At 35.3% G+C, this 72,089-nt stretch overlaps 7 protein-coding genes and 1 pseudogene across 9 annotated transcripts; 7 read left to right on the forward strand and 1 right to left on the reverse strand.

Annotated features, from left to right (window-relative positions):
• The first annotated feature begins 3,595 nt into the window (after positions 1-3,595).
• Positions 3,596-10,738, forward strand: EMB2656 (ARM repeat superfamily protein). Of its 2 annotated transcripts, none has more exons than XM_012982843.2 (12): positions 3,596-4,037; positions 4,655-4,855; positions 5,126-5,271; positions 6,263-6,531; positions 6,982-7,070; positions 7,778-7,925; positions 8,003-8,442; positions 8,537-9,033; positions 9,114-9,174; positions 9,264-9,536; positions 9,739-10,000; positions 10,175-10,738. In XM_012982843.2, exons 1-12 carry the CDS (start codon positions 3,675-3,677, stop codon positions 10,495-10,497), a joined length of 3,072 nt encoding a protein of 1,023 aa, XP_012838297.1. In that variant the 5' UTR covers positions 3,596-3,674; the 3' UTR covers positions 10,498-10,738. The 2 variants fall into 2 exon arrangements, with proteins under 2 accessions (XP_012838297.1, XP_012838290.1); XM_012982836.2 differs by having other exon boundaries at positions 3,625-4,037; positions 6,979-7,070.
• A 17,137-nt stretch (positions 10,739-27,875) lies between these two features.
• LOC105958865 (nudix hydrolase 18, mitochondrial) lies at positions 27,876-29,664 on the forward strand. Its single transcript, XM_012982873.2, has 5 exons — positions 27,876-28,099; positions 28,222-28,345; positions 28,453-28,536; positions 29,024-29,152; positions 29,234-29,664. The coding sequence occupies exons 1-5, from the start codon at positions 28,011-28,013 to the stop codon at positions 29,378-29,380; spliced, it is 573 nt and encodes a 190-aa protein (XP_012838327.1). The 5' UTR covers positions 27,876-28,010; the 3' UTR covers positions 29,381-29,664.
• Positions 29,665-29,758: 94 nt separating this feature from the next.
• On the reverse strand, positions 29,759-30,931 carry LOC105958848 (protein LURP-one-related 10). Its single transcript, XM_012982862.2, has 3 exons — positions 30,497-30,931; positions 30,158-30,382; positions 29,759-30,026 (listed from the first exon to the last, which is right to left on the reverse strand). Exons 1-3 carry the CDS (start codon positions 30,902-30,904, stop codon positions 29,886-29,888), a joined length of 774 nt encoding a protein of 257 aa, XP_012838316.1. The 5' UTR covers positions 30,905-30,931; the 3' UTR covers positions 29,759-29,885.
• Positions 30,932-39,743: 8,812 nt separating this feature from the next.
• LOC105959423 (HSP20-like chaperones superfamily protein) lies at positions 39,744-40,596 on the forward strand. The gene is made up of 2 exons (XM_012983530.2): positions 39,744-40,091; positions 40,188-40,596. The coding sequence occupies exons 1-2, from the start codon at positions 39,959-39,961 to the stop codon at positions 40,481-40,483; spliced, it is 429 nt and encodes a 142-aa protein (XP_012838984.1). The 5' UTR covers positions 39,744-39,958; the 3' UTR covers positions 40,484-40,596.
• A 3,914-nt stretch (positions 40,597-44,510) lies between these two features.
• On the forward strand, positions 44,511-45,262 carry LOC105958876 (uncharacterized). Its single transcript, XM_012982884.2, has one exon. The coding sequence runs from the start codon at positions 44,655-44,657 to the stop codon at positions 45,045-45,047; it is 393 nt and encodes a 130-aa protein (XP_012838338.1). The 5' UTR covers positions 44,511-44,654; the 3' UTR covers positions 45,048-45,262.
• Positions 45,263-56,745: 11,483 nt separating this feature from the next.
• On the forward strand, positions 56,746-59,814 carry LOC148767097 (uncharacterized). The gene has a single exon (XM_088825959.1). It carries the CDS (start codon positions 56,746-56,748, stop codon positions 59,812-59,814), a length of 3,069 nt encoding a protein of 1,022 aa, XP_088682085.1.
• Positions 59,815-60,768: 954 nt separating this feature from the next.
• Positions 60,769-61,089, forward strand: LOC148767098 (uncharacterized). The gene has a single exon (XM_088825960.1). It carries the CDS (start codon positions 60,769-60,771, stop codon positions 61,087-61,089), a length of 321 nt encoding a protein of 106 aa, XP_088682086.1.
• A 4,780-nt stretch (positions 61,090-65,869) lies between these two features.
• LOC105959233 (protein GID8 homolog) lies at positions 65,870-67,922 on the forward strand (annotated as a pseudogene). The gene is made up of 5 exons (XR_016034576.1): positions 65,870-66,058; positions 66,323-66,454; positions 66,554-66,710; positions 67,509-67,551; positions 67,717-67,922. The product of XR_016034576.1 is annotated as a protein GID8 homolog (transcript).
• Positions 67,923-72,089: the final 4,167 nt, after the last annotated feature.

Below are 72,089 nucleotides of genomic sequence, written 5' to 3' on the forward strand. Positions count from 1 at the left end.
CGTCCACGTTGGCTTGAACCTGTCTATACTCCGGTCGGGGAACAAAGCCATACCGATCAAAAACGTCAAATATCGTACCACCTTCTGCTGACAAGATCGGGACCGACTGCGCACACGCTGAACAAACTCCGACCATTTTATCCCACTATTGCCGAGCTTGGCATGCGCCTCGACCAGGTCCAAATCAAGAACCTCAGCTAGCAACAACTCACACATAGGCCTCTCCTCAACAGAATCACCGTACACTGCTAGACCGTCGACACGCAACCCCAAAATAAATGCGACATCATGTAGGGTGATCGTCATCTCACCCCACGGCATGTGGAAACTGTTCGTTTCCGGCTGCCACCTCTCTATAAATGCCCCCATGAGTCCATTGTCTACATTTTTCATGTAGAAGTGCTCGAGTGAGTCTAGGCCAAATGCCTCCAGTAGCTCTAACTCATCCTGCCTGTAAGGAGCCATGAGTTGCTTCAGCTCATCTTTCTTAAAATCATTAAGCGCGGTAATCCTGGACTCACATCGCCCGACGCTGCACTCCTGTAGAATTTCTAATTTAATTAGAAAAAGTATATTAAAATAAATATATTAAACTATATAAAAAAAATATATTTAAACTTACATGTCCTGCCCAAATATAGTAGGCAATATGACTCTTGAAACTAGGAATCATTCTCCAATCAGGCGGTCCTCCTGGAGCCGGACCATGTAACACAAGTGGGCCACTTAAAGTATCGAACTCGTACCGAGACTTGCGTGCGCGCGCAGCCAGGACGGGAACATCATCAAAATCGCTCCCCATATGGTCCTGCTCCTCCTCGTGTTCCTCGTAGGGGATACGGGAATCTGCCCATAAAGATTGAATGCTACCTGCCATATATCTAGAACTACGGTCTACGTGGGGAATCTCGTCCACGATGGGTAAATCAGTGCCGCGCTCAATAACTCTCCTACGACGGTGAGATGCAGTCATACGAATGCGCTCGGCTTCCGCCGCAACTTCCCCACCATACCGAAATTTAAATTTCGGGACTTTATCCGAACTCGAAGAAGCACCCATAATTCTTTTCCCCTTGTACTGACGTGCCATCTGTAAAAGATAAACAAATTCACTAAATATAATAATATAAAAAAAAAATTGATGTTCCCGTTCTGCAGAACACGGGAACATGAAGATTCTTCAAGTTCCCCTGTTCTGCAGAACGGAAACTTCAAATATTTTGAATCCTCCGTCCTGCAGAACACGGGAACTTGAAGAATCTTCAAGTTCCCGTGTTCTGCAGGACGGGAGATTCATATAATTTATTTTTATTTTTATTTTTTAATTCGGAAAATTAATATTTAAAAATCAGTTTGACGATCCCGTTTTGTGGAGCACGAAAAGTTAAAGCTCCCGTTTTCTGGAGTACGAAAACTCGAAGAACATTCAAGTTTCCGTGCTCTGCAGAACGGAGGATTCAAAATGCTTGAATCCTCCGTTCTGCAGAGCACGAAAACTTGAATGTTCTTCGAGTTTCCGTGCTCCAGAAAACGGGAGCTTAAAATTTTTTTTTTTCGAAATTTTGCTAGATCTAATCCTAAACATGTGTTTTTACCTAAATTGGAAATAAAACTAATTAAAAGTAGTAGGATATTGAAAATTTACCGGAATCGAGCCTCGTTTGCTACGGTTTGAATGTCGAAAAAAATTACGAAATTCGAATTTCTAAAGAATGTTTGGGAATAGGAGAGAGAAATTGAAAAACAAAAAAATTAAATAAAAAAGGTACCGCTGCAAATAGCAACACCCTATTTTTAAATGGGATAATTAGTGAAACCCCCCCAATTCATTTACTTATATTAAGGTGGATATAACCTCCTTTTCATTATTAGTGAAAACCCCCCACCTTATATTAATTAATATTATTTTAGACATTACTAATATACCTAATTTGCCCTATTATATCTAAAATAATTAAACCTATTTCACGCTCTCTATTTCTCTTATTCTTCTCTCTCTTTTCTCTCTACATATCGGCCGCCTCCAACTCTCCTCCATCTGTGTTCTGCCACCGCCTCCAACCCTCTTCAATCTCTGCGCCGCCATCGTTATTCTCTTCTCCCAACGGCGTTCCTCCCTCCACCGACGCGAAAAGAAGATGGTCTTCACCCCTGGGATTCTCTCGTCAAGGACGGCGTTAGGGTTTTCGCTAGAGAGAAAGACGAGATTATGCAGCGGCGCTAGGGTTGATATTGCGTCTGAGATTTCAATACAGACCACCGCCCCATTGTTTCATTGTTGTTGTTGTTCTTCTTCTTTGATTTTTTTTTTGAATCCAACTCTCGAATCTTAATTTTCTTAATTGGAGTTTTTGGTTGAATTCTTATATAGAAGGCTAATTTTGTGTTCAATCAATAGTATAATGTTGGTTTTGTTTTTGTTGAAATTGTGTGGTGTTATTCACAGATTTATAGATATTTTCGTACAACAATATAGTTGTTTTCGTACAACAATATAGTTGTTTTCGTACATCAATATAGTTGTTTTCGTACAACAATATAGTTGTTTTCGTACAACAATATAGTTGTTTTCGTACAACAATATAATTGTTTTCGTCAGCAATATAGTTGTTTTTATTACTTTTTAGTTGAATGTAATAGTTGATTTTGATAAATGAGAGTTGTTGGAGATGTATAGCTGTTTTAATCATATTGTTTTAATAACAGTTGTTTTAATAATAGTTGTTTTATTGAAATATAGTTGTTTTAAGTGAAGACAAAAAAACATAGTAAAAAATATTTTTAAAAAGTATAACAAAAAAGTCAAAAAAATATTTTTTTAAAATATTTTTTTTAAATAAGAAATAAATAAAAAAATGAAAATTAAAATTAAAATACAAAATAATAAAAAAATAAAAGTGTATCAAAGTAGTTTATAATAGGTTATGAATAGAGAAAGGGTAAATTTGAGAATAAAAAAAGGATGGGTCTCCCACTAATAAAGAAAAAGGAGCTGGATCCATCCTTATTAAAATAAAGGTGGAGGAGGTTCTCACTAATAGTCTCTTTTTAAATACACTAGGGGTCTCTATGTAATTAAAATCCACATAAGGGTAGATCTCAATATTGTTAATTGTTCATTAATCACCAAATAACTATTAACTAATAATTAAATATTATTTGTTAATATTAACTACTATTAATTAAGTTTTTCATTGATAATTAGATATTAGATAAAAAAAATTAAAAAAAGGAACCACTTTAAGGTGGTGTTTGCAAATGATTATCTAAAAGCAGAAGTTAGTGATTGTGAATTAAGTCAGTTTTAAGTATTTATTTCTAAAAGTTAGGGGTGTTTGCAAATATTGCGAAAAATGAACTTAAATAGAAAATGCAGGGTTATTGGTGCTTTAAAAAAAATAGCTTAAAGCAGATTATTTTATAAGAAGCAAAAGTAAAAGTTAATTTTCCAAATACGTGAAAATAAATTATGAGCAAAAAAAAACCTCATAATCACTTTCAAAAAGCTTTTCGAAACACCATTTTAGTTTTAGAGAGAGAAAATTTCTAAAAAATGTAAATTCAAATTACTGAAATAAAGCCCAATTGAGTGGAATAGGCCCATTTCTCTTTTTTCCCGCTTCAAATTAATTCAGTACCTATTTCAAAAAACAGAGCTCTTCCGAGAAATTCCGATGGCGATATCCGAAGAAAATGGCGAATTGTCCCGCAAAATTGCCAAGGTTTTCGACGATGTTCGGACCTCGAACGCCATCCACATCCGCAAGCTCAAGGAGCTCGCCTCCCTCCGCTCTTCGTCGCCGCCGGCCGAATTCTGCGCGGCGTTCTGCGGAGCCTTAACCCCACTCTTCAATTTCCAGCGCCGCACCGCCTCCGCGGAACGTATTATCAAGTTCGCCTCCGTGTTCGCTTGCTCGCGCGGCGGGGGAGGCAATTCCGGCGATGGATTTCTGGAGAAGTTCCTCAATTTTCTTCTCGTGGCTGCTGCCGCAGCTAATAGGACTCCGAGATTTAGGGCTTGCCAGATCGTTTCGGAGGTATGCAATTTTTATTTTTTTTTAATTTAATTTTTTTTTTCCAGTATTGACTTCTGGCTTCATGAAATTACGTTGGATTAGCATTTGTGAAGTCTGATATAAGCTTCTTCTTCTTGGAAAAATTAAGTCTTGAATAAAAAAATGTGAGGAATACTATAAATTGGTACTTTATGGTTTTTGTTTTCGATGTATCATCTAGATAATAGTAGCATTGGAGCTGAGTAATAGCTGGCGGTAACTGCAGGGAGGGATCTAATTTTCGTTTCTTTTGCTTTTAAAAAAAATCCATTTGAAAGTTGAGGGAATGCTTAGGTTGGTAATTAGGTATACATTTGATTTTCATGTCAGGAATAAGTGATGGATGAGAAAGTTATGGACCTCGTCTATTTTTGGTTGTCGTTGGGGTTTATATTCTCAAAGATTTGATTTCAAGTGCATGTTATTCTTCCGTGTGTTGGATTTTAAGCTCTTTATGAGATTATCAAATTATTTTCTGGTTAACCAAGCAACTAGGTTACTAGATTTTGGTATCTTGTCATGCCAGTTCACTGAGTCGGCACCTGGGCCTGATGTGAAATAAAACCAGGCAGTAAACTTACATATTTCTTTCTGTCCAGATCATTATGCGGTTGCCAGATGATGCAGAAGTGAGCAGTGGACTTTGGGATGAGGTGATAGAGTGCATGAAATTACGTGTGTGTGATAAGGTTCCTTCAGTCCGAACATTTGCAGTCAGGGCTCTTGCACGCTTTGTAAATGATTCAGAGAACGACATTCTTGATTTGTTTCTTGAGAAACTGCCGTTCGAGCAGAATGGGGTAAAGTTTTAACCTATTTTGTGAATGCACTTTTCGCTTTTCTCTCTGATTTGTCTGATTATATTTCTACATGACATAGTTATTCACTTCTCTAATGTCTTCGTGGGGAGCTAAATTAAGAATTTCGTATTTGAATTCTGTTTGCTGCATCGACCAAATTGTTTAAATTGGCTACACTAGGAGAATTATTTACACGAAAGAACAGTATAAGTTCTCCCTATACAGGACTTACATGCATGTACCGTCAACGTGAAAATTGCAATTGTGCAGGATGTTCGTAAAATAGTTGTGTTGTCTTTGCCTCCTTCAAGTGCAACTTTGTTAACAATTATCGATTGCACCCTGGATGTGAGTGAATCAGTAAGAAAGGCAGCATACTTTGTTCTAGCCAGTAAATTCCCGCTACAGAGCCTCAGGTAATTCAATCTTGTATGCCTATAGTATCTTCATTCTTCTCGTTCTGATGCATTTATATAATTTCATTTTCCACTGCGTTCTTCTTTAGTATTTGTGTTTGTAGTAAATGTAAAGATGGACTCAAGAGTTTTGTGTAGGTTTATCGAAACTGCTCCAATCTGATAATCGTCTTTTATCTTCCATAACCAAATTCTGTTGGATGAAGGAGTTTGTTAATGAAACATACTAATAATGGACTAATGGTGGGTCGGGCCTGCTATTTTTGGGGGATTTTTGTAATTTTTCTGGAGTTTTTACTAGGTCATTGAACTTCAGTAGCAACTCTGAAATGTCATATACTACAATATGGAAGCAATGTGTTACTGTTAAGTACTGTGAATTTTCCATTTCCTGTTTTTGGCTAGAATATCTTGGATGAATCTGAACAATGATATACTCATTTCCTGTCATCCAGTTATGCAATGTGCCACTTTACATCCTTGGACGCTTTGAAAGATATAAATATAGCTTGATCTTATTGAACTTTCTCTATTAAACAGAATATGCACAGAATGATTTAAATGATCCTAGAAAACTCTTTGTATTAAAGATTTTGCCGAGAAAAGACGACATTAACCAGAAATAAAGTGACAATGAGACGATTTTATATATTAGGAAAATGAGAGAACTACAAAAATCCAGACGGAAAACACGGCTTAGAACCTTCATTCTTCACTTGCTAGACAAATGTGTTCATATATGCTCGCCTTCCATCAATGCTGCAATTTCCAAGTTGTCTTTTGTTCTAAGTTCTGCATAGTGGTCTGAAAATGTGATGCTTACATATGATATGTGGAAAATGGTATGAGGGTTGATCAGATGCAAGTCTTCAACTTGATAGGAAATACATAATTTGATAATTTTCTTCAACTTGGAGGCAATTCTGTGGAGGGTTAGAAAAAGTTATCTGCTTTACAATGATTGCTTGATTACATGATATGTGTTTTTCAGCATCAAGTTCAGAACAAATATACTTCAGAGGGGGCTTGCCGATCGCTCCGCAGCTGTTGCAAAGGAGTGCTTGAGGATGATGAAAGATGAATGGCTTGAGAAATGTTGCAATGGAGACCCTATAGAACTACTTAAATATCTTGATGTTGAAACCTACGAATCGGTTGGGGAATCAGTAATGACCAATCTATTGAAAGCAGGATTGGTAAAATTGCAAGATGGTCAAACACTCCGTAAATTTTTTAAATCCAATGGTGATTCAGCAGAAGGTAAAATCTTGATTTACTGTTAAAACAACGAATTCTTATAGTTGACACTTGATACTTCTCAGCATTTCTCAGTATATGCAGAAATTCCACTACAGATGCAGTTTAGTTTCTGCTACATGAATCACTGTCCAACAATCTGAAATAAAAATAACAGCTATTCCTTATTGTGATTAAAGCTATACCTCGATTTTGTGTATTTGCTTGCTTAATGTTCTGGAAGGTCATATTACTTGTTGAAGTATGTGCTTAGCTCTAGAGAAGTGCTTACAAAAAATGGAAAAATAACATTAGAAAAACCAAACATCACAGTTTGTGTTTTTGGAGTCAACATAGTTGTAGATCATCCTCCAGATAATGTTATTGTAGTTGATTTATCGAGATTTTATCGAAGAACTTGTTAGTGTTAAGTTTGTATTCATAATCTTTTATTTTTCCGATATATTGAAGCAGGACCCTGCGATCATTCTATTGAGCTAATGGAAGCAGAAGTTGCTCTTTTCTGGAGAATGGTCACTAAGCACCTGCACATGGAAGCACATGTAAGTACTTGGTCTTGACAAGCAGCTACTCACTTTGTTGTTCGATTTTAAAGAACTTTCATGCTAATTTCTGTAGAAGAACTATTTTATCTCCACATTGAGGAAAAATTTAAATATGTTTTTGGAAGCTTTTTAACGACGTTCTGGCCCATATTATTTCTCGAAATGAATAGTTAGTAGAACCTCCAAGAAATTTGAAAGATATACCTTCATGTATGATCCTCCTTACACCACTTAAGCAAATTTCTTTTTAATATATTCCATCTAGTCATTTATATGGTTGATTATTCCATCTGGCTTATGAAAACGAGTGTTGATGTCGAAAACTTCACCTCACCATTTCTTAACTTTGCATTTGAAAATAAACACATGGGAGATAATTTTTTTTTTTTTGATATTTTCGTAACTTTTGATGTTTGAATGATGTGATGACGAAATAGAGTAAAGTTACATACAGACTCTCTAAGAATTTGCATCACAACTGAGTTCTGGGTTCGTCTTTTTGGTGATTAGCATTTTGCAACAGTATATATGATGTATTGGAACAATTTGTCGTGAATTTTGTTCCTGTATAACGATTGATAAAATTATCTATAAATGTGGTTATATGATGCTGAAAAGGCAAAAATATCCCATCTTGAAGAAATTTTAGTAATGATATCCTGCTGCTCTTTCACTAAAGATTTTCTCCAAATAATGTCAATCAGAAAAAGGGATCTGATGCTGCTATGGCTAAGGGCATGGAATCAGCAGTATATGCAGAGGAAGCTTCAGATAGCAATGATCTTCTCGATAATATTCTTCCCGCCACAATTTCTGAATATGTTGAATTGGTTAATGCTCACATTACTGCCGGTGGGTGAAAATTTAGCAGTTAACATCCTTTGTTAAATTCCATGATATAAATATTTACGCCATCCGATTTTTTACAGGGACAAATCACCGGTTCGTGTCAAGGCAATTGCTACTTCTTGGTACTATGCTTGATTTCTCCGATACTTCAAACCGAAAGGTGGCCGGTGAATTTGTTCAGGATTTGTTGCATATAGCCCTCGATCATGAACTGGATTATAATGGAAATGAAGTATTCATTGGAGATTGTTTTAATTTGGGAGGGGAGAAACATTGGGCTAACGCAGTTGCGGAATTGACAAAGAAAGTCCATACAGCAAAAGGAGAGTTTGAAGAAGTTGTTCTTACAGTGGTAGAAGAGGTGGCTCGGTCTTGTAGGGAGAGAACAGCAGACTGTAAACAGTGGCTGCACTGTCTTGCTCTCGTCGCACTTCTTTTCGAGAATACATCTTCCTTTCGCCAGATGGAAGGAAAACCCATTGACCCTAATGAAATTCTTCACTCTTTATTGCTTCCAGGGGTATGAAATTTTCCTTGTTTCATTGTGTTTTTACATTTTTTCGGGTGACATTCTTGTTGCTATTGTGTTTAGTTTGGTGTGTTGTCTAATGCAGGCGAAGCATTCTAACTTGGATGTACAGAGGGCTTCTATTAGGTGCCTTGGCCTTTTCGGAGTGTTACAAAGAAAGCCTACCGAGGATATAGTAAAGCAATTAAGATGTTCGTTTATCAAGGGTCCTCCCACAGTTACAATAATTGCTTCTAAGGCATTACTCGATCTTGCAGTATGGCACGGCCCACATGAAATGGACAAAGCCATGAACTGCAATCTCTCTAAAACGTCTTCTTCGACCCCTGTTGAGTTTTGCAGTGGAAGCGAAGATGTGGATATTGAACTTCTTGATTTATTACACGTTGGGCTTGAACATGATTGGGCCGATTTTGTAGACGTTGACGAGAATCGGTCAATTGAAGATATTCTTGGAGAAGGTTTGGCGAAAATACTTCTGTTGAGTAATAAGTTTCCTGGATCACTTGCTTCAGAACATCACTTGTTATTAGCAAAGCTCATTAGTCTGTACTTCAGCAGCGAAAATGAGGAGCTTCAAAGGTCACTCTTTTCTCCTATTTATATACGCGAAACACGGAATCCGAAGTTGCTAACTGATTTGATAATATTGACTTTTGTAGGTTGAAACAATGCCTGTCGGTTTTCTTCGAGCATTATCCATCCCTTTCTGCAAATCACAAGGTCTGACTTCTGAGTTGATGAGAGTATTTATCCACTTTGTTATGAGGTTATTGAATCTTGATTTTATTTCATGTTTGCTGAAAATGCAGAAATGTTTATCGAAGGCTTTTATGCCAGTTATCCGTTCATTGTGGCCTGGTATAAATGGAAATGTCGCAGGGTCTACTATGATGGTGTCTAATATGCGTAAGCGTGCTATGCAAGCTTCACGTTTTATGCTGCAAATGATGCAAGTTCCTGTATTTGTAAAGGAGACTACAAAATCAGACGAAAATATAAGTGAGAATCCTGATGCTGAGACAGATTCCTTACCTGATTTCGAGAGTGGAGAGGAAGGGCTTGCTATACGCATTGCAGTCGAGGTATCTATAGTTTAATTTTATTAATGATACTACATTGGAGATTCAAAATTTTCCTATTCGAAAATTAATTTAGTTTATTATTTTAGAACTCTTTCTTTATGAACTTCACCGAGTAAAATGTTTTTAGTTAGTAGTACAGGATTACGGGTTTAGGATATTCTATTTATTTCATATGATGGTTTGTTTTTTCTCCTACACGAAGGTGGCTAGCTTCAATCGCAAGAAAACAGCTGCAGAAAAATCATATGTGGCTGCACTTTGTAAAACACTCGTCTCGCTTCAATTTCGGGTATCGGAACAAATGGTCATAAAACTCATGCAGAGGATTTTGAACCGCGTGAGTGTAGTTGTCGCAGCTGAAAAGGATCTGACTAAAGAATTGAGGCAGATGTTTGAACGCTTGCAGGCGATTGACAGCTGTCCAGATGAGAAATTGTCGCCGGAGCAAACTAATATGATTTTAGGTAATGCCAATAGTTCTTTACATGGAGAATATTTCATTCATTTTGATTGAAGTTACGCATTACGCATTTTACAACATTTTACAGTACGAATTAGTAGTTGTTTTTGTCTCCTTACTACTCATGGATATCTTTGGTTTCTGTATTTATCTTTTATAATGCTCGATTTACGAACAGGTAAGTTGGATCTAGAAATCAACTTCGATGTGGAAGAAATTACGGAAGTGCCCCCAACTCCAGCACCGCAATCAACACGTCAAAACCGGTCAAGAAGAAGACGAGCAAAGGACGAAGAATCATCTTCATCCGACGAAGAAGTTTCTCCTACTTCCGTAGTTCCTACTACACCTGTTGTGACTAACAGCCGTTCTCAAAGGGCGAGCAAGACGATTGCGCTGAGCAGAATGACAGCTAAGACTACAGTTACAATAGACGAAGATGATGATGAAGATGACGACGACGACGTCGATTCGGATGTGACTTCTGACGATGATTCTTGAATCTTTTGAAGTAAGTCTGCAGGTGTGGTTAACTATTTTGTTAACTTTATCTATTTTGCAGAATTATTAGTGTGTTGTTTGTGAAATTGGTGTGATGACTAGTGAAAGTTGTGCATCTCGTACAAGGTAGCGGAAAACAATGACGATCTTTTGTGTAGTTTGATGTAATGTTTTGTATGTGTTAGAGTATTCTATGCTGATTTGAATGATGATCTTCGACTCCGATGCGATTCATCGGAAACTCCGTTGTCTTTCAGCCCAAAATGCTAGTGGGTTTTGTGTTTATGGTTGGTTAAGTAGCGCTTCATCCATTTCAAAATAAGTGTCACTTCGATCATATTTTGTTTTCCCATATTAAGTATCACTTTAGAGTTTCAGACAAAATTGAACATCTTTTACCAATTTTGCCCTTATCGGTAATTGTTCAAGCTCATTAATTTGTACCACTACTTAATCTTTCTTCTAGGTTTGTATGGGGCAATTTAGGGCTTTTCTGCTAAAAAGGAAGCTATTTATTAGATTTCTTAATTTGTATGCGCGTTTTTTTCCCCTTAAAAGACACTTATTTTAAAACCGATGCAGTAAAATGTTAGGTTAAGGTCAAATTATGTATCTATTTATGTTCGGTTTTTGTTAGAATGATATGTTTTTTGCGTTTTTGTTATTTCTAAATGCAGTGGTTTCCGGTAGTTTAATCTGCTTGCTTACAGATGAGTCCAAACTTAATCAACTGGCTCAAGTAGCCGAATAAAAAACATATATGCCTAACTGAATCTACAAATTATTAGAAGACCAAAGTTGGGTTTAAACCTAACATGCCCAACCCTTGAATTCCATATAAAGAGAATTCGACAAATTTCACAATGAAAAGTTATGACACCCTTTTCTACAAATGATATATCATGTGCAATATTTTAACGTACACATATTCTTAACTCGTTTGATCGAGCGTAAAGTTTTATCAAGATGGGATATCTAACTTGATCGTTTGTCCGCAAAAACCCTAGTGTGCCACATAATGTGTGATTGTGTACGTTGTAAGAGCCGAATGAACACATTTTCTCTATTAGTTGAACCTGAATCTCGTTTTCGGTCTAATTCTCCAGCTCGACTCCAAAACTATCTACTCAAATATTATGTTGTAGATATTTAAATAATCGTGGGTGTGTACAAATCGGAGTAGTTATTGGTCGTACGATGAGATTTTACTCGATAAAATTTATTGGATCAAAATAAAATAATATGTAAAAATCATAATATTAAATAATTAATAAATTTTATTATAAAGAGTGAGGAAGATTCATGCCGGTGGCCGGCCTAGCATTGATCACTATTAAATCTGGAAGTTGAAGCCTGTAGGCTGTAGCCACCCTAACTACTTGACACTAATTATACTTCATCACATATTATATTATACAATTAATTAATTAATGAAAATAATTAATTAATATTACTATTGCCCAACTGGCTATTGCAAAATATTTTAATGTAACTAAGTTTAATAATTGGTAGTTTAAATAAATGATTGCCGCCCTTTTGCGTCGCAATTACCACACTATCTGACAAAATTATGTGACAATGAACTTTTATTTATTTAATTTTTTTTTGTTTAATATCTTGAAATGCTATTGATGATCATAATTATATAAGATTAATTCATGCAAAACAAGTTTTGCTGATCCTAATTGATGTTAACACCGACACTGCGTGATGATTTATCATCTATGCGTAGCACGAAAACTTCAAATTCTCAACGTTTTCGTGTTTCGGACACATTTCGTATCCGACACTCGAAGGACACCTGCCGAAAAACATGTTTGAATAGCAAATTTTCAAATTTACTTCCCATTTTTGGGACATGCCATTTCCCTATATCCATTTTCCCGTATCACAGTTTCTATGTCCGTGCTACATAGTTTCAACTAATTCTTTTCTTATTACTAATTACTCTCTCCACCTGTAAGAATTAATGTTTGATAAAATTTTGGAATGGGAGAGGCAATGAGAAACAAAGATAATGCAAAACTTGTATCTAAAATGACAAAATAATATGAAATATTCTTATAGAAATTTGAACTGAAAAATCATTTTGAAATAAAGTTAATTTATTTCTAAGCTGCAAAACTTGCGATTCGAACAATTTGCAAAATGAAGTATCGTTAAGACTTTAGGTGGTGATTGCAAAAACATTTGAAACTGATTGTGAGCTTTTATGGCATTGGAAATAGATTTTGAGTGTTTGCAATACGAACGCTTGCTTTTGCTTCTTTTAAAATGAGATGATTTAGAGCAACTCCAATGGAGGAATCAAACGCGTAATTAAATGGTAAAACTTCTATTTTAATGGTCCAAAACTTAAAATTTCATCTCCAATGAAATAATTAAATTGGTAGTTATTTTGATATTCAACTTTCGAATATGCAAAAATGTATTATGGGAAAAGAGGTATCAAAACATTATCTACCCAAAAACTCTATCATAAATTGATGTATCAATTTTAAATATAAAATATATTTATACTTATATTTAAAATTTGATAATCCATTTAATGATATTAAAGTAAATGTGTATTAAAATAATAAAAACGACCACGCAATTAATATTTGATAATCCATTTTAATATTTTACCATTGAATTGCTCTTCCTCCATAATTTGAAATCACCCTTTGAGTTGTTTCTCCAATGTAAAAGCACTTGAGTAAATTAAAAAAAAAAAAAAACATTTGGAATTAGATTTTTTTCTTTGGAATCTGGTTTTGTTTTTTGGTGTACCCTATTTTAAATTATGATATGATATATTTATTTTTATTTTATTAAGAAGAAAGAGAGTCTTTTATTTATATTTAGAGATTTGGTACGTCGTCTCTACTATTAATGTCTCTAGCATTTGAATTTTTGCCCCTCCTCTACTTCTTCAATTTGTAAAAGAATAAAGATTTTTAATATAATTTTTTTTTAAAAAATCTCTAATTTATTATGATTAGTTAAAATATAAAATTAAATACAAAAACACTCATATACTATGAACTTTGTATTAAATACTTCTGTGCTACACATAAATAAAAAAAAGAGTTTTTTCGTATTTATATGTAGTACATAGAATATATACACAACGTGCACTGCACAAGGGTATTTTTGTATTTAAGCCTAAAATATATTATCTTTACCACACATTTCAGCCCTATTAATGCCCCTAGCTATGTGACATAAAATTAACATTTAAAAGAAGTGGCATGACTTGAAGTCTCTCTTGTGCAATAAATCCAAAGATCGTAGACTTGGAAAAAACACACAGATTTCCTCTCAATTTGTGTGGGCGTGAATTTTATATGCTTTCACACCCCTTTTTTCTTTTTCCTTTTTAAAATGTATTATATAGATGAAATAAACGTCATGCAGCACGAATATTTTAACTTCTTATTATTGTTGTGTTTAAGAAACATTTTATGTCACCAACCCTCATTAGGAGGGTTGGTACCTAGCCTTACCAATAGGGTAAAAGGTCTAGGGTTCGAGTCCCCCCTCCCCTACTTTCCCTTGTAATGACTTGAATTACTCAAAAAAAAAAAAAAAAGAAACGTTTTATGTCGGACACTCGAGGGCACCTACCGTACACTTTATGGGCCATTTTATAAATTTTAAAAAGTTAAAACATGTTTGAATAACAAATTTTCAAATATTGTTGTTACTTCCCTAATTATTTACATGATTTAATGATCAATTACAAATTGGAGTAAAATTTATTTCGAACATGTCTGTATGGAATAAAATTCACGTATCCCCATTTTTGGATATGCCGTTTCTACGTATCATTCTCCTCATTTTCGTGTTCGTACTACATAGGTTACATGGGTATATTACATTGGTCACTTCTATATTCAATCTAATACTTCATCTGTTACATAATAACCGTCTTTTATTAAAAATATTTTATTCCATATTATCTATCACTTTAGATTTCCAATACCCCATTTATTACTTAATTTCTAATTTATACCCTTATTAACTATTTCTAATACTTCCTTTAAATTAATTTCTCTCTTACTCTCTCTGTCCCTTATTATACGTTTTTTTATAGTGTTTTTGGTCCCAAATTATTTGTCATTTTAGAGTTCCAATAAGGTATTAAAAACATTTTTATCCATTTTATCCCTTATCACTCTTAATTAGTTAATTAAAAAATAATTAATGACAAGGGTATTTTAGTATTTACTATGTTATTTTTGGTACAATCTATGCATATTTATTGACTATCTTAATCTACACATAACCACAGAAAACGACATATAACGGAGGGAGTATTAATTATAAAATAAGGTCATTTTAGTCTAAAAACATACATTTTCATAAAATCAAAACACATTTAATGAAATCCTTAATAATGTGCAAAGCTAAAAACGACTATTAAAATGGAACGGTATTTTTATTTGGTACAAAAATTTTAAGGATTCATTTTTTCTTAGCAACTAACCCTAAAAACTCATGATTAAGGGGTATTAGAAGAATTTTTGCTATCTTTTTATATATAAAAGAAAGGTTTGCCCCCAAAACCCTAAAATTAGTTTCTTTTTAAATTGTGAAGTATTTGTTTATTTTATTTTCTCCTTTTTTACGGCACATTCAAAAATATTTGTTTTTCCTTTTTTTTTTATAGAACACGTTTCGTTTTTTTTTTTTTTTTTTATAATTGTTCTCGTTTTTTCTTTTTTCATTCTTCCTTTTTTTCCCCATTGCCCACTAAACACGGTCAATTTTTATTCCCATTTTTTTTTTATTTTTAAATATTTTCTTTTTCTTTTTTTTTCTTCTTCTTTTTTTTTTTTCTCCTCGAGCACTAAATTTTCTCTCTTTTTTATAGGACACATTTTTTTTATAATTATTTTGTTTTTTTTTCCATTCCCCACTAAATACGGTATGTGTATTAAATTTTTTTGGTAAAATATATATTTAGATTATGATCGCAATTAGTGGAATTTTTACATTTTCGGTGTTCCATTGTTTTGCTATTATACATATCATATGTGTTTATAAATTTCTAATTTTGCTTATCTTATGTCTTTTTTTCAATATCCGCCCGTGCAACGCACAAGGCAAAATACTAGCATTATTTATGACATAGGTAATTCTTTAACAATTGAAATAATGCAAATTTTTTTTTTAATTTTTATAAATCACTCTTATATATAGTGAATATATAAATATGCGTTGGCCATTTCAACTTTCAATTTGAAATCAAGAATAAAATATAGTTCCGATGTGGGACAGAATTGAATGACATAATTTTTTGGCAGGGGAAGTTGCTAGTAAATTTCATCAGAAGCATCCAATTTATGTCCCTTTGCATCAATACTTACAAACCAACAGGTCAATTGTTGTCTGCTAGTTAATGAGCAGATTTATCCTAATTTTTTAATATATGTATATGTGTGTGTGTGTGTTTTTTTTTTTTTAATATATAGGGTAAATTACAACCAACCCCTGAGGTATGGTCAAATTACGAAAATCCCCCTCTTGTTTGGATAATTACAACCACATTCTCAACTCTTCAAATTTAGTGGAATCTTCGAGATTATATGGAATATTATGACTTTTATACCCGTTTTATCCCATTCGAACTCTAGATTTCGAAGCAACATGATCATAATATATGTGTTTTTTGGTTTGTATATATATATCAGATTGTGGTGCATCAGAAACTGTATTTTTATACAAAACGAGTACAAACTAGAGCACATTCCACGAAATCTAGATAATTATGTTGAATTTGACACCATAAGGGTGAAAACGTAAGAAATAATCATAGTTGAGGAGATAGATATAATTATCCAAACAAGAGGATTTTTTTTTTAAATTGACCATACCTCAGGGCTGTTTGTAATTACCCTAATATATATAAAAAACATATACATATTCAGTTTGCAAGTGCTGCACGTACACTTGTTTCTTGTCTAATGTTCATACATGATAGCATTGAAATTTGGACCATTTCTTTATATTATCTTTTTTAGACCACAAATTTACTTGACCTTCAACATAATTGAAAATAATAATACTATTTCTTTTAAGTAGTATTTTCTCTTATAGGTAGTTGTGAAACTTATTAATGATTTAAGAAATTGACATTTTCATATTATATATGTACCTCCTCTATTTTCCAATTTCTAATAAGATTTGAATATTGAAATTATTAAAAATTTTAATTTGCGTTGGTTTCAATACGAAAAGATCCAATTTTGGAAAAAGTTTTTTTAATTCTGGATTTCTAATATATTCGATTTTTTGGATTGGAATTGAAAATATATAAAAACTATTTAGAATTGTCGATTTCTGATCTGATTTAATTTTCGAAATTAATTTCAGAAAATCCGAGTTTTTTCCGAAAGATATACCAATAAATAATATATATTATATCTTATTCATTTCACTTAGTGTAAAATAAATTAATAATATAATTATATTTTTACGTTATTAGCCATGTTGATGAGTCAAACAGAGTCTTTCCTTTGCTATTTCTCATGTAAAAGAAAGTTCTATTCGCCATTTCTCACGTTACAAAAACTCTACTTTCTTCCCTAATTTAGACTTTATTATTTTTGAAGGGTTTAGAATTTTGTGATATTTGAAAATAGGTGTTTAGTGCTATTGGAATCATATAGTTATTTTTAAAATATTAAAATTTATCATATTAGTAGTTTTATATTTATGATTTTATGAAAGTCGGCGTTCTTATTTTTGAAATATTATGAAAGTTTTTAAAACTTTTAAAAGATGTTAAAAGTTATATGATTTTTGAAATTCCAAAACTTCCATAAGTTTTGGAATTGGAATGAATTTCTAGCTTTTAAAATTTTTGGAAATTGGAATTGAATTCAGTTTTGAACTTCTGATAATAACTGAATTTTTTTGGTAAAAATTAATTTTAATCTGTTCCATCCTACTTTCAATCCTATTTTAACAAGTGTAGATTAATAAAGGACTAAAATATTGTCTTTAGGTAACTTCAATTTTTCGCTATATTTTTATAGTCTAACCACTCTATAATTTCACGCGTATATAAAGAATACATACTCAATGAACTTCGTCAAATGCATTGCCGATTCTTAGATTTACATATGAGATAGAGTGTGCACTATAGGCTCCAAGAAGATGAAAATAGAAATTATTTTTCGAGATAACAACATTTTGAATTATACGACGTCGTCTTGTACAGTGGAGGATGACTCCCCAACATTTCTCAACTCTTAACTACTTTATATAAATTCTTTAAATAATTGTATATAATAAACTTTGATAATTTTCCTACAAGTCTTTTCATGTTTTGCTTCTATCCCCCCCTTTTTTTGGTAGATATTAGAACTAAACACCGTATATAAGCAATATAATTGGGAAAAATAGCTACAGTGGCAGTTCTATTTGACCACTCACTAGTAGAAAATAACGTTTTATTACGAATTTCTTAGGTACTGTAAAAAATCGTTACAAAAGGTATCTTTTACTACTTGACAATTTGAGAGTCGTAATAAATGCTAGGACTTGTAACAGAAAAGTATTTGCTACAACCATTTACCGTCCGTAATAGGCGCATAAAATTAATTAATTGGTTAATTAAATTAGCCAATTAAATTGTGTCTAAATTAAATTATACCTTGTCTTGCAAGACAAGTCATGGAGATAATTATCAATTAATTATTGGGCAATAGCATTATTTCTTCTCTTCCAAGTTATAAGAGATAAATATCAATTTAAAGAGAGCCAATCAAATCGCGCCACGTCATCAAAACGACTTTATGTAGGACTCTTATTCTACCACTATAAATAGGGACCCTCCCTACACAATAAAAAACACAACTGAAGAAGAAGAAAAACCGTAGGAGAAAATTCTCTCTACAATATTCAAGTCGTTCTTCAACAAATTCAAGCCGTTCTTCATCAAATCGAGGGCATTCTTCAACAAATCAAGATCGAAGGAAGATTGAAAGGCCAAATCCATCAAGAACTCCAAAATCTTCAAGAACAAATCAAGATCGAAGGAAGATTGAAGGGCCAAATCCATCAAGAACTCCAAGATCTTCAAGTCAAAACCCGTCAAAGTTCAGCGTTCGATCCTAGATTCAAGTCGCAAGACATTTGGAATATGTTATTCAAATACAAATCAAATCCGGAGAAGATCAAATCAACGACCCGACTCCGAAATTCAAAGTCAAACAAATATTGTTCTTGAGAGAAGAATCGGAGGATTAAATTAGAGTTTGTAACCCGCAATATTTTATTTTAATTCAATAAATTATCTTTGTGCAAGTATTTCTTGTTTGTTTAAATCGCAGATAAGAATTTGTTGCTACACCCGTATCTGCTTCTGGAAAAATCCTTGGCAATTTTTTTTACTACGAATTTGATACTTTTTGCTACAGTTAATGGTTGTAGGAAAAAGTCATTTTTCTACTCGACTTTCTGTTTGGTTGTGATATTTAGAGTAGGGCCGACAATTGAGCCGAGCCCAAGAAAAGCTCGATTGTTTGAACCTATTATATTTGAGTCGAGCCTAAGTTTTAGTTGAGCCGAACTGAGTTTGAGTCATTTCTTAGACCCGATTATTTATAAGACGAGTTTGAGCTACTACGACTCAACTCGAATAAGGCTAGCCCAATTAAGTTAATAATTAAATATACAGTTAAACCTCTATAAATTAATACAGTTGGGACTATCGAAATTTCATTAATTTAGCGAAATATTAACTTATCGATAAATTAATAATTATTAATTTATACATTAATTAATAATTATTAATTTATGAAATTATTTTTATCATTATTTTCAATAAATACATTTTTTTTAATTTCTTACGTGTATATTATTCATTGTACCATTAGTTCAATGCACTATAGAGCCTGTTTCACGAACGGAAACTCTTAAAGCAACAATGGTATTGAACAATTTTATGTTGAGTTATACGAAAGTTACACCAGAAGTTCTAACCGTGTTAAGAAAAGTGAGGCACGAGATTGATGGTAATGTGAACTTCAACAAGAAACAAACGACAATGAAATTCTATTTTATTAAACCTTCATAAATCTATTAAATATGTATTGTACCATGTAATTTAAGAATTATTTTTATGAATTATTAATTTATATAATATATGGGGCTTCTTAAAATTTTCGAATGTGTATTATCTTATAAATTTAGCGAATTATTAATTTAGCACGTTGTCCCCGAGTCGGGACCGGGAAAATTTATTATTTAAGCGAGGTTATTAATTTATCGAGGTTCTACTGTATAATATGGCTCAACATACAAGTTATAATTTACAACCGCATTAGATCATTTTATTATACCCCCTTTCCCTCTTGTACTTTGGCTCAATATTTAGAGTAGGACTGGCAATTGAGTTGAGCCCAACATAAGCTCGATTGTTTGAACGTATTATTTTTTAGCCGAGCCTAAGTTTTAGTGAGCCGAACTGAGTTTGAGTCATTTCTTAGACCCGATTATTTATAAGACGAGTTTGAGCTACTATGGCTCAACTCGAATAAGGCTGACCCAATTAAGTTAATAATTAAATATATAATATATTTATTATTTTGATAATATGGCTCAACATACAAGTTATAATTTAAAACCGCATTAGATCATTTTATTATACTCCCTTTCCCTCTTGTACTTTAGCTCAATATTTAGAGTAGGACCGGCAATTGAGTTGAGTCCAACAGAAGCTCGATTGTTTGGACCTATTATTTTTTAGCCGAGCCTAAGTTTTAGTGAGCCGAACTGAGTTTGAGTCATTTCTTTGACCCGATTATTTATAAGACGAGTTTGAGCTACTATGGCTCGACTCGAGTAAGGCTGACCGAATTAAGTTAATAATTAAATATATAATATATTTATTATTTTGATAATATGGCTCAACATACAAGTTATAATTTACAACTGCATTAGATCATTTTATTATAACACCTTTCTCCCTTGTATTTTGGCTCAATATTTAGAATAGGGTCGGCAATTGAGTTGCCCCAACAAAAGCTCGATTGTTTAACCTATTATATTTGAGCCGAGCCTAAGTTTTAGTGAACCGAACCGAGTTTGAGTCATTTCTTAGACCCGGTTATTTATAAGACGAGTTTGAGCTACTATGGCTCAACTCGAATAAGGCCAACCCAATTAAGTTAATAATTTAATATATATAATATATTTATTATATTAATAATATGGCTCAACATACAAGTTATAATTTACAACCGCATTAGATCATTTTATTATACCCTTTCCCCCTTGTACTTTGGTTCAATATTATTTTACCTCCTTCTACTTCTGATTGCATCGATTTCCCTCCTTATACTTGAAAAATTGTCTCAATAGGTTAACCTAGGGCTAGTGTGATTTACGTCTGTTGTATAACTTGAAAACTATTATATGAGAGTGTAGAATTATGCAATGCACCTATGTAAATGGCTGCGAGTTCCCTATTACTTAGAGAAACGAATATATATATATATATATATATATATATATATATATATATATATATATATATATATATATATATATATATATATATATATATATATATATATATATATATATATATATATATATATATATATATATATATAGGGGCGTGCTAAATCCTACACTAAAATTTACTAAATCCTACACATAAATTTAAAAAAAAAAATTCTCTCTACTCATATTCTTTCTAACTTCTCTCTGAGATAATTCTATCAAAGTCACCCAAAATTCATTATTTTTTTACGTGAATAATCATAAAAAATGAGTTCAATTTTATTTAATATTTATTCAATCTCGTTAAGCCTTTTTAATTATTCAAATTCATATCAATTCGATTTTGTTTCTCAAATTTCAACACTATTTTAGTTTGTACACGTGAAGATTTTTCTCAAATTCAAATTTGGAATGCTAGGGATGTATTCGCGTGTGATTTTGTGAAAAAGTTAGGGAAAAAAAAAAGAAAGGTAAAGAAGGAGAAGATAAGATTTTAGAGAAATAAATATTTTCAATTGTGTGCAAGATTTGGTAAAATTAGTGTAAGATTTAACATTTCCTATATATATATATATATAGGAAGACTTAAGTCGACTGTTTTCCAAAAAGTTTATTTGTAAAGTCGCAAAGTAATATAAAATAATAAATAAATATAATGAGAACACCACTTCCTCTCATCCAAAAGTCGTGTGTATCTACAAAGTACAAACTGATAACTACTTGCTAGAGAGAGAAAGAAGAGTGAGAGAGAGAGAAGCCGCAAATTATATATAGTCCACAATTGACGCCTCATCGCCACGTAGACTCTCCCCCCCCCCCCCCCGCCCCCCCTCATATCCCAAGGGGTGGGGTCGAATTTGGGGTGAGTCGGTTTATTTGAAGCCGCGTCATCTAAATTTAATTAAAACCTTAAATACAATTTGTATTCTTGTACTTTTATCATTTTCGCATTTGCCTATCTGAACTATAAAATGCGATAAAATGGTTCTTGCCGTTTTCAATGGTTCATCAATCCGTCAAGGATAGATGAGGTAGCACTTTGATATTAGTTGTTCAAAATTTCCAGACCATTTAACCCTTTTTGAGAGAGTATACGTGCAAAAGAAAATGTAACTAAAATAATCCAAATCAGCTTTTTTATTTCATTAAATGGCAAAACAAATTTAGAGTTTCAAAAATACTTGAATATGAAAAAAAAAAATTCAAATATTAATTATTGACAACAAATCATTATATATATATATATATATATATATATATATATATATATATATATATATATATATATATATATATATAAAACTTATAGTTCTTGTATAATATACACACACAAAGTGTATGTTAAGAAGCCATCATTGCTATAAAATAAAGAAAGTAAATTAAATTGAGAGGATTGAATAGTATGTACGTGATTTTATAGGATTCTGGATACTCAAAATTTGTGTCTATTTCATTAATAAATGGGAGTATTTATACACAAATATTTACTGCATGATCACTACTTTACAAGATAGAAATTCACCACATGTTCACACGTAGAGTTTATGAGATAACTCTAGTATTGCAGATAACTCTACTCAATACTTGGCCACTAAGATATATATATATATATATATATATCTATTATAATACTCCTCTTTGGACTAAGTATTTTAAAATAAATGCCTCATTAAAGACCTTTGCTGGAAAACTCAATGGGACAAAACCAGTCATAAGGGAAAAAAAGTGCAGCGCATCATTGCTCCCCCTGAAATAAGCAATATAGCCTTCAAAATTGGCCGTCAATCTTGCTTCACATTGGCTCTTCTCATTCCAATGGCGTATACCAACTTCTCAAATGTAGAAGTAGGCAAGGACTTTGTGATCAATCAGCAAGATTATCGCATGAGCGAACTTGTCGAACATCGATCTCTCCATTCTTCTGAAGCTCATGAGTGTGGAAGAGTTTTGGTGATATATGCTTGGTCCTATCACCTTTTATGTATCTGCCCCTTGTTTGCGCTATACAAGCAGCATTGTCTTCGTAAATGACTGTGGGCGTGTCTGTAACTGGATGTAATTGACAGGAATTTCGTATATGAGATATAATTGATCTTAGCCAAACACATTCTCTGCCTGCCTCATAAAGAGCTATTATTTCAGAATGATTTGAGGAGGTGGTCACCAACGTATGTTTGGTAGATCGCTAAGATATACCTGCACCATTATAACAAAACAAATATCCATTTTATGAGCGATCTTTGTGGGGATCAGATCTATATCCCCCGTCGGCATAACCAACTAACCCTTGGTTAGTTGCGTTCTTCGAATAAAATAATCCCAAATCTGCAGTACCACTAAGATATCGAAAAATATGTTTAACACCATTCCAGTGTCTCCGGGTAGGGTCAGAACTGTATCGCGCAAGCACATTTACCGCAAAAGTGATATCAGGTCAAGTGCATTGTGCTAGATACATTAACGCTCCGATTGCATTAAGATACGGCACTTCTGGGCCAAGTATCTCTTCATTAAATTCTTTAGGTCGGAACGGATCCATTTCAAGATCTAAATTGCGCACAACCATAGGGGTGCTCAATGAATTAGAGTTTTCCGTATTAAACTTTCGGAGTACTCGTTTGGTATATGCAGATTGGTGTATAAGTATGCCGTTATTTTTATGCTCAAGCTCAATACCACGACAAAGTTTGGTTTTTTCAAGGTCCTTGACCTCAACTCTTTCTTTAAATATTCGGCAGCATTGGACAACTCTTTAGGAGTGCCAATGAGGTTCATGTCATCTACATAAACCGCAATAATAGCAAATCCGGTTTCTGATCGTTTAATAAAAACGCATGGGCAAATAGGATCATTTTTATAACCTTCTCTGATAAGGTATTCACTCAATCTATGATACCACACGCGACCGGATTGCTTTAGACCATACAATGATCCCTGTAATTTGATTAAGTGCAACTCACGAGGAGCACCAGAGTTTGGCATTTTAGATCCATCGGGAATTTTCATATAAATATAAGAATCTAGTGAACCATATAGATAGGCCGTTACAACGTCCATTAGACGCAGGTCCAGTCTCTCTTGGACAACCATATTGATAAGAAAACGGAAAGTGATCGTATCCATCACTGGTGAATACGTCTCATCATAATCAATCCCACGCCGCTGGGAGAAAGCTTGAGCTACAAGGCGGGCTTTATATCTTACAATTTCATTGTTCTCGTTCCTCTTACGGACAAATACCGATTTATACCCAGCGTGCTTTATTATCCGGAGCTTAAACGATTTGACCGAATACTTTCCGTTTATCTGAGGAAGCCAATTCAGATTTTATTGATTCCTCCCACTTAGGCCAATCATTTCTTTGGCGGCATTCCATTATGGAACGCGGTTCATTATCATAATCATCGTACATAATTTCTTGTGCAACCGAGAATGCAAAAATATTATCGATGATTATCTCATTTCTATCCCATATTTCATTGCAATAACTTATGGGATTCACGGTATTCCCGGGATTTGATATCGCTTTTTCGATATCAGGCTCAACAGATTCATCTGGAGCATTCTCACTAGGAACCACTTGGTTCGAGGGTTCATCGATTTTCCCCTTTCTTTTTCTAGGAACAACGTCCTTTGATCCAATAGGTCTACCCCGTTTTTGTCGTGGGGGATCATCATTCATTTTCGCATGTTCTTCAGGAACAACGATCCTAGCTGGCACATTCACAGCTGGAATATAAGATTTCGTGACTTTACTAGCATCATTAAATGCATCAGGAAGTCTATTGGCAATATTTTGTAAATGAATGATTCTATGGATCTCATTGTCACATTCAGAGGAACGTGGGTCTAGATGGGATAAATGTTGCTCACACTATGTGAGATTCTCGATTGGTTTTTGTTTATCATTATCACGGATATTTTGAATATTCTTACCAATCGGTATAAATAATGTCTCATCAAAATGACATCCGCACAACCAAATGTGCGTAGATGCCAAATACTGGGCTCAAAGCCTAATGCCAATTGCATTGGGGAATGCATATGATAAGCAGTGGGGCGCAATTTAATCAGTGCTGATGCATGCAATGCTGCATGGCCCCATGCTGCGCTAGTGAGTTTAGATCCCATCAGCAAAGTACAAGCAATTATTTGGACGAGTTTAATCAGAGATTCTGCCACTCCATTTTGAGTGTGAACGTATTTATTCCTAGTGCTGCACAATACTATTCAAAAGTTTTTAATGTAAATTCTCCGGCATTATCCATTCTTATGTTTTTAATGAGATAATCATGGAAATGTGCTCGGAGTTTAATAATTTGTGCTAGCAAACGCGCAAATGCAACATTTCGCGTAGATAAGAAGCATACGTGGGACCATCTATAAGATGCGTCGACCAAAACGATAAATGGCCCACTTGCAGGGTGTATTGATCCACAAATATCACCATGAATACGTTGTAAAAACGATGGTAATTCATAACCAACATTTTCAATGGAAGGTTTTATAATGAGCTTTCCCTGTGAACATGATTCAGAGAAATATTCATTGGACATCAAGATTTTTGTATCTTTTAATGGATGTCCTTTAGTATGTTGTGCAATCCTACGCATCATAGTCGTTCCTGGGTGACCCAGTCGATCATTCCATAACCCGTGTATATCGGGATTAACAAGTTTCCATGGCATAGTAGCACGTAGGATTCAAAAGCTCGAATTTGGACACAGTACAGTTCAGAAGCTGTCGCTTCGAACTTCTCATGAACAATTCTTTTGTCTATGACATATGACGCATAGACATTCCACGGTATTTTCAACCAGTGTTTCTAAATGATACCCATTGCGTCTCACATCTCTAAAACTCAGTAGATTCTTATTTGATCTACCAGATATCAGTGCATTTTCAATATGTGGTACCATTAGGAAACACAATTGTTGCATTCCCAGAGCCATCAATTATTTTCGCGGAACCTGCTATGGTTTTAACTTATGCCTTGCACAAAGTCACACTCGATAAATATATTTTACGCTGCGGCTATATGCAATACTAATTCCACTTGTGCAAGACCAAATTAAAGAAATATTCTAAAAGATTCCATTTTATTAAGATGAATTGACAAATATACCCATAAATTAAATTGTCTTTTGTTTGCTCATGCAAGACCAAATAACAAATAAGAAAAAAATATGAAACAACTAAATTTCGACATTAAGGTGTCGAATATATGTCAATAAACAACTAAAAATATGATGCCAAACTATATTAAACTTTAAAGATTTCTGTGATGAGGTCCATTAACAACCATTTTTATTATTCTAGGTATATCTATTTTACAAATAAGCTCATCCATTTAATATGTCTTATAAATAAAGGTAAACTTTCTGTATATGATAAAATTACTCTCAACCCTTGAAACCTAATTTATAACTGTAACATCAATTTTGACCAAAAAGAATTTTAAAATTTGACCTTTTCTTTTTCAATTTTTTTAAGAATTATTTTTTTTGCCGCCAATTTTCGGCGTCGAATTTTCTTTTCTTTTTTTTTTTTTTCAGATGATTTTCAGCATTGACTGGCAGTCAATGCCGATCTCCGGCGTTGATTTTTTTTTTTTTGTTTTTTTAAATTCTTTTTTTTCTATTTTATTTTCGCCCGCAGCTAATCGGTGGCAGTAATATTATATTACTGTCATTGACAGTAAAGTTACTGTCAACCACATTAATAATATTTTTTTGCCTTTTTTTTATTGTGTTTTGATATGTTGACCGGTTAACGTACTAATATTAATGTCTACTATTGTAATATTACTGTGGTTAACAGTAAAATTACTGCACACAAAATAATATTACTGTCAACCACATCAATTTTATTTATTTATTTATGTTTTGGCCTTTTGTATTTTGTTTGATTTGTTGACCGATCAACGTAATAATATTAATGTCTACTATTGTAATATTACTGTGTTGGTGGTGACGCTGCGTTGGGCACGAGAATGGTGCTCGTTCGGGTTGGGGGATGGTAACGGTGGCGCAACGATGTTGGGGTTGGGGATGACGACGACAGCGTGGGTAGGGTTTGTGGCATCTTTAGCGGCGTGGGTGATGTTGCCGTTGCGGATCTAGGATTTGGTGGAGGAGATCTAAGGTTTGGTGGGACGGATCTAAGATTTTCCGATTTCATGTCTATGTGTGTCTATGATGTCTAGCGGCTAGGGGTCAAATGAAGAGTTACGATTTTAAGAATATACGACTACGGATTACTACATTTTCCCACGAGTGTCTATACGTGACTACAGACTACTACAATTTCCTACGGGTTTCTATAAAGGACTATACGACCAGAAAAAGTTAAAAAATAAAAATCATAATTTTCAATGTTATGTAGAAAACAAGGGGAAAAAAATACGAAAATGCAAAAAAAAAGTTCTATAAAAAAATAATAACAAAAACACTAGATGCAAAAATGAAAATATTTAATGCAAAATAAAAATAATAAATACAATTTAAATATTACTTGATGCATATTTTACTGTTTATGTGTCAGGATATATAATTTTTAGAATGAAATTTATAAAAAATGTGAAACAAATATTTAATTTGACTTGTGATTTGGTTATAATATTTTTTCTTCATCAAGACCTATGTATTAAAGCCCCTATCATCATTTAATTGTGTAAATGCAACTTATCTATTATAGGATCCATAAATAAATTTAAAAACAGATAAAAAGAAAGAAAGGGCGTGGGGTCGGGTCGGGTCGGGTCGGTCGGGGCACTTAAAAACTGCCATTATTTGTCCAACCGTATCCCAATTGAAATAATAAATCTTTACTTAAATATATATATATATATATATATATATATATATATATATATATATATATCTGGTTACTTCTGCGAACTTCATTACATTGCTGACAAGTTTATTTTTAATTAATTTTATTTTTTGGTCACAATCTTTTTTCATAATATATATGTTTGGCAAAATCTTAGTTTCAAATCTTCCAAAATAAACATGGAATTGAAGAACATGGTTGCTCTTGTTTCCCGTACCGGCAGACAAATGCAGCGTTACAACTTCCATGGTGACCGCCAAGTTGTTGGGTTCGTCTCTCTCTAAAACTCTCTCTCTCTCTCTCTCTCTAAAACTCTTTCTCTCTCTAAAATTCTCTCTCTCTCTTGATATATTTTGTATAGAAATTGACGGTTCAGTTTTATGTGTACAGATGTATTCCGTACAGATACAAAGACACGTGCGAGACAACGACGTCGTTTCCGGTGGATGAGGAAGAAATTGAAGTTCTTGTTATCACTTCACAGAGAAAAGGAAAAGGGGTTTTATTTCCAAAGGTATTTTATTTTTTTTATTTTTTTATTTTTAATCAATTAGTTTGGAAATTCATTTTTGATTTGATTAATTGATAATAATAATAATAATAATATTTTATTGGATTCAGGGAGGGTGGGAAAACGACGAATCTATTGAAGATGCTGCCTTGCGTGAAACTGTGGAGGAGGCAGGGGTTGTAGGCGATGTTCAGGTTTTTTTTTTTTTTTTTTTTTTTTTTTTTTTTTTTTTTTTGTCTCCAAATTAATTATAAAATAATAATAATAGTAATAATAGTAATAATAATAATAATAATAATAATAATAATAATAATAATAATTACGTTTTTTCTATTTAATAAGTATAGAAATTGTGAAAAAATGGATCATAAATTGGGCAAATTGAATTCCAAGAACAAAAGCAGTGACACCGGCTATGGATAAACAAATAAATAAATAAATAAAAATATATAATATATAATTATATAATTATTTTTTTCCGATTTAATAAGTATAGAAAATGTGAAAAACGCAGCATAAATTGCGTAATTGGAATTTCAAGAACAAGAGCAATGACACTGGCTATGAATATATAATCACTGTTTTTCGAGTTTTTTTAGCGCCTAAAAAAATTGAAAATAAAAGTTATTTTATATATATAAAATTACATTTTTTCTTATAAAAATTGTGAAAAAAATGCAGCATAAATTGGGTAAATGGAATTTCAAGAACAAAAGCAATGACACTGGCTACGAGAGTCATATGTTTCCGTTACTTGTTAAGGAGCAGCTCGATTTCTGGCCGGAGAAAGACGTTCGTCAAAGATTATGGGTAATTATTTGTTCTTCAATTTGTTTTTTTTTTTTTTAAAATTTCAATTAAAATCTGATTTGTTGTAAAATATATATACAGATAAGTGTAGGAGAAGCTAGAAAGGTTTGTCAATACTGGTGGATGAAGGAAGCTTTAGAATTACTAGTCAATCGTCTCACAACGCAACCTAACGAAGCTAACGAAGATAACGTTTCTCTTAGCCAGAGCATGAAATCTAATTTGTAGTTTTAAAAAAAAACGAGAGACGAAAAAAAGCGACTTCAAATCGAAGAATTAAAAACGAGAGAATGATCAGTGTTGGCAAAGAGATGTACACTGATCTCGTTTCGTTTTTTTTTTTTTTTACCTTCGGATTCTTGAAAGTCTTTGTATAGCTTTTAAGCTCGTCGGAAAATCTAGTTTAGTTTATTATTCCTGAACTCCAAGCAGAACTTTTTTTTTTTTTTAATATGTATGAGGAAATTGTTTAAACAGCCTCTTTCTATTTAATTCCATGGTGTTCTTGATTATATACACACACACACACACACACACACATATATATATATATATATATATATATATATAAATTAATATCAATGTGAAATAAAAAAATAGAGTGCTAAAGAAAATATAATTTTATTGCAATAAAATAGACAACTGGTATCTCAAATACAATGTAATAATCTTCACTTCTTAACTTATTTTATATTATATATATAAATATATTACTAATTATTATTAATTAAAATTAATCATGTTTATCCTTGTTGATTTGATGAAGTATGACAACAAGGGCAACAACAAAGGCATAATCAACTTGTGGATAAACAGTCACACCAAATGTATCCTTCCCAAGTACAGTATTACAAAGTGTGTGCTTCTTCTGCATCTGCAAAATATATATATATTTTTTAAATAATAAATAAACAAATTCATCGTTAGTAATCGTAAAATGCGAATTTTTTTTTCGATTAAAAAATTAGAAGAAAAATTAGTAACGAAAAAAAAACGTTTAATTACCTGAGCAATGGGAGTCGAATTTTTATCGTATATGACGCACGATCTCTCCAACCAGCTCCCGACAACCTTAAAATCCCACGAGTTTCTGTCGGGATTTTCCGACAGAAATACGTCTAATTCGGTCTTGAATTGGACGATCGAAGATGTTTTAGCACTGAAGAGTAAATCTTCTGCATCTGAGCTCTCTCCCCTGAAAACTTCCCACCTTTTGTGTGCACTCAAATGCTAGTATTTTTTAATTTATTTTTTGTAGTTAAATCAAGAAATAAATATCGGATCAAGAAAACGATTAATTAACGGTACAGTAGATTTTAAAATAAAATATAAAAAAATTTAAACCTTTTTCTTGAAAGTGACGATGGGAGTGCCTCGAGCATCGAGGAGGACGTGGCGATCATGGAGAGTGAAGAGCTTATCGATCACATTAAAGACGATATTGCCCTTGTCGTCTTTGACGATGAAGTTACCGTCTGTGAGGGACACGACTTTCCTCACCACCGTTAGATGAACGTCTTCTGAAAGGCAGAAGTCTCGACTAATTACGACAGCCATTCTTTTGATTATTGCTAATTGAGTTGGAATGATTATTGCATTAGCTGCAGCTAATGTATATATATAATGTTCAATTGATAACTTAATTAAGGTTTGCAAGAAGAATAAAAAAGATGTTGTTTGTTGTAATGAAATTGGTGTAGTTATGGTAATATTAGCCTTATCTTGATAATGTAGTCTTGAAATTCTTTTCATATTGATTAGTATTAGGAAAAACTGAAGAAGCTGTTTCTTAATTAGTCAATTACAGAATTATTCCGCCTTGTTTATTTATTTATATTTATTAAGAAGGAATTCGCCGCTACATATGTGCACTGGGTAAATTTTGTTCTCGAGATATAAATTATATTGAGCAATCATATGCGACAAACTCGAACTTCAAAATGTTGGTGGATAAATCGAATTTGGATTGTTAGATATCGCGCTTTCTTACTGAAGAAATTGGACCACGGTTGTTGGCATTAATTTCTGAAGATAAATTGTGGGCAGTGTTTCTCTAACTGACATGTTAAATGACGTTTCAATTTTATAAATGTTGTTTTGACTTTGAACGTGATTTTAATCCTTTCCTATTTTGATTTTAGCAGAATGCAAAATACAAAAATTGTAGTCCTATGAGATAAGTTTCTAATTCAACTTGAACCAGCTAGATTGGATGTCGGGTGACGTATTTATGCATGGATGAGTTATGTTTTGAATTTTAAACAATTCAAGACATTAAATTATGAGTATTGTACATTGAATCATGCATATCTTTCTATCCCGCCATCCAATTTTGATGATTCAAGTTGAATTAGAAAACTGATTCAAAGAACTAGAAATCCTGAGTTTTGAGTTTTGCCAAATTCAAACTAAAAAATGGTAAAAGTTACATTTGAAGTCGAAACAATATATTTAAAACTGAAACGACATTTATCATATCCCCTCACTAATTGCTATAAAGTTCACTGTAATATTTCATTATCAAAATTCCTCTATGATTAAATCTTTTTTAAGCAAATCACCTCCTAAAAATCAAGGGCATTAATATTTTAATACATGTACTATTAGTGGATATTTGCTAATATTAATTAAAAGAATATATTTTTTTAAAAGTACTAAATACAATAAAGCCATCTGATAAACTGTAGCCTTTCAATTTGCGTACTAATGTAAGAAGTAGGGTATTGATTCGATCTCCTTCAAGGTTGTTTCTTCATGCAATAAGCAAGGTATTTTTATTTACATGTTTAGGTTATTTGTCATTTTTACTCAAAAGAAATAGAGAAACTAAACTAGATAGAGCTAAGGAGAATTTTAAAAGGTGTCATAAAGGAGAAGATATTAGAACTTTGTTTAAGGGACTTGCTATTTACGGTTAGAAAATTGCTATTCGCGGCTTATAACAAAAATCTTTATCTCTCTAAACACCAAAACTTTCCAAAAAAATCCAAAAACCTCCCAAAACGCGTAAAAGCCCAACTTGGGCGCCCATTCATGCAGTGCACGCCCAAGTTGGGCGTGCAAGCTGTATTTGGGCGCCCGAGTTGGGCGTCCAGTGCAATTTTTTTTTAATTGAACGCCCAAGATGGGCGACATGTTTTTTGCGAAAAAAAAGCCCTACATATATATACATATATACATATATATACATATATACATATATACATATATATACATATATATATATATATATATATATATATATATATATATATATATATATATATATATATATATGTATCAATTGATGTTTGATCTATGATTCTAAGAGCTTAGAACTGGACTCACAATGTTGATCACTCCATTGCAATCGAACCCGGAATTCCACAAATTCAGATTCCAACAACGTTGCCACTTGTAAGGGTTGCCAATCTAGTAGGAACTCATCAAAACCTTCAAATGTAAAACCCTCCAAATATTGCCGGATATCGTGGTTTCCAGTACTATCGATCGTCTTTTCGATTTTGCAGAAGAAATCACGAGCTTCCTTCACTTTCCTTTCTTTGTTCCAATTTTCTTGCGAAAACCAGTGCGGAGTTACGTATCTCGGACGACAAATACAGAACAAACCATTTAAAAGATACGTAAACGAAGACGATCGACCAATTTTCAGAGTCAAATCATCCACCACAACGTGCCGATTACCAACATTAATAACATCGTCGTCTTGACCGAGAACGTGCAGATTGTTGTTGTTAGGGGAACAATGAAATTTTTTCAGACAGATTATGGAATGACGTAAAGCATGGATAAATTTGCTCAGTATGTGGAACCACGACGGAGCACCATCGACATCGTGACCCGTGATGCACAGTTTTATATTCGACCACCCGGAAGTTGGTGCGAAAGAGACGTACGGGACAACGAGCCCCGTATAATCAAAACACTCCATGTTTGGAGCGTCGATGCACAATACCCGAGATCGTTCGACCAAATTGCTAGAGATATCCACATTCTCTAGGAATAAATACTTGAGGTTACGCAACTTACGGTAGTGGAATCGAACCTTACTACCGTAAATCGTGACTTTTTCAAGAGCCGGGGCGTCGATTTCAACGTTGCGTTCGTCTTTTCGATAAATGGCGTTGTTAACGAAAGTGAAGTGCTTGAGATATTTGTGAAGGTTCTTCTCCAACTTGATAGTTTTCAACCCTTTACAATCTTTGAGCCACAATGTAGTAATCAAAGTGCAGCTCGATATTATCTTGTCGAAAATCTCTTGCACGATCAAAGCATTTTTTAGGTGAAGTAGTTGTAGACGCACAAAGGTTATATTCTCAGGAATATTCCGGCCCAAATCGCAATAATGGAGCCACAAAACCTTGAGGGATTCGGCTTCTAGGACTACGGGGAGATCGACGATCACCCGACAACTATTTTCCCGAAGAATATGAAGACAAAAGTCCTTTACGCCCATAGTTGCAAGTTCCGCGATCCACTTATCGAGAAGCGAAAGCGAGTCGCGATCCGACATGCAAAGGTGGAAGTCCTCCAAGCGCAGCCTTCGATCGCAGTATCGCTGTAAAGTCTCATCAACAACCGATAAGAATTCTTGCTTCTTACCTTGGAAGTAAACATTTTTGTCTGAAAAAACAAGATTGGGGCGAGAACACCAAATGTAGCGCCACGATTTCGACAAGAGAGATGTTCGGACAACGTCTTCTTGGGAGAGGAAATACAGTATTCTCTGCAATATCTCTTTCGGCAACTCGGATATCCTATCCATGGAGTTCGAGCTGTCGGAAAATCAAGCCCCAGTAGATTGAAACACACAGATTTCGGCTGCGGTGAATTCGAGGATATTTTTCATTAGGTTAAAAAGTAGCCGCCGCTTTTTTTTTCATTTGCTGAAAGTCATGTTAATCATCTAACCCTTATTGAGACTTATGTGAAGTGACATTTTTACCCTCGAACAAACCAGCGACTGTTTTCATTAAAGGAACTCTACTTGGGACACGTGGATGAGCAGGAATACAAGTTTTTGCTATAATTATTTTATTTTTCCAGTACTCTCGATCGTCATTTCGATTTCGCAGAACAAATCACGAGCTTCCTTCACTTTCCTTTCTTTGTTCTACCTTTCTTGCGAAAACCAGTGCGGAGTTACGTATCTCGGATGACTAATACGAAACAAACCATTTAAAAGATACGTAAACGAATACGATCGACCAATTTTCCGAGTAAAATCATCCACCACAACGTGTCGATTACAATCATTAATAACATCGTCGTCTTGACCGAGAACGTGCAGATTGTTGTTGTCCGGGGAACGATGAAAATTTTTCAGACAGATTTTGGAATGACGTAAAGCATGGATAAATTTTCTTAGTATGTGGAACCACGACGGAGCACCATCGACATCGTAACCCGTGCTGCACAATTTTATTTTCTGCCACCTGGAAGTTGGTGCGAAAGAGACGTACGGGACAACGAGCCCCGTATAATCAAAACACTCCATGTTTGGAGCGTCGATGCACAATTCCCGAGATCGTTCGACCAAATTTAGAGATTTCCACATTCGCTAGGAATAAATACTTGAGGTTACGCAACTTTCCGCAGTGGAATCGAACCTTACTACCGTAAATCGTGACTTTTTCAAGAGCCGGGGCGTCGATTTCAACGTTGCATTCGTCTTTTCGATATATGGCGTCGTTAACGAAAGTGAAGTGCTTGAGATATTTGTGAAGGTTCTTCTCCAACTTGATAGTTTTCAACCCTTTACAATCTTGGAGCCACAATGTAGTAATCAAAGTGCAGCTCGATATTATCTTGTGGAAGATCTCTTGCACGATCAACGCATTTTCAAGGTGAAGTAGTTGTAGACGCACAAAGGGTATATTCTCTGGAATATTCCATCTCAAATCGCAACAATGGAGCCACAAAACCTTGAGGGATTCGGCTTCTAGGACTTTGGGGAGATCGACCATCACCCGAGAACTATTTTCCCGAAGAATATGAAGACAAAAGTCCTTTACGCCCATAGTTGCGAGTTCCGGGATCCCATTATCGAGAAGCGCAAGCGAGTCGCGATCCGACATGCAAAGGTGAAATTCCTCCAAGCGCAGCCTTTGATCGCAGTATTGCTGTAAAGTCTCGTCGACAACCGATAAGAATCCTTGCTTCTTACCTTGGAAGCAAATATTTTTGTCTGAAAAAACAAGATTGGGGCGAGAACACCAAATGTAGCGCGGCGATTTCGACAAGAGAGATGTTCGGACAACGTCTTCTTGAGAGAGGAAATACGGTATTCTCTGCAATATCTCTTTCGACAACTCGGATATCCTATCCATGGAGTTCAAGCTGTCGGAAAATCAAACCCTAGTAGATTGAAAAACACAGATTTCGGCCGCGGTGAATTCGAGGATATTTTTCATTAGGTTAAAAAGTAGCCGCCGCTTTTTTTTCATTTGCTGAAAGTCATGTTAATCATGTAACCCTAATTGAGACTTATGTGAAGTGACATTTTTACCCTCGAACATACCAGCGACTGTTTTCATTGAAGGAACTCTACTTGGGACACGTGGATGAGAAGGAATACAAGTATTTGCTATAATTATTTTATTTTTCCAGTACTCTTGATCGTCTTTTCGATTTCGCAGAAGAAATCACGAGCTTCCTTCACTTTCATTTCTTTGTTCCAATTTTCTTGCGAAAACCAGTGCGGAGTTACGTATCTCGGACGACAAATACGGAACAAACCAATAAAAAGATACGTAAACGAAGAAGATCGACCAATTTTCAGAGTCAAATCATCCACCACAACGTGTCGATTACCATCATTAATAACATCGTCGTCTTGACCGAGAACGTGCAGATTGTTGTTGTTCGGGGAACGATGAAAAATTTTCAGACAGATTTTGGAATGACGTAAAGCATGGATAAATTTGCTTAGTATGTGGAACCACGACGGAGCACCATCGACATCGTGACCCGTGATGCACAGTCTTATATTCGACCACCCGAAAGTTTGTGCGAAAGAGACGTACGGGATAACAAACCCCGTATAATCAAAACACACCATGTTTGGAGCGTCGATGCACAATACCCGAGATCGGTCGACCAAATTGCTATAGATTTCCACATTCGCTAGGAATAAATACTTGAGGTTACGCAACTTAAGGCAGTGGAATCGAACCTTACTACCGTAAATCGTGACTTTTTCAAGAACCGGGGCGTCGATTTCAACGTTGCATTCGTCTTTTCGATAAATGGCGTCGTTAACGAAAGAGAAGTGCTTGATATATTTGTGAAGATTCTTCTCCAACTTGATAGTTTTCAACCCTTTACAATCTTGGAGTCACAATGTAGTAATCAAAGTGCAGCTCGATATTATCTTGTGGAAGATCTCTTGCACCATCAACGCATTTTCGAGGTGAAGTAGTTGTAGACGCACAAAGGGTATATTCTCGGGAATATTCCATCCCAAATCGCAATAATGCAGCCACAAAACCTTGAGGGATTCGGCTTCTAGGACTGCGGGGAGATCGACGATCACCCGAGAACTATTTACCCGAAGAATATGAAGATGAAAGTCCTTTTTACGCCCATAGATGCGAGTTCCGGGATCCACTTATCGAGAAGCGAAAGCGAGTCGCGATCCGACATGCAAAGGTGGAGTTCCTCCAAGCGCAGCCTTTGATCGCAGTACCGCTGTAAAGTCACTTCGACAACCGATAAGAATCCTTGCTTCTTACCTTGGAAGTAAACATTTTTTTGTGAAAAAACAAGATTGGGGCGAGAACACCAAATGTAGCGCCACGATTTCGACAAGAGAGATGTTCGGACAACGTCTTCTTGGGAGAGGAAATACAGTATTCTCTGCAATACGGCAACTCGGATATCCTATCCATGGAGTTCAAGCTGTCGGAAAATCAAACCCTAGTAGATTGAAAAATACAGATTTCGGCGGCGGTAAATTTGAGGATATTTTTCATTAGGTTAAAAAGTAGCCTCTGCTTTTTTTTCATTTGCTGAAAGTCATGTAAATCATCTAACCCTAATTGAGACTTATATGAAGTGACATTTTTACCCTTGAACATACCAGCGACTGTTTTCATTGAACGAACTCTTCTTGGGACGCGTGGATGAGCAGGAATACAAGTTTTTGCTCTAATTATTTTATTTTTTCAGTACTCTTGATCGTCTTTTCGATTTCGCAGAAGAAATCACGAGCTTCCTTCACTTTCATTTCTTTGTTCCAATTTTCTTGCGAAAACCAGTGCGGAGTTACTTATCTCGGACGACAAATACGGAACAAACCATTTAAAAGATACGTAAACGAAGACGATCGACCAATTTTCAGAGTCAAATCATCCACCACAACGTGTCGATTACCAACATTAATAACATCGTCGTCTTGACCGAGAACGTGCAGATTGTTGTTGTTCGGGGAACGATGAAAAATTTTCAGATAGATTTTGGAATGACGTAAAGCATGGATAAATTTGCTTAGTATGTGGAACCACGACGGAGCACCATCGACATCGTGACCCGTGATGCACAGTTTTATATTCGACCACCCGGAAGTTGGTCTGAAAGAGACGTACGGGATAGCAAGCCCCGTATAATCAAAACACTCAATGTTTGGAGCGTCGATGCACAATACCCGAGATCGTTCGACCAAACTGCTTGAGATTTCCACATTCGCTAGGAATAAATACTTGAGGTTACGCAACTTAAGGCAGTGGAATCGAACCTTACCACCGTAAATCGTGACTTTTTCAAGAGCCGGGGCGTCGATTTCAACGTTGCGTTCGTCTTTTCGATAAATGGCGTCGTTAACGAAAGTGAAGTGCTTGATATATTTGTGAAGCTTCTTCTCCAACTTGATAGTTTTCAACCCTTTACAATCTTGGAGCCACAATGTAGTAATCAAAGTGCAGCTCGATATTATCTTGTCGAAGATCTCTTGCAGGATCAACGCATTTTCGAGGTGAAGTAGTTGTAGACGCACAAAGGGTATATTCTCTGGAATATTCCATCCCAAATTGCAATAATGGAGCCACAAAACCTTGAGGGATTAGGCTTCTAGGACTACGGGGAGATCGACGATCACCCGAGAACTATTTTCCCGAAGAATATGAAGACAAAAGTCCTTTACGCCCATAGTTGCGAGTTCCGGGATCCACTTATTGAGAAGCGCAAGCGAGTCGCGATCCGACATGCAAAGGTGGAATTCCTCCAAGCGCAGCCTTTGATCGATGTATCGCTGTAAAGTCTCGTCGACAACTGATAAGAATCCTTGTTTCTTACCTTGGAAGTAAACATTTTTGTCTGAAAAAACACGATTGGGGCGGGGAAGCAAACGACATGCAAATTCAAGTAATTCTAATAAAGGGCGTAGTTTGATCGAACATGTAGTTTATTTGAAGAACTTAATTACATTAATGACAACGATTGGAGCTAATTAGCAAACAAATATGCGTTTCAACTAATGTTAATTAAAAGCTTAGTTCATTAGTTAGAAAGCTTAATTACAAAACTCAATTAACAATAAAATAGAGAGCTTATTTGCGTATTTTAGTTAAACTAGATAGGTGAATGTGCCTTGCACGTTTTGTATTAATTTGTTTATGATTTCGATAATCGTTGGTATCTTCATATTTTCTTAATACGGATATGCATTTACACGTATTCCATGTATCTTTAAAGTATAGCTTATATAGAAAATCTTAATACGAGAGCTTAACAAACAAACATGCATGTGTTCGAAGTAGATTTAAATGAGAGTTTAGACTTTTACTTAGAGAACTTACTAAACAAACATGCATTCCAAGTAAAGTTAAAAGAGAGCTTATTAGATAGAGAGTTTAACCAATAAATATGTAGTTCAAGTAGTTCTAACCATGTATTTAATAATTAGGTAGAGAAATTGGTTAGATGGTTTAACAAATAAAATGCATTCCAAGTAATTTTAAAGGAATTTTAAAGGAGAGCTTAGATAGAGAGTTTAATTGGAGAGATTAGTTAACGAGCTTAGCAAACATACATACATACAATATGTTCTAAGTAGTTGGAGAGCTTATAAGATAAGGATCTTAAACCGAGTATTATATATTACTTGTTGTTTGAAGAAATTAAAATAAGAAAATCTTGATGTTATGCATGTATTTGAATGATGTAGTTTTCATAACTCCGATGTGGTGCATAATCTGCGATTGAATGTTGGCCATTTATTTTCATTTCCATTTTTCTTCAATGGCTTGTTTGGTATTAGTCCTCCGAGAAAAGAAAAGGGATTGAAACTAAAGGACTTTGTTGAGTTTTTCTACATTATAAAAATGACGGGTGGAAACCAAGATTAGATCTCGCAAGATTTGAATGATTTAACCAAGATTTAATGAAAGCCGACAAGAATTACAACCTTTACAGTTGGCTAATTATGTATGACAAGCTCCATCTATCGACCGTATTTCTGAAAGTTTAGAACACAATTGGAATTAATTTCACTCAAATTCCGGTCCGACCCAATTCGTCCTGTACACACTATCCTACCGAACGAATTACGAAAGAAGCCCTTACATTGTAAAAAAGTTACAGCCAATGATTGGTTAGTTTTGGTCGGATCCACGGGACGTAACATATTCCGGATCCACCAGATCACCCCTCCAATCATCTTCTTCTCTAATGTTCCAAATAAGAACGTTCCAGACACTCCAGAAAGCTCTTTTGTACATAAAACCATCAAACCCAATATTCAAGCCTTTTAGCTAAACCCAGTGAGAGAGAGAGAGAGAGAGAGAGAGAGAGAGAGGAGAGAGAGAGATTATGGCTCTGTTTGGTGATCCATTCAGGCGATTCTTATTGAGCCCAACAATCTACCGTACAAATCCAGGATCGACGGCCCTTCTCGACTGGCTAGAATCCCCTACGACGCACATATTCAAAATCAATGTTCCAGGTTCGTCAATTCCAATTCCAATTCCAATTTTCCTCCAAAATTAAAACCATATTCGAAATTCATAAATCTCAATTTCTACGTCGTGTTTGGATGCAGGGTATAGGAAGGAGGATATAAAAGTGGAGTTGGTGGAAGATGGGAATATACTGGTGGTCAGAGGTGAAAGCGGCGGGAAAGAGAGAGAGAAGAAAGACGACGTCGTTTGGCATGCGGCGGAGAGGGCGGCGGTTGGGGGAGGGGATTTCTCGAGGGAGATTGAATTGCCGGAGAATGTGAAGGTGGAGCAGATCAAAGCTCAGGTGGAAGACGGCGTGCTTACCGTGGTTGTACCTAAAGGTACAACTCCCAAGCGTGCTAGAGTTAGGAATATTAATGTTACTAGCAAACTTTGAATCTGTTGTTACTGTGTGTGTTTGTATGATAAACTTTATATTTTAGATGTGTAATTGCGTTTGCGTATCAATTTTCTCTAGTATATTACTGGCTGTGTTGCTTTTTTTGCTAACTCTAGTTAACTTTCTTTGAGTAGTGTTTGCAAAATGATTTAAAAGAAAAATTAAAAGAAATGCTTGTACTACTTTAATAGATTGCTATGTCTAACGCGGATTTCGATTCGAAAATATCTGAATTTGAATTTTGTTTTCCTCATCGATTTTAATGAAATGACTCAAACTCGACCCTACTCATAATTAGTTAGGATCGGCAAAAATAAATTTGGGCCGACCAATTTGGTTTGGGTAGGCCCGGTTTTGGGTCGGCCCGACTCAACTGCGGGTCCTATCTGTAACTATCTAATTTAATACTTGTGGGGTTATATCAAATTGCTCCTGCAATCAATTTATCTTGAATTTTGCGGTTGGAATCTTGGAAAGATTAGTGTGACTATTAACATAGAGGTGTTCATTTGGTAAAACTACGCGTGCAAGTTGGAACGAAATTTTTAATTTCCACCGACTTGATTTGAATTTTTTCAATTTTCAAACACTATTTATCATTCTGATTTCCAATGTCCAAGTTTTAATTAGAAAATTCAAATAATTCAACAAATGTGCTTAAGGAACACTACTTAACGTGGATTCAGTATTTCACAGTTATAGATGATATTTTGGAAGATCGACACAAACAATGTCTAACAAATGTGTTCATTTCTGCAATAATTCTACATACTGATTATATTCTTGTTTCTTCGTGTATGTATATAATGAAAACAAATTTTCTTATATACGAAGTTAAAACTAGTGCATACTTGTACAAATTTTAAGCCAACGAAAAATTGGTACTTCCTAAACAAAATTTAACCGTTTGATCATGTGATTAATTCAACTAAGTAGTTTAGTTCTTTAGATAGGTACTTCAAGCATCTTAACAAGTCTATCAAATCGTTGCAAGAGAGGCTAAAAAATATCCACAACATAAAAGTTACGGAGCTTATACAAAACTGTGACTTGTGACTTGTTGAAGAAAGCTTTCTTTGATAAAACTAAAGGGCAATGTAAAGAAGATGGAATGATATTTTAAAAAAGTGTGATTGGCTATCATTAACCATCACTATGGTGATTGATTGAACCCTATTATTTATCGTCTAGCACCTTGGTGCCATTATAAGTGCATGATTCAACTACATTTCTAAAGATTCAGCGCTCACAAATTTTTAATTTAGCATATCATGGGTCTAAGATATCTTCACTGACTATGTAATTCATGTCCATGGCCGATTCTGAGAATTTGAATGCCCTAAGATATTTAATATAAATCATTTGTTGAGGACTTGGTATTTTTTATGTGTTTTATTAAGTGCTTATAAGTATGTTTGATAGGTTTACAAATGAAATGGTGCTCATGTTTATACTACTTAACTTCCCTAATGCATAATGTAAATGAATTTAATCTTATGATTGAGAGCGACTCAATCAATATTCTAGGTACATTCTAGAAGGTTGATCAGTACAGTGGAGATGTGTCTAGGAGTATTTAGAAATCTCTACAAGTTGGTGACGACTTCCTATATATTTCTAGAATATTCCTATCTCAAGTGATATACTTTCGAATTTAGTTGTTTCAGCTAGTTTTTTTGGTCTACTAAGAACATTTTTAAATAAGCTTATGCAAATTTTCAAATATTTTTGTTGCTTTCCTAATTATTTACACGATTGAATGATCAATTGCAAATTGATTGTTGATACTAAGATTTATTTTGAATATGTTTGTATGAAAATATATAAAAATAATTTACATATAAATAAAAACTTATACATGCTTATATAGCATATTTAAAAATATACCCTATAATTTTAATATTTACATGTTTCCCCAAGTTTCCTTACCGCCCAATTTTTGGAATATATCTTCTCCCCATGTTCGTTTCCCTATTTCCATAATATCACCATTTTCGTGTTCGTGCTACATAGGTGAAAAATTAAAATCAATTAAAATTTCTTATATGTCTTTTTTTTATATGAAATTTTGGATTGCCAAATATTGGGATTTAAAGAAAAAATAATCCATTTTTTTTTATTGAAATCTGTAAAGTTCATAAATTCGTCCACATAATTTTACATATACTCATATAAATAAATGTGTGCGAAAAATATATATTTCGATGAATACATGTGTAATGTAAGAAATGAAATATGTAGGTGTGCATCGTTAGATAATGAAAATCAATCGTAGATACAACATGTGAAATTCTAGGGATGAAAATGAGTCGAGCCAACTCGAGCCCATTTACAGTCCATGACCTCACAAGTCAGCTCGTATAGGTTTGATATGCCAATCGTATCAAACCCCTCATATCATACCATTATTGAAATTTTGATATGATAATATTTATTACTCATTTCCCTATAAAAAACGTGTGATAAAAAAAAATATGTGTGATGACATATGATAATAGTATTAACAGTGGTGAAAATTGGAACGACATTTTAGAATTTCACCTATTCTGATTGAAATGTTTTTCGATTTTAGAACAATATTTTTCATTTCAAATTCTAAAACTATGATTTATGATTTTTCCGAATCTCTAGAACGTTAATAAAATAAATATTAGATTATGAATAGGTATGGTAGAGCAATCGATTGGTCGGACATTTTGTTAAAAAAGCCACATTGTTGAGGAATATTACTAGGAGATAAGCCCGCACATATCGCGCATCATAACAATCTCCATTTCATGAGGCGACATGCTACACGTCGGCTGCGAAATTTCATGTTGTCAACCGACACGAGAATATCTAGGGGTACAGTAGACATACACACAGTACAAGAAAGACCCAACTTATTGACCGATCAATTAGTTGACCGACCAAGCACCGGGCTGTATACAAAAGCTGGTTACACCTTTTGGGAGGCCTACGCCCCATAGAAACTGTCTACCTGAGACTGTTCCTTAAGACCGCAGGTCCTGACACAAGGCTAGAATTCTAGCTCTTCCATAGTGTTATCGCACACATGGCTCGGGCCCCCTCTGAAGGAGGCCTTCTTTTCCTTCCACCTAACCTGCGCAAGGAAGGCCCAAACGCAATCCTCGGGAACATTCAAGCTTCATAGAGTCTTTTTGTCTAGGTGAAGGTAGTCCGCATCTTCACAAACATGTTTATTTCACCGAGCCTCTCTTCGAGACAATGCCCAGATCGCTATGCCTTTCGTATGGGTCAAAATTTAACTGAAAAATAATTTCGCTGGTTAAAATTTCTAAGACCCATCAGCCGCCGAGTTAAGCCGGGCATTTAACCTTTTTAATAAATAAAAATAAAATCAAAAAATGATTTTCTCTTTTTTTTTTTTTCTTTTTTTTAAACATTGACAATCATACCTATTCATTTCTAACCAAATCCAGCATGTTGTTGTTTAGTCTTTTAACAAAATATAACTAATATTCAACGGTTATTTTGACTCCACCGGGGCACCAGTTAACCCGTTCGAGTTGTCTGGAACAGTCTAGAGACCGTGGATTACTACCATTCCAGAATCATCTTCCATTCGAGCCGGTTCCGGCTCTTAAAACCCTAACTCAGTGGCCGGGGGTTTAGCACCATGGGTAATGAAATCCAATAATAGATACAACACTTGAAAGTCTAGGAATGTAAATGAAACGAACTACTTCACAAAAGCACAAGCTCGAAATTTCTGACGAGCTCGAACTCGAGTCTAATTATAGTTGTCCATGAGCTCACAAATCAGCTCGCGAAATTATATTTATATTTATTTTTATTCTAGATATAAGTAATATTATAATAATATAACAAAAATACATAAATAAATACATTAATTATTTTGCAATTTTGTAATTAAGTTATTATGACGATATATAAATATAGAATATATAAAAAATAATAATAGTAAGAAATATTTATTATTAATACAGAATATCTAAAAGAAATAATAAATAAAGAAAAATGAGCCCAATAGGCCCATCAAAAGATACTTTTCTTAACCAACACTCTCTCTCTCACCAGTCACCACCAACCCACTCGCTTCTTCATTTTCTCTCCCAAAGCGAAATTCCCCTTTTCCTCTCTCTCTCTCTCTCTCTCTCTCAGATCAGATTCTACAACCAAAAAAATGGCGTTGGAATGGGTGGTTCTCGGGTACGCCGCGGCGGCGGAAGCGATCATGCTCCTCTTCCTCACCCTGCCGGGTCTCGACCCGATCCGCAAGGGGCTAATCAGCGTGACCCGGAGCCTCCTGAAGCCGTTCCTCTCCGTCGTCCCCTTCTGCCTCTTCCTGCTGATGGATATCTACTGGAAGTACGATCACCTCCCCCACTGCGAGTCCGAATCCTGCACACCGTCGGAGCATCTCCGCCACCAGAAGTCAATCATGAAGTCCCAGCGCAACGCCCTCCTCATCGCCTCCGCCCTCGTCTTCTACTGGCTGCTCTACTCTGTCACCGCCCTCGTCGTCAAGATCGATGTCCTCAATAAGCGGATCGAGAAATTGAAGGCCCAGGATTGATCGATTCGATCGATCGATTGAATTTTTCAGAAATGTTAGTATTTTCCTACATTATTTCTGCGAAATGTTTTTTTCTTTCATGAACTGAGATTATGGTTTAAATAATTGTTTAGGATCTGATTCCGATTCTCGATTTTTGATTTTCGATTTTTCGGTTTATGTTGTTGTATGGTGCTCTTACACGTTTTAATTAATTGCTAGTTTCTGTTGATTTTCGTGTGGTTTCCGATTACCGAAGAATTTTATGAAATCAGTGTCTTCTACAGTTATCTTTTTTCCCTGTTGGTTGATTTGATCTGATGGAAATTAGGGTTTACTTAGTATATTGGAATCCGGTTACTTCTTGAGTTGTAGTTCGATTATGCGTGTTTAGTAGTTGTTCATTTTGAAAGAAATTCATTGAGCTGGTTCGAAAATTCCCTTTAGTTTCCAGGTTAATTAATTTAGATGATCAATTGTTTCCCGTACTCGAAAATCGATTGTTTCTAACTTTTGAGCATGTCCTTTTATTTGTTACTATGAAAAAATGACTTGTGTATATTCGATATACGAATTGTTCTGGTCGTGTGCGTTTTTTTATGATTGCTGCTCATGTCTTCCTGGTATTGTAGAGATATTCGTGTACTTGAAAAATTAATCGGACGGGGATAAAAATCTAATCAGTAACATTAGAATTTGATTAGTTGGTCAAGACTTGCTGTTTTGTTACGGTGTTAGGTGAAGGATCTTAAAACTCGAGAGTTTAAGAGGGTTGTCGAACAACTCGTTGTTTAGTTTATCTACACAACCTTATTTGATTAGTAATTATTCGGTTTTGGAGCTGCAAGTATGTTTTAACTATTGCGCTGAAACTGCGTATATTTTGATAGCAACTTATATTTTAATACGCATCAAATGCAAGACGTTCCTGCACTTTAATTGTGCTAAACCTCAAAATTTAGTTGGATGAGGATAACGATATAATCAATTACGGGGTGAAGTCCGATGTATGATAATTCAAGCATTTTTGTGTTTAATAGTAGGAGAGTAATATTTAGAATTTGTATCTACCAAACTAGGCTTTATTGGTACTTGTGAGGTTTTTATTGGTAATATCTGTGTTTTTTGTTTGTTTTGACGTTCGATTGTGGAGTTCTTTAGATGAACCTGTGTAAATCTGTTTATTACAAGGGCGAGCCCGGAAACTCGTTTCTGTCATTCGGTAATGCCCATAATGTACATAGATGTATTTTGGCAGCTATGTTTTCGTAAACCTGATAAAAGTTATTTCATCGAGGTTCTTGTTCTTGAATTTGAAAAATTCACAAGGCTATGTGATTATATAGGATATGATATAGCTGTCACGACACTTAAAATTTAGTGAAAACATGAAAGATGTTCGAATTTAGCAATGCGACTCAAAAATGTATGTTTTGGCAACTTGTTCTGTATTGTTGTTTGGTTTATGTAATCGAAACGAGACTATATAAAGCACGACTGTGTGACCTCGGAGCATTGCAATCCCCGACCTGTAGAACCAGCCAAAAACAAAGAAAAAAAAATTAATTAATTTCTTTGTACAAGATGTTTGCAGCAAGATTCTATTTTGATGCTAGATTCCTGATGTTAAATACTCCAAGAAATAGGATCAGCGAAACGGGGTAGATGTAATTTTCCAAACATGAGTTTTTTTTCCATATTTGAATGGGGTAGATGTAATTTTCCAAACATGAGTTTTTTTTCCGTGATTTGACCATATCTCTAACGTGGTTGTAATTTACCCCATATATAATCTACGGTTAATGTGTATATATATATATATATATATATATATATATATATATATATATATATATATATATATATATATATATATTCCAAAAATTCAAAAGTAACAAATAGGGCCCTTAAAATATAGATCCATGGCAACAAAATTTATTAGAATTAAATGAGGAGTCCAACTAAACATTTTCTTCACATTCTTTATTAAATTTATTTCAGAATCGCCCTTTCAAACACAAATTCGAAATATGCATTCAGTAACATTTAGACTGCATTTATTATTTTTTTATGCATTTAATATCTTAATTTTTTCATCTAACATATTTTACTTTATTTTATTGATACGGACTTTTTCATCTTTATTTTATTTTTGTTAAATGGTACAACAGACTTGTAAAAGTGACGTACTATTGTATACTATGGTATACTATAATAGTATACTATGGTGTACTATAGTTTACTAGTTACTATTATTGTATACTACTATGGTATACTATGGTATACTATTCCAAACATATCATCGAACAACTCTCAGTCGCCGCCATACCCTAACATCTAACATCTCCCAGCCATCGTCAAACGATAGCAGCCAATAAATTTCAGCCATCGCCAAACACTAGCAACCAACAACTTTCTAACCACCGCTAAACCTTAGCAACCAACAACTCTCTAGCCAACACCAAACCCTATCTACTAAAACCTAGCCGTTTACCAACCCTAACTGCCCACCTAATTTAAATCCTAGTCGCTATAGCCGTCGCCTTCCACCATAAATTTACACTCACACCACCATAGCTACTTCCTCTTGCCTCCATAAATACTAATAAATGTTTTTTTAAATAACTAGCCAAAATTGCATAACGTAAGAGTTCTACTTTGTTTTTGTGCTATAAACTTTTTCCATTTGCCGCCACCACCATAGCACCACCTCCTCGGCCCAGGATGGGAGGGAGGGAGAGGGAGGGGGAGGGGGGGAGAGAGAGAGAGAGAGAGAGGTGAATATAAATGTTAAATATAGGGTAAAAGGGCAAACTAGGAATAAAAAAAAACAATTAGAGATGTTAGTCATATTATATGAGCTTATTGCAAATACCACCCCTGTGTAATCTCTAATTGACAAATAACTCCCTGTGATAAAAAAACTCACTAACTCCCCCCTGTGTTAACATTTTCGAAGCACACTGCACCCTTTTTGATTTTAGGCTTTGACTAATGATGAATAGACAAAAATGCCCTAAGGGGTTTTTTAGCAATTAGTAAAGTACAAAATACCAAATTTTAGAATCACTTTAATTTTATAAATATTATGTATTTATTTTGAATAAAAAAATATAAACAAGAATTAAATATATATTATAATATTAAAAGTTCTTATATGCCTTTTATAATGTTTTTATATTCTTTTTAATTATGTATGTTACATTTTATTAAATAATAATAATAATCATTAAAAAAAATAATAAACAAAAAAAAAGTTGTTCTTCTCCAGCCCACCCACCCACCTACCTGCCCGGCTCAACCTGCTGCTGCTGTTCTGCTACACTACTACCACCGGCACCATAACCATCTTCTCCGGACCCACCACCACAACAATAGTAAAAATGGTAGATATAAATACACAACAAAAAGAAACATATATAAAGAGCGGCGGCGGATCTATATTCCGGCGACGGAGAGACTCTCGATCTCGATCTCGTCTCGGTCTCTCTCCATACAAATCTCGTCACAAGTAACTTTTACAATTCTTCAATTATACACAACTATCTCTATCACTAAAAAATGGGTGGTGCGAGACCGGCGGCGGTGTCGAGGGAGAGAATTTTATAGTGGCTGGGTATCGGTCGTGCGAGACGGTGGTGTTGTAGTCGGAACGAATTTGAAGAAGTGGGTGGAAGGCGGTGTAGTGGGAACGAATTTGAAGGAGGCGGGGGAAGGTGGTGGTGCGAGACGAGCGGCGATGGTGAACTTGTTGGAGGTGGGCCGACGGAAACGAGGAAGAAGATGTGCAGTCTCCTTTTTTTTCAATGGTTTATTATTATTATTATTTTGTAATTTTGAAAATTACAATTTAGTCCTATAAAGTTAGATAATTTAAATTAAACCAATCTGGTTTTTTTCCTTTTATAAAGAAGGTTATTTATGTCATTTCACCCTGAAAATAGAATAAAAATTCGCACAATCCGCGAGTGAGAGACACGATTTGCCTCCAGGGGTCCGGATGCCTTGACTTTGTTAACACAGGGGGGAGTTAGTGAGTTTTTTTTTCACAGGGGGGTATTTGACAATTAGAGATTACACAGGGGTGGTATTTGCAATTAGCTCCATATTATATTTTAGGGCAAATGGAAAAGAGGGACATGACAAGGGACTTAAAGTTAAATGCACATTGGTCCACAAAAAAACAGTCTTCAAATAAACTCATCCCATATCTTTAATCTAAAATACCCTTCATAATAGACATGGCCACGGGGCGGGTCGGGTCTGGGTCCGGATCCGACTTTTAGGGGACCCAAAACCGACCTGTGGGGAGGCGGGTCCAGGTCAGGGGCGGTCCACCCGAGTCCATCCAGATTCGGGCCGGGTTCGGGTCGTGTTCGGGTCCATACCGGTTTTTCAATTTTTTTATTTTTTATTTTTTATTTTTTATTTTTTATTTTTTTACAAGAAAGATAAAAAAAACTTGAAAAAGACATGAGATTAACTTTAAATTCAAAATAAAAAAAAAATAATTGAATTTAAACACTAAATAATTTTAGAAAAAAATGAAACGATTAAGACATTGAGACATGAACTAAATAAAATGAAAGTTGTGAAGATTGGATTATGGGTATTTATAACTGAAAATAATTATTGAATTTTTTTTCAAAATTTCAATATTCAAAACAAAATCAAAATTCAATCTTTCTTTTAAATTAAATCGTATTTTTTTACATTTTCAAAATTAAATATATATGCATTTGTTATTAGTCGAGATTTTTGATATTAATAATAGTCAACATGACAATTAATAATTTATAAAACATTAGTTATACAATTATTATAATCATTTTACAGTGTTATTTATATTTATATATTTACAGTTAGAATTATTATAACAAGGAATATATATAACATAAACAAAAGGTGTAATTAGATTATTAATTATCATATTCATTATTATTAAATAATTTTAATTAAATTATTAACAAATATAATATAATAAAAAAATAAAAACAATTGAAAGGACTTGAGGTTAATCCATTTAAATCTTACGATTCGATTCTAATATTTGAATAAAATGTAAATGTAAAAAAAAAAAAATTAAATCATATGATCTATGATTTAATTCTTACGATTTTTACAAATTAAACCAATTATTAAAAGAGAAATCACATCATAATATTTTTATCGTACTCATCATATATAGTTTTATTTTTAAAGTAAGAAATTAATTAGGATGAGTAATAATCTATTTCCGTCAAAATAAACATCATCTATATTTTTAAATAATTGTCTTATGAATTTTTTTTTTCGGAACCTTTTTTTATTACTGTATCAGACAGTTAAATTACTGTTGGAGACAGTAATTTAGCAGCCAAGACAGTAATATTAATTCAAATATTTATTTTTAAGAAAAAAAATTCAAAAAAAAAAAGTCAATTAACAGTTAAATTACTGTTGGAGATAGTAATTTAACAGCTAAGACAGTAATATTAATTAAAATATTTTTTTTAAGTAAAAAAAAGGTCAATTAACAATTAAATTACGGTCGCTATTAAATTACTGTCTGCAACAGTTATTTAATTGTTAATTGACTTTTTTTTCCTTAAAAAAATATTTTAATTAATATTACTGTCTTGGCTGCTAAATTACTGTATCTGACAGTTAAATAACTGCTGGAAACAGTAATTTAGCAAGCAATACAGTAATATTAATTAAAATATTTTCTTAAGAAAAAAAAGTCAATTAACCATTAAATAACTGCTGGAGACAGTAATTTAACAGCGAAGACAGTAATATTAATTAAAATATTTTTTTTATAAAAAGAAAAGTCAACGTCGGAGACCGGTGGTCAAAATTGAAATTATGGTCAAAATTGGTTAATTGGTGAAATTGGGCTAAATTGAGGGTGTAAATCATGAAATTGGAGTTGAATTGAGTTTCAATGAATTGAGGGTAATTTTGATATATATAAACGGGTTTTCCTTATTTGCAAATAAATTTGAATGAACTAATAATATTTGACAAGGTTCTAAAAGGCGGTTATCGGGTACGTGGCGGTTTGGGACCGCCACACGATAAATCGGCGCGGCGGTGATTTATCGGAGATAAATTGGAAATATATCGGTTTTTAAATTTAGTGTAATATATTTCTAAAAAAATATTTGTAAATACTCAAAATATATATAAAAGAATATTTAAACATAATTCTATCCTATCATTCATATGTTATTATATAATTATAATTACTCAATAAATAACAAAAAATTAAAAATAATAAGATCATAATATAATAAAAGATTCTTACGAAATACAAATACTACATAAGTCTTTCGCATCAATAATTAATATAAACACAAAAAGGCAAAATTGCGGGGTAATACTTGGTTAGGTTTTGGAAGTTGAAAAAATTGGAGAAAAACAAAAAATCAAAACATATTTTCATTTTAATTTAAATTAAAAAAAAAAAAAAAAAAAAAAAAAAAAACCGATTTGTTGACCGATATATCGGTTTGACCCGCCAAAAAACCGCCGCAAACCGCCTCGCCGTAAAAAACCGATATTCCAAACCGCCTCAACAAAATCGTAAAGGTTTATAACCGATACCGATATGGCGGCCGATATATCGACCGCCACGACCGATATTTAGAACACTGATATTTGAAAGACAAAAAAATTGAATATCCCCTATTTAATTAAGTGTCCATGTTATGGACCTCTTTGGCATGAACCCTATATTTAATATAGAGTTGTACTTAAAAAAAATAGATTGAAGTTTTCATTTATTTGTAATTAAATTAACTAGGAGGTTAACCCCTAACATATAATCAATCATATATAATGTGAAGTCAAACAAAAGCCGGAAAGTAAGAACTACGCTGAAAATGAATCTGGACCCCACGACACTGATGTGGAGGAAAAAAGAAAAGAAGGAAGAAGAATATTAGCAGTAGAAGAATTTGCACACTTGAGTACAAAAATCCGCCCCTGAATACACTCTTCTAAATATCCTAGACTACTCCAAAATAAAGTTAAATTATGAAAAATTCCTTACATTTGATTAATTATAACCACCACGAACTATATGTTGTTTTATATTTTCAGTCTTACAGTGTTAAATTTAGCTACTGAATGAGTCGTTTTTTTTCGTAAGAAAATACATAATTGGTTGGGGTAGTGCAATTAGGGTTGGGACTGGTTTGGTTTTTACCCCAATCGACTCATTACCCACCATAATTTTAGGTGGATAATAAAATTTTAACTGACTGATTGGATTGGATCGAAATTTTTGATGAACTCACTATAATGTGTTGATCGTTTTTAATATCATCAAAATTTGTTTGACTGGTAATAATCGATCAAACAACTATATCAATAAAATTTTATCAAAATAAAATAAAGTAAATGGTGTTTTTTTTAAGTGGGTACTATGGAAGTATCAAAATAGTTGGGTGAGAAACTCATAAGTAACGACTTTTCTCCACTCCTCAACAGTCCAAGTAACGCGGGCTAGGTCGGCTGGTTCGCATGCTACGACGTGGCTTATCATTAGGATTTTAAATTAATAAACGAAAAAATCAACAAGGAAATAAAGTTCGACAGTAATGTTCCACTATAATTTGTGAATATGCATGTTTGGAATTATTTTGAATTTCATAATTATATTTTTTATCGAATTGCTATTAACTACTTTGAACTGATAAATGATCATGTAGTGACACTAGACATATTGTGTATTCGGTTGCTAACCATCCACCGATCCAAAAAGGTTGGGTCGGCAATGGCTTTGAAATTTCATGAGTAAAGTTAGTTTGTCTGATTGGTCGATTTTTAGATCGGCAATCGACCGACCCAACCCAATCCCGACCATAGGTATAATTATCAAAATATAACGAGTTTTTTCCTAATTTGATCTTACCTCAAGAGAGTTGCCGTGATTTATAATAATAATAATAATAATAATAATAATAATAATAATAATAATAATAATAATAATAATAATAATAATAATAATAATAATAATAATAATAATAATAATAATAATAATAATAATAATAATAATAATAATAATAATAATAATAATAATAATAATAATAATAATAATAATAATAATAATAATAATAATAATAATAATAATAATAATAATAATAATAATAATAATAATAATAATAATAATAATAATAATAATAATAATAATAATAATAATAATAATAATAATAATAATAATAATAATAATAATAATAATAATAATAATAATAATAATAATAATAATAATAATAATAATAATAATAATAATAATAATAATAATAATAATAATAATAATAATAATAATAATAATAATAATAATAATAATAATAATAATAATAATAATAATAATAATAATAATAATAATAATAATAATAATAATAATAATAATAATAATAATAATAATAATAATAATAATAATAATAATAATAATAATAATAATAATAATAATAATAATAATAATAATAATAATAATAATAATAATAATAATAATAATAATAATAATAATAATAATAATAATAATAATAATAATAATAATAATAATAATAATAATAATAATAATAATAATAATAATAATAATAATAATAATAATAATAATAATAATAATAATAATAATAATAATAATAATAATAATAATAATAATAATAATAATAATAATAATAATAATAATAATAATAATAATAATAATAATAATAATAATAATAATAATAATAATAATAATAATAATAATAATAATAATAATAATAATAATAATAATAATAATAATAATAATAATAATAATAATAATAATAATAATAATAATAATAATAATAATAATAATAATAATAATAATAATAATAATAATAATAATAATAATAATAATAATAATAATAATAATAATAATAATAATAATAATAATAATAATAATAATAATAATAATAATAATAATAATAATAATAATAATAATAATAATAATAATAATAATAATAATAATAATAATAATAATAATAATAATAATAATAATAATAATAATAATAATAATAATAATAATAATAATAATAATAATAATAATAATAATAATAATAATAATAATAATAATAATAATAATAATAATAATAATAATAATAATAATAATAATAATAATAATAATAATAATAATAATAATAATAATAATAATAATAATAATAATAATAATAATAATAATAATAATAATAATAATAATAATAATAATAATAATAATAATAAAAAATAATGGTGTGAAACCAATAAAATTCACGGCCACCCTCGGAGAGAAACTGTGTATTTTCGTAAGTCAACAATTTTTGAATTTAATGCGTGGACTGGTGTGGCGTAAAAACACTTTCTCCACCTAAAATTAGTTGCTGATTTCGAAAAATAGATAGATAGAGATAGTGAGCTAGGCGTGTATATACTCTCTTTCTCTCTCTCTAGATCTCTCTCTATCTCTCTAATGGCGTTGGAATGGGTATTTGCCGGGTACGTGGTCGCCGCCATAGCATTCATGCTCCTCCTCTCCGTCATACCCTTCCGTTTATTATTCTTAATGGATATTAGCTGGGGCGGCCAACGCGGCACACGGGGCCAAGTCAAACTTGCCGTCGGAGCCGAACGCACTCATAATCTGTCTATCAATAAGCCGGAGCAGTACTTGAACAATAAAGCCGATGATTGATTTCGGAGTTCGGAGCCCCCCACCCCCACCCCCTTGGTTTGTTTTTATTTCATATTACTGTTAATTAATGTTTTCATGAAGAACTGAGGTTTATGGTTTTGTTGTATTGTACTCTTTGTGTGTTTGAACTCGGTTACACGTATAATTTGCCTACTCTCAGTTGAGAGATTTGGGATTATTTGTAATTAATTTTCGTTCCATTTTCCACTCTTTGATAGTCGTGTTTTCTTTTGTTTTGATTTCTTTTTAACCCATATATAGTCAGCGGCGGATCTACTTCAGTGCATGGGTGTACGTGCAACTGCACAACCTTGATTTTGAAAAACATAAAAATTATATATATCTATTATATAGGCTTAAGGGTGAAATGGTTGCTGTCATTGTATGGTAGCTCAAGTGGTAGAGAGCTTTACTTTGTACATGAATTTATCCATTGAACACTAAATATTTTTTACTCCCTCTATCCGATAGTATATCTCTTTCGATATCTGTTTTTCTTCTCCCAAACTATTTGTCACGTTATATTTCCAATAAATTATTTATTGCTTTTTTTTTTTTTTTTTCCCAATCTTGCTCTTTATTAGAGCATCTCCAACCATGATGAATATGGAGAGTTAAAAGTTAAAATATAGCTTTTACCTCTTGTAAATGAAAAAAATCATCTCCAATGGGTAAGCTAAAATTTAGCTCACATGCTAAAGGAGGAGAGAGGAATGCTATACATAGCTTTCAACTATTCACAAATGGTATAAGAAATAATATTAAAATAATAGGTTTTTGTGGCAAAAAGTAGAAAGTTAAAATAATAAATATTCAACACATAATAAAATATAATAGAATGGTAAATTATACATAATATGATTGGAGTGAATGGTAGAAAATGAGTTGTTAAAACACTATTTGTTAGCTAAAATAGATATAGCATCCCATTTTTTACCACTCAAGGTTGGAGATGCCCTTACTCTTAATTAGTTTGATTGCTGATATACCTAAATGGGCCGGCCCAATGGGCCCTCAAATTTATCTACCAATTAGGCCCATTACAAGAAAACCCAATCACATACATGTGGGCCCATTACGCGAAAGCCCAAGCTCCTTCAAAATAAGGCTTGGGCCCAACAAAGTAAGCCCAACCCATTTAACGATATATAAATAGATGGTTTACTCATTCGTAAATGTACGTTCTCATGATTGACAAACCATCTCGAGATTTATTCTCTCTACTCTCTCTACGATCCGTACATCTGACTTGAGCGTCGGAGGGGTTTCCGCCGGATCAACCCCCGGCTTAGTTCACATGTGCTTATTTTGTAGGGACCTCAGGATCATCGAGTTGACTAGCTACCGATCAGCTTTGCTCTCCCAGCTCGTTTTCTATACTACTCCGGTGAGCTATATTTTAGCATCATCATTTTGGCGCCGTCTGTGGGAACGATGCAAACCAGATCACGTAGCCAACAAGATCCTCCTGAGGCATCAGCTCGGAGAGAAAATGACACAGCTAATAATCTCCCAGTCCGTGGAGGATCTGACATGCCACCTCCTCCACGTGCCGCGGAGCCAGCTCCCCCACGTGCTGCTGATCCACCTCGCGAGGTTCAGGTGATCCCTCCTCGGGACCCACCACTCGCCGATCCGCCACTCCCTGCTCCTCGAACGGTTCAAATAACCGAGGACGCGCTCCAACGCATGATAGCGGAAGCCTCAACTCGCGCCGCCACAGAGGCTGTAACCCAATATATCGCCACGATGGGAGCAAACGCTCCCAATGCGATACCAGCACCAGCTCCACCTGTAGCGCCACCTGTGGCCCCACCGCCAATTCAAAATCAAATAAGTGTCTCCTCCTCTACCTCGGACCCGCGGTCCCGAGTGCAACTATCTACTAATCACAGAGAGGCACAGCCTAGACAGCAGCGCCGGCGCTCACCCCCACGAGGGAATGCGTCACCATAGAGAGTCCCTCTCTTTAATGAGGGAGAAGGCGAGGTAAACAGCAGAATGTCTCGCCATAATCTTTTCCCCCAACCAAATAATCCAATGGGTGAAAGAATGCCTCTCCCAACAAGACGCAGTCCCTTCACCATAGACATTCTCAACGAGGTATTACCTCAAGGAGTAAAGATCTCGGGGTTACCTCAATTTGAAGGAACTACCGACCCACAGGAACATATAGAGAAATTCAGTGCCATGGCGGATTTATATGGCCCGACGGATACTGCGATGTGCAAAATGTTCCGTACCACTCTCTCCAAGAGGGCAATGAATTTGTTCAACTCTCTACCCATAGGGTCGATTGACACCTTCGCTCGGCTGTCAACCCGGTTCACCAACCAATTCGCCATCAACAAACAATATGCCAAGACCCCAGCTCATCTTTTCTCAGTAGTACAGAGAGATAACGAAACGCTCCGCAACTACATTAAGCGTTTCGTAGAAGCCGTCCATGAAGTCCCCAGTGTGGGGCAAGACATGCTCTCCGGGATTATGCAGCAGAACTTGAAACCGGGTAGATTCAAGGAATCTATTGCCGGAAGACCCCCAGACAACCTAGAGGAGTTGCTAAATCGAGCCGAAAAGTACGTCCGGATAGAGGAAGCCTCTACCCATGCTCCTCCTAAAAGGAAAATGGAAGATGACCGTCAGGACAATAGGAGACGTGATGACCGACGTCCACCACTTCCACCTCAAAGCCAACCCTCCTCCTCCTACAACAGGTTCACTCCGTTAAACGCTCGCCTCACTGAAATCCTTCACGTGATAGAACAGAGAGGTTTAGCGGAGCCTCCACGTCCTATGCAACTGAATGCAAAGCGAGAAAAGTCGGATCGTTATTGTCGATTCCATAAGGACAAAGGACATAATACAGAGGAATGTGCACAACTCAAAGCGGCAATTGAGAGGCTGATCAGACAGGGCCATTTAGGCGAGTACATCGATAAGCCGCGAAACAAACGCCGTGATGATCCTCCACGCCGAGATAACAATCGAGATCAACAACAAAGACGAGAAGATGGGGGTCATCGACGTGACCTAGATAACAATGATAACCAGCCTACCCGGGGAATCATCTCTTTTATCTCCGGAGGACCGGCGGGGGGCGATTCACAAAATGCAAGACGCACCCTCGCTCGATCAGCACGCATGAATCAAGAACATGCTTCTCCATCCGCACGCATATATCAAATACGAAGACCTGATCACAGCATAGTCTTCAACTCCTCCGATCTCGAAGGTCCAGATGAAGACCATGTCGATGCATTGGTAGTAACAACAACGGTGGCCAACTTCTTGGTCAAGAAGATATTAGTGGACGGTGGAAGCTCAGCCGACATCATGTACCTCCACGCTTTTAAGCAGCTGGGCATAGATAATGCCCGGTTTAATCCCGTCTCCACACCCCTGAAAGGATTCACAGGGGAAGGCATTTTATCCATGGGAGAGGTAGAGCTGCCCGTCTCTTTAGGGGAAGACCCTTGTCGAATCACCAAGCTAATCAAATTCCTCATCGTCGACAAGCCATCTCCCTACAACGTCATCTTAGGAAGGCCAGCCATCCATACATTCAAGTCCGTACCTTCCTCCTACCATCAGAAGTGGAAATTCCCTACTCCCTATGGAATGGGGGAAATACTTGGAGACAGACGTCTCGCCCGAGAGTGCTATGCAAGGGCCCTACGAGAACCCTCCAAGAAGCCTAAACCACCCGGAAGGGGAGACGACACCCAAAAATCCGACAAACGGAAGTGGGTCATTGCGATCATTGAGGACAATAAAGAAATCCTCATCAGTGTACCAGACGATAGCATCAAGCTAGCAGCTGTCGAAGAGCTTAAGCTCATAGAGCTCACCCCTGGAGATGGCTCCAAACTACTACGCATCGGATCCGATTTAGATCCTGAAATGGAGAAGCAGTTAGTCAAATTCTTGCGGCACAATGGAGATGTGTTCGCTTGGAAAGCTCAAGATTTGTCGGGCATCCCCCCTCATGTAGCTCTACATCGGCTTAACGTCGACAAAAGGTTGAAGCCGATCAAACAAAGAAAACGAACATTTGGATCCGAACGCAACAAGCACATCAAGGCAGAAGTGGCGAAACTTCTAGAGGCGGGTCATATACGACCAGTTCAGTATCCTGAATGGTTGTCGAACGTAGTACTCGTTCCAAAACCCGGGGGTAAGTGGAGGTTATGCGTGGATTTCACAGACCTCAACAAAGCTTGTCCTAAGGACCCATTTCCCTTACCTAGAATCGACCAACTCATCGATTCAACTTCGGGATGTGAGCTCCTCAGCTTCCTCGACGCTTATCAAGGGTATAACCAAATCTTGCTCGCACCAGAAGATCAAGAGAGGGCCAGCTTCGTCACTGACCAAGGCATCTACTGCTATCGAGTCATGCCTTTCGGATTAAAAAATGCGGGAGCCACTTACCAACGTCTAGTGAACGCCATGTTCGCAGATCAGATCGGTAAGAATATGGAGGTGTATATCGACGACATGCTCGTCAAAAGTGTCAAGGTCTCGGACCACCTAACTGATCTGGATCAATGCTTCGCTACCCTGCGAAAATACAAAATGAAACTCAACCCCCTCAAATGCTCGTTCGGAGTTCGAGGTGGCAAATTTTTAGGATACATGATTTCACAGCGGGGAATCGAAGCTAATCCCGCAAAAAACGAAGCAATTACCTCCATGCCTCCACCAACATCTATTAAGAAAGTCCAACAGCTTAACGGTTGTTTGGCATCTTTGAATAGATTCATTTCTCGGTCAGCGGACAAGGCCCTCCCCTTCTTCAAAATTTTAAGGGGAGGAAAGAAATTTGAATGGGATGAAACATGTCAAAAGGCATTCGTTGAGCTGAAGTCGTACCTAGCATCCCCACCCCTGCTCACAAAACCTCAGCCCGGAGACACCCTCCTACTGTACTTAGCTACCTCAGCCAATGCCGTCAGCGCAGTCCTCATCCGAGATGGAGGAAAAGGCCACCAATCCATATACTACATAAGTCGCGCCCTCCAAGGAGCCGAGCAACGCTACACCAACATGGAGAAACTCGCTCTCGCCCTCATCAACGCAGCTCGGAAGCTTCGACCTTACTTCTAGTCACATCAAGTGGTGGTTCTCACCAATTATCCTCTGAAGCAAATACTAAGGAGTCCTGAGACATCCGGGGGATTAGCAAAATGGGCGATAGAGCTAAGCAAATATGGGGTCGAATTCAAACCGCGCCCGGCCATCAAAGCGCAAGTATTGGCGGATTTTCTAGTCGAAATGACTTCCGTAGACGAAAACACTTCTCTACCTACTTGGTCTGTCAATGTCGATGGATCTTCCACTGCCACAGGAGGGGGAGCGGGTATCGTACTAACGAACCCTGATGGAGATGAGTTCGAATACGCTCAACGATTCGAATTCACAGCCTCAAACAACGTCGCTGAATACGAAGCACTGATAGCGGGAGTCCGCCTCGCCCTAGCAGCCAGAGCGCGCAAGCTCCTAATCCAAAGCGATTCTCAGCTCGTCCTCAATCAAATACGCGGAACTTACGAGGCTAAAGAAGACACCATGGTGAAATATTTAGCTCTCGCGCACACTCTCTTATCTAAATTCGAGAGCTACGAGATAAGGCAAGTACCTGGCTCCAATAATGTCCACGCGGACAAATTAGCTAGACTTGGAAGCTCCATGGCTAGCATCGGAAGTCGGAAGGTGACGCTCCTCACCTCACCTCAGCCAGAGATAACTTCACCCACTGAAGTACAGTATACCGAGGAGGATGAACCATGCTGGTTCACTCCAATCCTGAAATATCTCAAGAAGGGAGAACTTCCAACGGATCCCACCGAAGCATGAAAATTAAAGACGAGAGCTGCTCGCTTCGTCATAGTGGGAGAAGAATTATACAAACGAGGGTTCTCATTCCCCTATCTCAAGTGCCTCGACCCGACCACAGCGGATTACGTACTTAGAGAAGTACACGAAGGCATCTGTGGCAATCACTTGAGCGGGAGGACCTTAGCTCTCAAACTACTGAGGCAAGGATACTATTGGCCAACAATGCATGAAGACGCGAAGAAGTTAGTCCGGAAGTGTAAGCCTTGCCAAGAGCATGCAAATATTCCTCACTTGCCAGCGGCATTAATGCAACCAATTGACAGCCCCATCCCCTTCGCTCAATGGGGAATGGATTTAGTTGGACCATTCCCGCCCGCCACAGGAGGACGTAAATACCTCATTGTAGCGGTGGACTACTTCACCAAATGGGTGGAAGCTGAACCCTTAGCACGCATCCGAGAAAAAGAATTCATCCAATTTCTATGGAAAAACATCGTGTGCCGCTTCGGAATTCCACGTTCCATCAAACGGTTCTACGCCTAAGGTATACATATACCTTACTTCAGATCAGTTGAGATCATCATCCATATTTCTTCTATACGAAAGTTACTTACGAATGGTCACCCATGCAGGCTCCACGACCTTCCACGTCACTCGTCTTGTAAAGCTGCTTCTACATGGTTGGAAATTTGACACCACATAACAAGGTCGAGAACCTACTACGTGAGGATGTATATGAATCAATCAATGCGCTGCTTGATCGAAGACACTCCATACCACAGCGCCAAGGGTAACTATACTTCTACTAGAATTCAACACACAGATAATCTTATTTACGATTACTAACGTGACAAAATAATCCCACCAGCAGGCATGATTGCATAGCAACTCGCAGCAACTCACGAATTCATTTCATATCTTGGAGCGCGAGAAAGAAATATCAACCCCCGTAGTAGGGTACGTGAAAGAGCAATACACATCACCATAGCTTCAATTACTAAATCCTCAATACAAGTGATTAAACAAATTCTCTTTTTTCTCAATTATACTTGACAGGCATAGAGACACCAAAATAAGACAGCCTACCATCAGCACAGCGAAACGAACGAATACAAGGAAGACGTGGAAGAAGAACAAGTATAGCACAATCACTTAGAAAATTTTTGTTATCCAGTAAATTTATTTGCTTCAGTAGTAGTTGTTTACCTTCGCCTCATGCAGGCCTATCGCATTACCTATTTACTTACATTCGCCTCACATGGGCATGTAACAATTCTCCTTTGCTATCATCGAATAAATCACAATTTTCATTTTACTCTCTATGCCTTTACATCGATACAAACTACCTCTTATCATGAGTCTAATTATTACCACCCTACAAACACTTAGAGATATTTAGATAATCCATATAGCCTGGCCAGCTGGATTATCTAAGTCCCTTTAGCTGTTTCACGAGGTGCTACTTTTAAAACGTGGCCACGGACAAAAATATTATAGACCCAAGTGGTCCAAACAAAGGGCACGACCCTTAACCAAAACCTTGGGAGACTGATCCCCTCCTCAAGTACATCGCGTATAATGCTAATGTAAATACATAAGAGCAACACATTAATTCTTGACAATGTCAAAATAAATAAATCGAAATATTAAACTTTAAAGTCAAACGAGGAAGAAATTTAAATGAAATAGTAGTGGACATACCCATCTACATCAGCGATAAAAACAAACTAAGATAGCAAAAAAAAAAAAAAAAAAAAAAAACAAAAAGGGGGGGAAGATAACTATCCTAGCAAATAATTCTAAACTCCTCTACCGCGAGCGGAAGACGTACCCACAGTGGAATCATCCGCAACCATGTCATTCACGAGCTCTGTGCCCGTCCCATTGACATCTATCTCATCCTCCTCTTCATCGGATATGCCAGCTTCCATCCCACGAATCACTTCCTCGCTAATCCCACCCGCATCGCGCAGATATTTGCGACAAGCACGCACTAATGGCTTATAAACCACAGCCAATGCATGCTCCTCAATCATAGCAGCGCACTCATCACTACCTCGGAAACTAGCCTTTGTCTCCTCCACAATGGACTCCTTATAAGCCGCACCACCTGATGTCGTGAGGAACCTCTTCCCCGTCGCCTTCTCGACTTCATATTTCTCTTTCAGCTGGTCGTAGCATTCATTCAACTTGTGAACATCATCCTTATACGCCTTCGCCTCACCTCGGATAACCTCGAGCTCCTCTATCCTCTCAGCAAGCTCCTCTGTCCTCCGAGCAAGCTCTTCCGAGCGTTGAGCAAGATCGAACCGCGCTACCTCCAATTGGCTTAGAAGTTCATCCTCACGCGCTTGACTTCGAGCCCGCTCCTCTTCCTTCCTAGCTTCCGCATTCCTACCATGCTCCATGAGATATCTCCAAGTCGCTACCAACTATATATAAAAAAAATATATATATTTTTCACAAGTCAAGAGGAAATAAAAAAAAATAAAAAAAAATAAATTTGTTTTAAGTAGACAAGTACTTACCCGACATATGTCTCCACCAGCTAACTCTAGCATGTGAGAAGGACCCTTACCAGACATCCGACAACGGTCATACTCCCGAACGAATCCCTCGGTACTCAACATCGGCAAATCATAGTCTGACACATCCCAATACGACTCCTTACCATCGCGGTTCACGCCATAAGTAAACAGTTGTTTCCCTCCTCCACCATGGAAAGCATAAGTCTCCTCTGGGTCTACCCGTGGACGCTTAGGCACAGCCACATACTCGGTATCCACCCTCTTTCCCTTGCCACGACCCCTCGTCGGTGGACGCCCCTCCACTTCACCAGCACTACTACGATCATCTGCGACTACTCGAGGAGTTTCTACATGGACCTCCTCACGGGGCACACCACTTGAAGAACCTCCCAATGTAGAGGGTACCTTCTTCGATGCCTTCTTCGACGTCCCATTCGCCTTAGCTTGAAGTGCCGCAAAGGTGATACCCCCATCTACAAAAGATAACAAACACATAAGAGACATGATGTAAACACTACCAACGAACTAAAAAAAAAAAAAACACACAAGTCAAGGCAACAAAAAAATATACGGTGCTGACCCTTCGCCTTTGGTATCAAAACCCTCGGGTCAAATTCCACATCACACAATCCTGACTCTTCAATCCTTTTCGCCATATTCGCAGTTATCGTGAAACTCTCGCACGTAGGATTCCAAACTACGGGAACGTCAAAAGTTGGAGCCCTCAAATAAAAAAAATGGGTCTTCCATTTCCCCAAAGATAACTTCACACTCTTCACGAATTGGTAAGGAACGCGAGGATGAAAACAAAAGAAAGGCATCTTATTGGGACGATGTAATGTAAATAATGCCTTGAACAAACTCACGGTCATAGGCAAACCCACTAGAGACACCCTATGGTGAAACGCCTCAAACATAAGAACTGCAGTCGGAGTAAGCTGACTATACCCTATCTTGAACTCTTCGCAAAACTTTAACAAGGTCGGATGCGGTGTAATCTGAGATGTACACGTCAAGTACGCCAAAAACACCGTATGAAATCCATCGGGTGGCGAGTACAAACGGTCGCCCTTCTGAGGCAACAACAACACGACATTACTTGGCGCTCCAGATAAACGACGAATAGAGTGCAAATGCTCCTCCGTCAACACACTATCAAAATTAACTAAGTCCAAATTAATTGGCTTCTTTTTCTTTTGCCTCCTCTTATCAATCTCAATATCACCCGGCGGAATATCATCTTCCTCCTCCTCTTCATCCGTCAGCACAACTTCACTACTTGGCACCGCATGATCACTCGCCAACGGTGCTTCATTCGAATCATCACTATCGCTCCCAAAATCCACGACTCGACGCCCATAGCGACATCTACTGGAATCCGCTTCATCAACAGTAGGGCAGAAATTAATATTGTTACGCACTTCTACATCGTCACTCTACGATTCAATAATTTCTCGCCGTCCAAAACTTCCCCCGTTTAAAACACCACGCGCATGAGCACCCTCGGAAATTTGCCCATGAATTTCGCCCGAACCGGGCTCAAAACCGAGCTGCAACGCGCTCTCACGCGCGCGCGTGACCCCAAAAGTGGCTGATTCACGCGCGCGCGCGCGTCATCAATCGGTTCCCGCCCACGTGGCGCCTCCCCACTCGCCAAACTCCGCGCGTCCACCTCCACCCGCCCATCCGACGCGCGCGCGCGTCGCTTGGGAAGCGCGTCCGGCTGCGGCACATTGGTTACCACGCGCGCGCGTCTCTCAATTTCAGCGCCCGACGCGCGCGCGCGTGGCTCTGCTTCGGTAACAGACGTGTGCACGTGGCTTCCTCCCATTGGACCACGTGCACTGGTCCCCCCCTCCTCAGCCGCCGACCCAACTCCCAGCTCCTCGGCTCGGCTCGGCCTATCTCTACCCTTGAAGCGCGCGCCCTCACACATTTTTGACCGGCTAGAAGCGCGGCTCGAGCACTAGGCCAAAATTCATTTCAGGCGACTTTTTTATTGCGACGAAACAATATTCGTCGCACGATTTGCGACTGTTTTGTAAAAAATCGTCGCAAAAAAATTGGAAATTATATATTTATAGAAATTATTGCGACAATAAATAGTTTCGTCGCAAAATATTGTCGCACAATTAAGTGCTAATATTTCACTTCAATATTTGCGACGAAAATGTAATTATCGTCGCAAACTTGCGTCAATAATATTCTAATATGTCGCAATGGAAAAAAAAAAATTAAAGTTTATTTACCAAAAATATATTGCGACGTTTATATTGAAAACGTCGCAAGTAGAATGGGAATTTGCGACATTATTTGCGGCATTTTTATTTAAAGTCGCAAAATTAAGATAACAATCGCAAACTTAATTCAAGCTTGCGACGTTTGTATTGAAAACGTCGCAAGTAGAATGGGAATTTTGCGACGTTATTTGCGACATTTTTATTTATTATCGCAAAATTAAGATAAAAATCGCAAACTTAATTCAAGCTTGCGACGTTTATATTGAAAACGTCGCAAGTAGAATGAGAATTTTGCGACGTTATTTGCGACATTTTTATTTAAAGTCGCAAAATTAAGATAAATATCGCAAACTTAATTCAAGCCTGCGACGTTTGTATTTAAAAGTCGCAATTTATTAATTATTAAATATCCTTATTGCCCTAATTTTCTCCACTCTCCTTTACCCCTTTCACTCTCTCACTATTTCTCACAGCACTCTGCCAACGACGACGCCTCCGCCCTTCACCGACGCCACATCCGCTCTTCTCCAAGGCACCAGGAGCCCACACCAACGCATGCTCCTCCCTTCGACGACGCCACCTCCGCTCTTCTCCGAGGCACCAGGAGCCCACACCAACGCCTGCTCCGCCCTTCGCCGACGCACCTCCGCCCTTCTCCGACGCATCAGGAGTCCACAACAACGCCACCTCCGCCCTTCGCCGCGCCACCTCCGTTGTCACACCTCCGCCGACGCTAATCAATTGGTATGGTCTTACTATTTTTTTTTTCTTTCCTATATTTTTTTCAAATATTTTATTTGTGGTTATTATTATTTTTTGTTTCCAAAATTAATATATTGTGGCTTACAGTTGCAAAACCAACTATTTTAATTTATGGTTCTCTACTGTTCTTCAATTTTTATTTTTTTGGTTTTTTTTGTCTTGTTTTTTTTTAATGTGTTTTACTGGTATTTGATTATTTTCTTATTGTACAAAATACAAACTATTCTGATTGTTTTTTGGATGTAGATACTGGACACAAACCCCCAACTATTTTTCCATCTCTAACAGCAAAGGCTGATAGAATTGATCCGCAATGGGAAGGTAGAAGAGGCTCTCGAGTTTGCTCAAGAGGAACTTGCTCCTCGAGGAGAAGAAAACGTAATTTTTTTCGCCTTTGTTTTATCATATTTTATATGAACTTATACTTTAATTTATTCCATTAGTAATAGCTTGATTGTAATGTAATGATACATTCAGCAAGGGTTTTTAGAAGAGTTGGAGAGGACTGTTGCTTTGCTTGCTTTTGAAGATGTCACTAATTGCCCCGTCAGTGAGCTGCTCGATATATCACAGAGACTTAAGACTGCCAGTGAGGTCAATGCTGCTATTCTCACCAGTCAAAGCCACGAGAAAGGTTTGTCAATAGTCCCTTCTCTATTAATAAAATCCTGGAATTATTTAATTCAATTTACGGGGGATGTTTCTAGATTTAAAAACGCTAAAAATACTTGTGTTAATGCATTCTTAATACCCCGAGCTCGTTAAACTAGCTAACGAATTAGAAACCAGACTCTAATAATAGATGAGATAAAGGGTGGGTTGTCTCATTTGTGGTGGGATGCACTGATTATCAACACTTAAGCTTTTAGTTTCAAAGCATTCTTGGTATCGTAGGATCAATGTATATCGGTTAATAATTCAAAGCTACCTCTGCTGAGGTTTGGTTTAATCACAACGAGACCCATTCATGCTTGGAAAATGACACAAACCTCCTCTAATGTTTGGTTGTACCTTGGGTTGTCGGGTATAATATGTTTCAAAGGGTTCTTCTGTCACGTTGTTACGTTTTTCACCAATTGAATGTTTGAATTCCATATTTTGTGACCTTCATCTGGTTCGTTGCTTTTACCACTTGAAATAGATGATTCTGTTATGAAATTTGATTATGCATGATATATTTACAATCATTTCGGTGATATATTAAAAAATCACGGAAAATTAGAACAAACAGCTGGAGGACTCGTATGCTGGTTGAACCCGATTATCTTTTTTCTTCCGTCGTGTTGAGATCTCATACGACACTTGATTTCAACGATACATAATCTTATTTTCAACTTGTGTAATTGAAAATATTTTTATATATGTTCTTAGTTGTATGATAGTTATTTATATTTCACTCACCATGTTCTTGTTTTTGCTACAATATGTGTAGGGGATTTTCGATTAGCTTCAGGAAAGATAACGAGTCATTCAAGGTTGTTACTACTTCATATAGCTATTCGTCGTTTCCATATTATTTCCTCATGCTACGTCTTTCTTTATTATCTGCTAACTGCAAGATTCAAGGATCATATATGAATTTTAAGGATTGAATATTGATTGAGCACTCCTTAACTATGCAATTTGTGTGTTTTCAACAGATTGCGAATGAGAGTGGACAACAATATTCCTTTGTCGGCAACTAACTCTTATGAAGATGAAGGAGAAAATTGAGATCAACTGATCTTCTATTTGTAATGCTACAAGCCTACGACATTAACATTTTGTGTATTTTAATTTCATATTTGGATGATTTATTTTTATTGTTGGATGATTTAACTTAAGGATATAAAATTTCAGTTGTTCATGCTTTTGTGTATTTGATGAATTAATTTTATTGGTATTGTTCATAATTACAGGATAATTAACTATTAATTAAACAAATAAAATCAGTAATTTAAAAAAAATTATAGATTTGTGACGTTTTATAAATTTTCGTCGCAATATACAACAAACTATTGCGACGATTTATATATTTTATGTCGCAAAAGTAAAGCCAAACATTGCGACGATTTTGTGCAAACGTCGCAACTAATTGCGACGATTCCTAATATTTTCGTCGCAGTATCTGCCTTGACGAAAAAAATGAAGGTTTGCGACTTTTCTCTTGAAACGTCGCAAATAGTGCGACTATTTTTACATTTCGTCGCACGAATTTGCGACGGTCACTTTTTTGACTTTTTTTTGCGTCCCTTTCGTCGCAAAAAATTCGTCGCAAAAATTAAAATTCGTCGCAAACACGCTTTTTTCGTCGCAAATTTCCGTCGCCTGAAATGGATTTTGGCGTAGTGGAGCCGCCCTCCACCTCCAAGCCATCTGCCTCCCCTATCTGCACGGAATTTCGCACACCTCCGGATGTAGATCCGTTTTTCGCACTCGATACCACAAGATTCCTGCGTTCCATGCCCACTGTACCAAAAGTTTTCTTGCCCCCTTCAACCGGATCTCGAAGTTTAATTCACAAAGATTTCGAATTACCCGAGTTCGACATGAGAAAAATAATTCTCACCGACAAAACAATCAAGAAACAAAAAATTTCTACTCTACCACAGGAAAAAAAAAATTTCAAGAGAAAAATAGCACAGAAGAAGACCTAGAGTTCAAAAAACATACCCATATTTATTGCAAGAGTTGAAGTTGAATACTTTCCACCGCAAAAGGAGTCTATATATCTGGCCCTGGTATAATATTTAAAACCCTTAAATATATACCTCGCTGCCAAATAAATACAATTATTCCTTACTTAAATTAAGGAATTAATTCACCGCCAACGGAAACAATTCAATCAACGCTGCAATTAACTCTCGACACGACCCGGCTCCCTCTACACACGTCCCCGTCTCGAATCGAGAGTTGGGGGGCTTAATGATATACCTAAATGGGCCGGCCCAATGGGCCCTCAAATTTATCTACCAATTAGGCCCATTACAAGAAAACCCAATCACATACATGTGGGCCCATTACGCGAAAGCCCAAGCTCCTTCAAAATAAGGCTTGGGCCCAACAAAGTAAGCCCAACCCATTCAACGATATATAAATAGATGGTTTACTCATTCGTAAAGGTACGTTCTCATGATTGGCAATCCATCTCGAGATTTATTCTCTCTACTCTCTCTACGATCCGTACATCTGACTTGAGCGTCGGAGGGGTTTCCGCCGGATCAACCCCCGGCTTAGTTCACGTGTGCTTATTTTGTAGGGACCTCAGGATCATCGAGTTGACTAGCTACCGATCAGCTTTGCTCTCCCAGCTCGTTTTCTATACTACTCCGGTGAGCTATATTTTAGCATCATCAATTGCTAAATAATGAATGACAATGATAAATTAGTGATTTTCTATGTTTTTGCTACAATCTATACATACTTATTGATTTTGTTAATATGTGCGCAACTACAAAAAATGTCATATAATATGGAACTGAGGGAGTACTAATTAATTTACATCTATCTTGGAAATGCACATTGGGATTTTTTTTTTGGCATTGAGCTACTTCATATTTTTTTACTAAATTTTCATCTATCTTCGAAATATACGTTGGGAATTAGGATTGTATTGGAAAATGCAAACTTCTAATGAAATTCCCATTTTGATACTTTGCAACTCTAATTTATTTACTATTCATTTAATATTTTCACCATTCTTTTCCCTAAATCTTTCTAAAATTTGCAAATATTTTTTTTTTTAAATTTTAATTTTGTTCACATATTTGTATTGTTTTATGAGTATACTATTAAAAAAATCGGAGACGCTGCCCCCTAACACCTGTAAACTTTTGGTCCACCATTTTATTAAATGTTGTTTTTATGTTTTACTATACTCAATCTATAATACCATTGACAAAAATCCTAAATTCGCCATTGGCTACAATTATAAAGAAATGATTAGGGTTGCATTCCCATTATTGTCGTGTCCTTGCATGAGTGTACCTTGACTAGGTTATATTTGCGTTGTGGTCGTATGTTTTATACATTTTGGTTTGAATTTATATATGATTAGAGATTTTCCTAACACCTCGTCCGGGCACTTGGTGGAAAAAAAAAATACAAAAGAAAGAAAGAAATAAATAAAGTTGATTAGGGTCATTGAGTTGAGTTATATTTTTACCGTTGATGGTTTTGATCTGATGGAAACTAGGGTTTGCCTAGTATATTGGAATCCCGTTACTTATTGACTTGTAGTTCGATTATGTGTGTTTAATAACGGTTCGTTTTGAAAGAATCCCGTTACTTATTGACTTGTAGTTCGATTATGTGTGTTTAATAACGGTTCGTTTTGAAAGAAATTTATTGAGCTGATCTGAAAATACACTTTAGTTTCCCAGTTAATTTATTTTCATGATCAATTGTTTTATCAGTTTAATTCAAATTTCGAACATTATTTTTAAACGTATATGTTAGGGGACTGACATTAGACTTTGTATCAGATTTTGTTATATGCATAGAATTCATTAGTTGTTGACAGTGGAGTCTCGGAATTTGTTCAGGTGGGCTTAAATTTTCGGGGGCTTCGGGGACTTGCTATTTATGGCTTTATAATATTTTTATTATTTACCGAGATATTGATTTTAGTTTATTTTTGTTCAATTTCAAACTTGTCTTTGTCGGACGCAAATGAGAAAAATGAAGATTAAGTCTAACTATCTCAATTTAACGTGTTTTATAATTGTTGGTTTCAAAAGACATCTGTTGAGTTGAACAGAAAACAACCTTTAGTTTCCGGTATTTGTTTTTCAATGGTCACTTGTTTCCCATAATCTAGATTCGACTGTTTTCAGGTTGTATTATTATTTGTTCTTGCTTGTGGGGTTTTTTTTTTCCGATGATTGTTGTTCATTTTTTAATTTGGATTTGCTGTAGTCGAAGAGAGTGATATTTATATGCATCACATGTAAGAAAGTTTTGTTAAAATTGCAACACCAACTTTTAGTTAAAGGCCTGACCAAGTCTTTTGGAATTCGATAAGTCTAACCATCCTTCAAGTTCTTTTATAGTGTGTTTTTATTTCGCAGTATATTACCTTTTTCTTCAACACGATTGTGCACTTGAATTGCGCTAACTTTCGATTGAGATAACAACATAATAGATTATAAGTGAAGTCGTATGTGCGTTATATTTCAAATGTTGCCTTTTAATATATTAGGAGAGTAGCATTGGCATTTCTTTTAGATATTATGTGCATATGATTGATTAGTTAGAGACAGCAGGTAAACAACATAAAACCCCCGTGTTAACGGAAACCTGCAGCAAATTTCACTGTCTTTACTTTTTGTTTTTTTGCGAAACACGCGTGTTCTATTTTTTTTTTGCACACATCCCTTTTCGGTTAAATATCCAATCCCACTAGGAAATGAGAAAAACACAACCGTTATCCAATGCAGCTCCCGTTCAAGAATTCAGATAATATTGTGTTATTTGAGTCAAGAGACATATGAAGTAAGCCTCTAGCAAGTAGCACAGAGTGGATGCCACTACATATAAGTTTTCAGAAACAATAAAATAGTTCTAACAATTAAACAATAAACGAACGGTAGAAAAAAAAATTGAGATAACATAATATAAAGAAAAATAAAACACATTATGTTTGACTATGGCATCGAACAACGAACAACTATCAGACTTATGTTGCTCCCGAACAAACAACCTAGGTAATTTTTCTTAATTGAAGTAAGGAGTGTGGACAAGTATTTAAAAGAGACAATAAAAGAACACCAAACATAATTTAACTCGTCACATAATTTTGCATAAGTAAATGAATTACAATATACTATATTTATAAGTAAAGCTCGTGATCACTGTATATCAATCAATATACTTTAATCTAATTATTGTATTTTATTTACTAGAACTATCCATAAAAATATCTATATATATTATTCTAAAATCTCCGAAAAAATTCTAAAATAATTTAGAAAAATAATTTAGAAAAATTTGATTTATTGGACTACGGTATGGTCTTTGAGATACTACACCTGAT

This window comes from Erythranthe guttata, chromosome 11 (assembly GCF_056151865.1).
Source record: "Erythranthe guttata isolate IM_541 chromosome 11, IM_541, whole genome shotgun sequence".
Taxonomy (NCBI): Eukaryota; Viridiplantae; Streptophyta; class Magnoliopsida; order Lamiales; family Phrymaceae; genus Erythranthe; species Erythranthe guttata.

Excerpts from the sequence above, each read along its gene's own strand:
- LOC105959423 (XM_012983530.2), top strand. The coding sequence starts at position 39,959 with ATGGCTCTGTTTGGTGATCCATTCAGGCGATTCTTATTGAGCCCAACA. Across the intron at positions 40,092-40,187 it reads ATTCAAAATCAATGTTCCAG|GGTATAGGAAGGAGGATATA; the intron begins GTTCGTCAATTC and ends GTTTGGATGCAG.
- LOC105958876 (XM_012982884.2), top strand. The coding sequence starts at position 44,655 with ATGGCGTTGGAATGGGTGGTTCTCGGGTACGCCGCGGCGGCGGAAGCG.
- EMB2656 (XM_012982836.2), top strand. The coding sequence starts at position 3,675 with ATGGCGATATCCGAAGAAAATGGCGAATTGTCCCGCAAAATTGCCAAG. Across the intron at positions 4,856-5,125 it reads TGCCGTTCGAGCAGAATGGG|GATGTTCGTAAAATAGTTGT; the intron begins GTAAAGTTTTAA and ends GCAATTGTGCAG. Across the intron at positions 9,034-9,113 it reads GAAAATGAGGAGCTTCAAAG|GTTGAAACAATGCCTGTCGG; the intron begins GTCACTCTTTTC and ends TGACTTTTGTAG.
- LOC105958848 (XM_012982862.2), bottom strand. The coding sequence starts at position 30,904 with ATGAAAAGAATTTCAAGACTACATTATCAAGATAAGGCTAATATTACC. Across the intron at positions 30,383-30,496 it reads TCGTCACTTTCAAGAAAAAG|CATTTGAGTGCACACAAAAG; the intron begins GTTTAAATTTTT and ends AAAAAATACTAG. Across the intron at positions 30,027-30,157 it reads ATTCGACTCCCATTGCTCAG|ATGCAGAAGAAGCACACACT; the intron begins GTAATTAAACGT and ends TATATTTTGCAG.
- LOC148767097 (XM_088825959.1), top strand. The coding sequence starts at position 56,746 with ATGGGTGAAAGAATGCCTCTCCCAACAAGACGCAGTCCCTTCACCATA.
- LOC105958865 (XM_012982873.2), top strand. The coding sequence starts at position 28,011 with ATGGAATTGAAGAACATGGTTGCTCTTGTTTCCCGTACCGGCAGACAA. Across the intron at positions 28,537-29,023 it reads GGGTTGTAGGCGATGTTCAG|CATAAATTGGGTAAATGGAA; the intron begins GTTTTTTTTTTT and ends AAAAAAATGCAG. Across the intron at positions 29,153-29,233 it reads ACGTTCGTCAAAGATTATGG|ATAAGTGTAGGAGAAGCTAG; the intron begins GTAATTATTTGT and ends ATATATATACAG.
- LOC148767098 (XM_088825960.1), top strand. The coding sequence starts at position 60,769 with ATGCATGAAGACGCGAAGAAGTTAGTCCGGAAGTGTAAGCCTTGCCAA.